The 70,226-nt window shown below is 50.3% G+C and overlaps 2 protein-coding genes across 4 annotated transcripts; one reads left to right on the top strand and one right to left on the bottom strand.

Annotated features, from left to right (window-relative positions):
* Positions 1–13,136: 13,136 nt before the first annotated feature.
* LOC114703099 (ras-related protein Rap-2a-like) lies at positions 13,137–14,398 on the top strand. The gene has a single exon (XM_028883825.2). The coding sequence runs from the start codon at positions 13,211–13,213 to the stop codon at positions 13,811–13,813; it is 603 nt and encodes a 200-aa protein (XP_028739658.1). The 5' UTR covers positions 13,137–13,210; the 3' UTR covers positions 13,814–14,398.
* Positions 14,399–57,847: 43,449 nt separating this feature from the next.
* Tnfaip2 (TNF alpha induced protein 2) lies at positions 57,848–69,015 on the bottom strand. 3 transcript variants are annotated; one of them, XM_028883763.2, is made up of 12 exons: positions 68,601–69,015; positions 66,089–66,458; positions 65,212–65,842; positions 63,411–63,525; positions 63,141–63,263; positions 62,884–62,984; positions 62,173–62,271; positions 61,607–61,730; positions 60,764–60,886; positions 60,358–60,513; positions 60,104–60,225; positions 57,848–58,926 (listed from the first exon to the last, which is right to left on the bottom strand). In XM_028883763.2, the coding sequence occupies exons 2-12, from the start codon at positions 66,441–66,443 to the stop codon at positions 58,785–58,787; spliced, it is 2,091 nt and encodes a 696-aa protein (XP_028739596.1). In that variant the 5' UTR covers positions 66,444–66,458; positions 68,601–69,015; the 3' UTR covers positions 57,848–58,784. The 3 variants fall into 3 exon arrangements, with proteins under 3 accessions (XP_028739596.1, XP_028739597.1, XP_037066763.1); XM_028883764.2 differs by having other exon boundaries at positions 68,767–69,015; XM_037210868.1 differs by lacking the exon at positions 68,601–69,015 and adding an exon at positions 66,771–68,594.
* Positions 69,016–70,226: the final 1,211 nt, after the last annotated feature.

Below are 70,226 nucleotides of genomic sequence, written 5' to 3'. Positions count from 1 at the left end.
CTGCAGTCTTGTGACGAAGGGTGTGAACTGGGGGACGCTGGCACTGGGGCCCAGCATGTGTTGGTTTGGATAGTGGCTTGGTGGAATGAGCTTCAGGAGTGCTGGTCGATTTTGACCCCCAGCAATGCAACCCATGGTGAGGCTTAGGGAGCGACCTTTGCAGAAGGAGCTGAACATCCTGGGTGCTCCCCTCCCTACACCCGCTGCAACTAGAGTGTGCTATTGTGATCTGGCTTGGAGTGACCTGTGATCAGTGGCCCAAAGCGGGACTACAAGGAGAGGCCACTGTACTTTCTCTTTTATATTTAAAAAAAAAACAAAACTATTTATTATCTTTTTTTAAAAATATGCATTGGTGTATGCATGTATGTCTGTGTGAGAGTGGAGAGTGTCAGATCTTAGAGTTACAGACAGTTGTTAGCTGCCATGTGGGTGCTGGGAATTGAACCTGGGCTCTTTGGTAGAGCAGGTTGGGAGTCACAGGCCTGCCTCACCTCTGTCACAGAGACATGTGCACTGAACTTTGTTGGGAAGCATGGGTTCTGGAGGACTGTCTGGCGGCTGCGGTGGTTGCCATGTGAGTTCTCGGTGGCAGTGGAGAGACAGGAGGTAACCCCAACCAGGCTGAGGCCCTGTCAACTCTCCCCTCCCCACCAGGCGATTCCTCTGTAACCCATCTTTGGCAAGGCTGCTTCTGTTTCCTGCCTCTGAGAACTCCGACTAGTCTGAGCACACAGCCGCCTCTCACTGTGCCCAAAGTGTGTGTGGAGCGGGAAGGCTTCCCTTCACTCCACACGTGGGGAAGCAGCAGGGATACCCTGTGGAGAAGGGATGGTGGGCAGCCGAGGGACCTGGGGAAGCAGCTCTGGTGGCACTGTGTGAAAGTCAGGAGAGGAGAGGTTCCTGGGTCTGGCAGGTGGAGGGGGAGTGTGCTCTGCAGCAGGGACCCTGAGTGTGGGAGACCTGGAGGCCAAGCAGAACTCAGTGCGCTTCAGCACAAGCCACACGAATGTTCATTCAGGCTTTTGTTTGTTTGTTTTGAGGCAGGGTCTCATATAGCCCAGGCCAGCTTTAGACTTCCTGTATAGCTGAGGATGACCTTGAACTCCTGATCCTCCTGCCTCTACCTTTTGAGGGCTGGGATTATGATGTGCCACCATGCCTGGCTTTATTTTCTTTTTCTTTCTTCCTTCTTCCCTTTTTAAAAATAAACCCAGGAAGTATAAAGAAATCTAAATGACCTCGTCTTTCCCAGTGCAATGTACTGGCACTGAAGGAAAAGTAATTCACACGGGAGAGTTCAATCGCTGAGAAAAGTCTAGAATGAAAAGCTCAGCCTTGCTTCTTGTCTTCTATCCCAACGCTAAACTCTCTCCACTTTCTTGTGAGTATTTCCAAAAGGGTTCACCATAGACCATGATGTGTCACTGGTCATCGCTGTAACCTGCTTGGAGCAGATCACTCTGCCCACAGACTTCTACAGGTCACCCTCAGCTGTTGGTGGCTGTTTCCGGCAAGGCATGGGTGTTGGGGACACACTCCATTGGGTGTAGTGGTTGTATGTGAGCTCTCATGAATGCTGTAAACAACTGAGAACAGTTTCCTCTTGATGTGTTTTGGGCTCCAGCTTTTGTGAGCCTGGCCGGGAGAATTAGGTCACTGAGAGCTGAGCTTTGAAGCTTCTGGCCCCATACTTCCTGCTTCCTTGTCTGCTGGGATGGTACTTCCTTCTTCCTGGCCTGCTGTATGGACAGAGCCTCTGCCACACTCCGCTCCATGAGCTCCACCATGCCTCCCCCAAGGTAGACTGAAATTCCGCAAACCGTGATCTAAAATAAACATTCCTCCTTTTCTGTCATGCCTTTTGGTAGCAGTGAAGAAGTAACCACTGTGATGTCTTTCGAGGAGCTGCCCATTTAACTCAGGCCGTAGAGCCAACTGAACAAGCAATTTAAACAATTTAACATAGCATTGCAAATGCTTTCAGTGGGTTTGATTGTCAATTCTAGCTCCGCAGTCCCAGAAGCACCACCTAGACTCAGCTGTCTGCATCACGGTGTTCGGCTTCCACAGCCAGATCGCATTAGCTGTAGAAACCCGGTGTAGAACGGAGTTGAGTCAAATGGTACATGTCTGTACTCCAGCATGCGGGAAGGTGAGGCAGGAGAATTGCTACAAGGTCAAGGCCAGCCTGGTCTACACAGGGAGTTTCAGGTCAGTCAGGGCCATATAACAAGGGATTACTATCTCAAAAGACAGACAAATAGAAAGCAGAGCCCAGCCAGGTACAGTAGAGCCCATTTATAATCCCAGCCTTTAAGAAGCCGAGGCAGTTTTTTTTTTTTTTTTTTCCTTCTTCTTTTGACACAGACTGTCCAGGAACTCACTCTGTAAACCAGGCTGTCCTTGAACTCAGAGATCCACCTGCCTCTGCCTCCTGAGTGTTAGGATTAAAGGCATGCCCCACCACACCTGTCTCTGAGGCAGTTTGAGGACAGCCTGGGCTATATAGAATGTTTGTGGCAGTCCTGTGTAATATAGCAAGGCATGTTTCAAAAATCCCAAACTAGGGCTAGAGAGATGGCTCAGCGGTTAAGAGCACTGACTGCTCTTTCTGGAGGTCCTGAGTTCAATTCCTAGCAACCACATGTTGGCTCACATCTATAGTGAGATCTGGTGCCCTCTTCTGGTGTGCAGACATACATGCAGGCAGAACACTGTATACATAGTAAATAAATCTTAAAAAATCCTAAACCAGGGCTGGAGAGATGGCTCAGTGGTTAAGAGCACTGAATGCTCTTCCAGAGGACCTGAGTTCAATTCCCAGCACTCACATGGCAGCTCATGACTGTCTGTAACTCCAGTTCTATGGCAAAACACCAATGCACATAAAGAATAAAAAAATAAAAATAAAATAAAAAATCCTAAACCAAAACATACAAAAGATGCAAAGTTCAAATTAATGAGGGCAGTGAGATAGCTCACCACATAAAGGCACTTGAAGCACAAACCTGACAGCCTAAGTTCAGTGCCCAGAATGAAGTAAAGTTGGAAGGAGTTTTTTCTGACTCCAGAAAAAAATCAAGCTCCTGAGATAACATTGCGTCCTAGTCAGAGGCTTTGGAGAACACTTGAGTACTGAGAGATACATGGAAACATTGTGAGCAGCGGCTCACAGCGCTCTCCATGACAAGACATAGACAGATCTGGGATGTGGCACATCCTTCAAATACTTGTGTTTAAGTCAGGCAGTGGTGGTACATGCCTTTAGTGTCAGTACTCAGGAGGCAGAGACAGAGGCAGGTGGATCTCTGAGTTCAAGGCCAGCCTGGTCTACAGAAAGAGTTCCAGGACAGCCAGGGCTGTACAGAGAAACTCAAAAAAACCAATAAGTAAACAAATACTTGTTTTTATATTTGTGTGTATGAAAGAGAAGCTGTGTCTGTCAGTGTATGCTACGTGTGTGTGGGTATCCATAGAAGTCAGCAAAAGGGCATCAGACCCCCTGAAGTTAGAGTTGGAGGTAGTCGTGGGTTACCAGAAGTGGGTGCTAAGAACTGAACTCAGGTCCTCTGGAAGAGCAGCATTGTACTCTTAACCTCTAAGCCATCTCTTCTGCCCCAGACATGTATTTTGTTATTGATTTTTTTTTTCAAGACAGGGTTTCTTTGTAGCCCTGGCTGATCTGGAACTTGCTCTGTAGACTAGGCTGGCCTCAAACTCAGAGAGATCCACCTGCCAGGCATGTTTTTTCTTTTTTCTTTTCTTTCTTTCTTCTTCTTCTTTTTCTTTTCTGGTTTTTTCAAGACAGGGTTTCTCTGTGTAGTTTTGGTGCCTGTCCTGGAGCTCGCTCTATAGACCAGACTGGCTTTGAAATCACAGAGATCTGCCTGCCTCTGCCTCCCGCGTGCTAGGATTAAAGGTGTGCGTCACTGCCGTCCGACTCCTTCCTTCCTTCCTTTATTTCTTTTTCTTTTTTTTCAAAGACCACAAGTAACCAGGTATGGTGGCTCATGTCTCTGATCCTAGTACTTTGGAGGCAGAGGCAGGTGGATCTCTGTGAGTTCAAGGCCAGTCTGTTCTACATAGTGAGTTTCAGGCCTTCCAGGGCTACAAAGCGAGACCCTGTCTAAAAAAACCACAAGTAAGTCTCAGCACGATACACACCTCCAAGTGCTCCTACAGGTAGGCCCTTCTCTTCCCAGGCCCACGTGACGATGGTATTCAAACAGCGCTGCCGTGAACCGTCAAAGGGACCCCAGAGAGCCCATCAAGGAACAGACTGCACAGGGGGTAGAACCCAGCACGCCAGAATGACGCCCCCCATGTACTGCCTGCTGCCTCTCTACCATAACTGTATTGACAAATGGCACCCACCTTTGACAATGTGCTAGAATGCAGGGACTGTGCCCTTTAAGACTTCTGCTCTGCACATAGACGTGTGAAAACAGAAAAGCAGCAGCAGCAGGAGGAGGCTGAGATGGACAGGGGTTCCACTGGTTTTGTTGATGTTCATAATAACAATGGGTCAGTGGGCCTGGAGAGAGGGCTCAGTGGTTCAGAGCACTTGCTGCTCTCTCAGAGGACCTGGGTTCAGTTCCCGGTACCCACATGGTGCCTCACAACCATCTATAATTACAGTTTCAGAGGATTTGATGCCCTCTTCTGATTTCCTTAGGCATCAGGCATGCACATGATATGCACGCACACACACATGCACACAGAATTGTTAGGATTTTCTGGGCACCATGCTAGCTCTAGATTCCTTGAGACCCTGTCTCAAGGGAAAAAAGCATAGCATGGTAGAGCAGGACACCTCTGACCTCCATAGATGTGCACCACCCTACACACATGCGTGTACACACTCATATCCACATCTGTTAAAACATTTTTAAGAAGAACTTAGGAAGCACTAATTTAAAACACATGCAAAATAAAATAAAGTGTTAAAACACTACACCCGCCCCCCACAAAACCCAAAAAACAAAAACAAAAACAAAAAAAACAACCAAACAACCAAACAAACCACCAGGCCCCTGCAGGTCCCGAGCCTCCCTCTTATCCTTAGGGTTCCGAGTAACTGCTTCTTCTGACCTGGATACCAGATGCTGGGACTTGGTCTTGGCCTCTGGATAGAGCCATGATGAACCCTCTGTTAGGAAAAATGATGGAATTGGACTGGGAAAAGAAAAGAGGCCACTGAAGTAGGCTCAGAGGTGCTGTGCATAAGGATTGGGATGTTGCTAAGGAGGCACATGTCCCAGGAAGATGCCTTTCCTCCGCTTGTCCTCTGCCAGGTCCCCGTGGAACTCCAGGATCAGCAAGTTTAGATGGCTCTTGTCTCTGGGCCTTTGGTACACTGCTGCAGCCTGGGTGTCCAGAACCATGCAGGGTGGGCCTCCCAGGGCCATGGGACAGTGTCCAACCAGAAAGGCATTTAAGTCCTGGTGGCTGGTTGTTTGGTTGGGGAAAATTAAACATTCCTAAAGAAATTGCTGCCGCAGGATTCCTTCTGGCAAGCGTAGTGTGGACAATTTCATCCTCCCACAAGGAAATGTAAACGCCAGGCTGTTTATCTGAGGCCTTAAGATGCCCAAGGCTGCTTTAGCCTTTAGAAAACAAACTTGGTATCTGACCTACCATTTGGATGATGGTTAGACTTTCTGTGGTGTGTGTTCCACTTAACCTCCCTTGCTTTGACACAGCAGACCCTGACTGCCTCGGCTTCTCCGTAAGCAGGGGGTCATGTCTCCCATTGGGTGGTCTGAATCTCCCAGCCTGCTTAACTGGCCTGAGGGCCTGAGTCAGTCCCCTCATCAACTTCCTCCTCTGAGGCAGGGTCTCATTATGTAGCTGAAGTTGATCTGGAGCTTACTATGTAGACTAGGCTGCCCTTGAACTCACAGAGATCCACCTGCTTCTGCCTCCCAAGTACAGGGACTGAAGGCATACACCACCATATCCACTCTGAGTGTCTTAATGCATTCCCTGACAGTGCTGATTGACAGGCACCTTTGCCCTGACTGTGAAAGTTATTAAAATTCCTTCTTTGGAATCTGTGCTCCTAGGCCTGTGCCAGTTATACAGGGTTAATAATAAGACATTCTATTTATTTATTTATTTATCTATCAACCTATCTATCTATTTGGGTTTTTATTTTCTTAAAGATTTATTTCTTTATTTTGTACACAGTGTTCTGCATGTATGTCTGCAGGCCAGAAGAGGGCACCATTGTGAGCCACCACGTGTTTGCTGGGAATTGAACTCAGGACCTGTGGAAGAGCAGCCAGGGCTCTTAACCTCTGAGCCATCTCTCCAGCCCCTTACTTGGTTGTTTGAGACAGGGTTTCTCCGTGTAGTTTTGGTGCCTGTCCTGGATCTCGCTCTGTAGACCAGGCATCAAGCCTGAGCCATCTTGTAGTGCCAGATTAAGGCCTTTTCCTTTAAATTGTTTATTTTCCTGTAGAGAACAGGGACATTAGGAGTCACTTCCAGCTCTGTCCTTGCACCCCCGCCCCACCTCTCCATCACAGGAACTCTCCTGTTCCTTCTCCCCGACATTACAGCTAGGTTCAGGGTGGTGTTCAAGTCAGCGAGGCTACACTATTGGCTGGAGGGAAGCAGTCACTTGTTCTCCAGGTGATGCCACAGCCGTCCACCTGTCATGCCTGCTGGCGGGCTCCTCAGCAGTGCTGCGCTATTTCCCATGTTCAGCAGCGTGGCCGGTGTGTGCAGTCCGCAAGTGCACACAGCTGTTCCTCAGATGCTAATTTCCCAGGCACAGTGTTCCTTCTCCATGTGCTTAGATGTGCTGAGGCCCCAGCTTCCTCCTGCAGGAAGAGGTCTGGAGAGCAGAGAGGTGCTCTGGCCAAAGTTCCCAGGATGCGTCCAAGGCCTCCCAGCACGGCCACACCTAATGAGCCCGAGAGTCAGGGAAAAGCACCCCGAAATACGGTGGGATATTGTGTGCTGCTGGGTATATGCATAAAGCACACAGACTCTTGAGACTGCATAAGACTGGGCAGAGAGTCAAAATCTGGGACTCAGGAGGAGGGAGGCCCCTGGCACAGTTCACTCAAGCCACCAATGCCATCTGTGACAAAGGCAGTACTTACGTGTCCTTCTCTTCCACTGCCATACCTATCCATGTGGATGGAATACATGCAGACGTCAGCGCCCTGCTTTATCACCCTCTACCCTGTTCCCTTGAAATATGGGCTCTCACTGAGCCTCTTCATTTAGGTTAGGCTGGCTGGCTGGCCGGTCCCAGCATTCAGCTGTCTCTGCCCTCAGCACTGGGGTTCAGGCTCCCATCCAGATGGCCACCATCTTCACATAGAAGTGCTCTGTGTCACAGTTTTCTGCATTTCACAGGCAAGAACAATGGGGGAATTTAAGGAGGGTGAGAATTCACAAATATGAACCAGGCGTGGTAGTACACACCTATCATCCCAGCACGTGGGAAGTGAAGTTGAAAGATCAGGAGTACAGATGACCCTCAGGTACATGATACCCTACCTTAAAAGTCACCAACAGAGAGCTGGAGAGCTCACTCAGAGTTTAAGAGCGCTGCTTGCCCTTCCAAAGGACCTCAGTTCAATTCACAGCTCTCTCACAGTGGCTCACAACTGTCTGTAACCTCAGTGCCCGGAGATCCAATGCTCTCTTCTGGCCTCTGCACACACTTCATGCACACAGTGCATAAACACACATGCAAGGAAAGCACCCATATACATAAAAACAAACAAACAAACAAACAAAAAAAAAAAAACCCCACAAACAGAGCCAGGCATGGTAGTGCATGACTTTGGTGTCAGTGCTTAGGAGGCTGAGGAAGGAGGATCTATGTGAGTTTGAGGCCAGCCTGGGTCTGCATAATGAGTCATAGAACAGCCAAGGCTATATAGAGAAACCTGTCTCAAAAAAACAAAAGACGAAAACAAAAACAACAAAACCACCAACAGGTGCTGATGAGAGGGCTCCCTGGGAAAGGCACTGGATTCCAAGCCTGGCGGCCTGAGGTTCATCCCCGGGACCCACGTGAGGGAAGGGAAGAACCAGTTCCCCCAAGTTGTCCTTTGACCTCCAAACTGTACATCCCCACCCACAAATAGATGTAAAATGTAATAAAAAAAATAACCAACCAACCAAATACACGTGGGACTGGGAAGACAGTCAAGTGCCTGCTCTGCAAGCCTGGGACCTGAGTGGGGAGGGAGCCCCAGCCCTGCACAAACATGGGAGTGGCCACACTCGCCTATTATCACGGGAGAGCAGTGGAGACAGGAGGATCCCGGGCTTTGCCGGCCAGGCAGTCTAGCTGAACCGGTGAGTTCCAGATTACGTGAGAGAACCTGTCTCAAATACAAAACAAAACACCAAAATAATGTATGTGTGGGTACAGCACAAGATAGAGAAAGCAGAACAAGAAAAGCTACCTATTAAGGAAAGAAGACAGACTGAATGCAGGTAACAGACACGCTTAGGAAAGAGGACAGTGAGCAAGTCCCTTTGGTAGTTCTGTGTGGATTTTCCCTTTTAGGTAGTGAATAAGTGTATAAAGATATATTCAGTAGTGGATCTACAAAATCCAATGTGAAGCTTAACTGTGGTGAGTGCTAATTTTTTTTTATTTGCAACTTCTTTAAATAATAAAGTTTGAAAAAATAAGGTGATGAGTGATTAGGAAGACACTTGATGTCTGGCTTTCAAATCATGCATACTGCTCCCCCCCACACACATATACACAGTAACAAAGAGGAACTCGATTATACAATTCCCATTATGCTCTAACTGGCCCCTGATTGTTCAGTTACATTGGGACAAACACATTTTCCAAGCAATGGAGCAGCACAGAGGGGTTGAAGTTTGGTTTTTGAGACCATCTTGCCATGTAGCTCAGGCTGGTCTTGAACCCCTCTGCCTCAGCCTCTCCAGTGCTGGAAGTATCGGCATTTGCCACACTTGGCTGTTGCTGCCATTCTGGGGACCCCCTCCCAGGCACTCAGACCAGGGAGCACCCCTCAGGTCTGAGCCCTGATGGGAGGAGCTGTACTGAGGACAAGAGAAGAAGTCTGAGAAAGGAGCAGGAGGGCCAGCACTGACCGGCTTGTGGTGACATCTGCAGGCTGAAGGGACCATTTCCCGGACTGCCATTAACTAAGGGGCGTGGACTGGGCACCCTGACGGACAGAGGGCCTCTGTTCCCAGAAAGGGAAGAGTCTGAGGTCAAGGTGCTGACAGGATCCTTCAGAGGCGGTGTGTGTGTGTGTGTGTGTGTGTGTGTGTGTGTGTGTGTGTGTGAATGCACTGCTTGTCCTATTTCCCCTTCTCCTCACCCATGAAAGACGAACCCCATCTTTGTCTCTAGTTTCACTTGCTCTTCCTCCTTCCTGCATGCATCTCTGTGTCCAGATTTCTCTCTCTCTCTCTCTCTCTCTCTCTCTCGTGTGTGTGTGTGTGTGTGTGTGTGTGTGTGTGTGTGTGTGTGTGTCTGTGTCTGTGTCTGTGTATGGTGTGTGTGTATATATATATATAGTGTGTGTGTATATAGTGTGTGTATGTCTGTATATGGTGTGTGTGTGTGTATGTGTGCATCCAACCTTGGATGTTGTGTTCCTCAGGTGCTGGCACATTTCTTTTCTTTCTTTCTTTCTTTCTTTCTTTCTTCCTTCCTTCCTTCCTTCCTTCCTTCCTTCCTTCCTTCCTTCCTTTCTTTCTTTCTTTCTTTCTTTCTTTCTTTCTTCCCCCCTCTCTTTTCTTTTTGGAGATAGGGTCTCTCAATGGCCTGGAACTTGCTAACTTCCCCAAGAGTCTACTGTCTCTGCTTCCCTAGAGCTGAGATTCCTAGTACACGCCCCCATGCTCAACTTGTTTTATGTAGGTTCTGGGGATTGAACCTGGGTCCTCATCTTTCAAGGCAGTGCTTTACTGACTAAGCCACAGCTCCCACCCCATTCCCCTAGCAAAACCTTCGCTATACTGGAATAGAGATCCTTCTTCTCTAGTATGAGCTCATCCTAACACATCTGCACCGATTCTGCATTCCAGTTTTCCACCTGCAATGTCACATTTCGAGACCCTTGAGGCTAGAATTTCAGCATATGCATTACAGGGGGACACAGTCCACACGTGACAGTGGGCATGGGATGATCACTTCCTGCCAGTGATACTGCATCAAGAAGCATGGAGTCAGTGTGCAAACAAATCATGCAGACTCCTGAGGGAATGGCATCCCAGGAGGAGGGGCCGGCACATAGGTCTGAGATGAACACAGCCAAGTACAGTAAAGGAACAGAGAAGATGGAGTTGATGGCCGGAGGTGAGAGAAGTGTGATTCAGCAGTGGAAATTCACACCTACGAACCACACTCACAATGTTAAGTGTGTGTGGAGGGGGCTTCTTTTTTTTTTTTTTCTTTCTTTCTTTTTTTTTTTAATTTATTTTATTTTACAATACCATTCAGTTCTACATATCAGCCACGGGTTCCCCTATTCTCCCCCCTCCCACACCCTCCCCTTACCCCCAGCCTACCCCCCATTCCCACCTCCTCCAGGGCAAAGCCTCCCCCGAGGACTGCGATCAACCTGGTAGACTCAGTCCAGGCAGGTCCAGTCCCTTCCTCACAGCCTGAGCCAAGTGTCCCTGCATAAGCTCCAGGTTTCAAACAGCCAACTCATGCAATGAGCACAGGACTTGGTGGAGGGGGCTTCTTATTTAGTCCAGAAGTTCTCCAAATTCCTTTGGATAAGGTTTTTATGAGGGTCCTATTACATAGCCTTGATTAATAAGTCAGTGACCACTGACATGGCTTGACCCCCAGCCTTTTAACCACTCTGAGCCTCAGCATGGAGCTGGGATGCTCAGCCTTCTACTCCCAGATTGTCCCTTGAGCAACCGGCCCCTCTCCAGCCAGTCAACGCACGAATGCCAGCTCACGTATGGATGAAGGGGGAAGTTGCTTTTAACACAGGACTCTGTTCACTGCACTTAGAAATCTCAGGGGCTTGGACTCTCTCGCGAACCAGATGAAGTTCAAACGTGAAGGTCTTTCACATGCCTATTTATACATTTTAGTTACAGTTGTGTTTCAGGAACTCTGCCTGGAGAGGCATAAACTGTCTACCCCTCCCTTATAGGGCACTAACAACCAACCAAAGGGTTCCGCCAAAGTCCATCTTGGGGAGCCAATGGGTTCCTTTGGTTCATTTGCAGAGCCCAGGCGAGGGGCTACTTAGAAGAGTGTGGGTGACCGTAAAGCAGCCGCCCCAGCACAGATGGCAGTTTTCCCATAGATGCACGGGGTCCCCCTGCTTTCTGTTAACCTTCCGCACACTATATGCTCAAGCACCTCCCGAGACCGCAAGGTCATGTGCAATTACATACATCCCACTGAGAGGCACAGGAGCGGGGGGGGGGGGGCTGGAATCAGCAGGCTAGCCTGTGAGCAGTCACTGGTGTGCAGAGGAAGATGATGGCTGTGGCACTCAAGGATGGGAGCCGTGGGGACTGGGGACAGGAGCCTTTTTTGGATGCTCCTTTGGTAGTCGTGGTGAGCCTGCAAATGTTAGTTCTTTGGAGAACGTGCTCTGTGACTCTTAGGCAAAGAGCCCCAGATATGTATTTCTTATGACATCATACCTGTCAGTTTTCATACTAAAACAAAAATTTGTATTTTTGGTCTAGTGATGGTGGCGCATGTCTTTAATCCCAGCACTTGGGAGACAGAGGCAGGCGGATCTCTGTGAGTTCAAGGCCAGCCTGGTCTACAGAGCGAGATCCAGGACAGCTGAGGATCTTACACAGAGAAACTCTTTCTCAAAACAAACTGGTAGTTTCACTTTACAGTGTTCTTATAGACTCTTTCTCAAATTAGTCTCCTGTGGATTCCTGTTAAATTTTTTTTTTTTATTTCTTCAGACAAAAATGTCATTATTTTGTGTCAGATAATGCCAGCATCACAGATTTGGGATGTGATTGTGCATCTGGGGTTTCCTTGCCTGTTTTGTGACATTTGAGGCTGTACATTGCTCTGTGTTCCTTCAGAAGTTATCTGCAGGAAGCTGTCGAACCCGGATGGTGCACGAATGTCTTAGTAAATGTTTAGTTACTTATTTTCGTGTTAGTGTCCACTTTTGCTAACTTGCCTACATTGTAAGACCGCTCTTTTTGGAGATCACTGTGCGCTGAGGATGTTCCCGCACAGCTTATGGAAAAGCCCATTCCTCTGGTGGACCACTTCGCCAGAGCTGCATAGGCAGCCAAGGCAGCTGTTTTTGCAGGAGGCAGAGGGAATCCACTCAGGGAAACAATGCCAGAACTGGGGCCTCGCCTTTCCCTCAGCAGCCAGCGAGTAGCCAAGAGTAGAAGGGGTCTGAGAAGGTGGCGGTGGGCTTTGCCTCGGGGCTACCCAGGTTCTGCTTGCTGTTGGGTGAATTCTCATTTCCCCAAAGTGACACAGTTGTACGGATGGCAAGTTACGGGGTCACTCCAGTCTTAGGCCTAGGTGAGGAGTCCTCACCAGGATGGGAAGCAAGGAAGGGGTTCAGTGGGTGAGGCTGTGTGGTTTACACTGTAGAGTTCAGGGAGAAGGGACCAGGGTGAGCCCGAAAGGGAACTGAGACCCTCTGTGATGGGATTCTCCTTCATCTGCCCTTGAGCGTGGGGTCCTCCCAGACCGAAGGGGCCAGCGGTTGGGAGCAGCGTGACCTTGAGTGGGCATGTCTGCATCTGGAATGCTGCGGAAATCCTAGTCTTTCCTGGGTTGGCCAGGAAAGGATCAGGTTACCTTCTTCTGGGCTGTCAACGGAGGGGCTCCCTCGTCGGGATAGTCAGCCTAGGGCTGACTGAGGGGCCCCAGCTGGTCTTCAGGCAGGGAGTGGGAGGGAGGCCGAGCAGGGCCGGGAAGCTCCGGGGACCCACGGGAGAGAAGAGGCCCGGAGGAGGGGCTGGTGGGGCAGGCCGCAGGCGGGGCGCAGGGCGCGAGGCTGGAGCTAGGCGAAGAGACTCGCGGGACCGAGACCCGGTGACCCTCGGCGGCGGAGGCGGCGGAGGCGGCGGGGCGGCGGGGCGGCGGGGCGGCGGGGCGGCGGGTGGGTCTGTCCTCTCGGGCGCCACGGGGACGTGCGCGCGCCCTCGGCCTCGCGCCCCGCCCTCCCGTCCTCCCCGCGCCGCCTCCCAGCGCCATTCCCCGAGTCCCCTTGTCCCGGCCATGGAGGGTCTGGTGCTGCGCCCCGCCAAGGACTACCGGGTGGTGCTGCTCGGCAGCGTGGCGGTGGGCAAGACGGCGCTGGCCACGCAGTTCGCGTGCGGCCGCTTCCCCGAGCGCTGCGAGCCGTCGGTGGAGGAGCTGTTCAGCAAGGTGATCGAGGTGAACCGGACTCCCGCGCTGCTGGAGATCGTGGACACGGTGGGCGCCGAGCACCTGGTCACCCTCAAGGACCTGTACATCAGGAACAGCGACGGCTTCGTGGTGCTCTACAGCGTGTGCAGCGAGGCCTCGTTCCAGGCCGTGCGGCCGCTGCGCGAGCGCATGGGCCGGCTGCGGGGCTCGCGCGCCGTCCCGCTGGTGCTGGTGGGCACCAAGGTCGACCTGGACGCCGAGCGCCAGGTACTGACGGCCCAGGGCCGCGCTCTGGCCCGAGAGTGGCGATGCCCGTTCCTGGAGGTCACAGCCAAGAGCAAGATGATGGTGGACCGCGTGTTCACGCAGGTGGTGCGTGAGATGGAGGCCCTGGCCCCGCCGGCGCAGGAGGCTCCCCGCATCCCGATCAACGCCCTGGAGTTGTGGCCGACCGAGAGGTTCATTGGCTAGCGCGTTGCGGTCGGCTGGTTCAGTGCCTTTCCCAAGAAAGTTACCGAGAATCAAGTAACAAGTGGCTGCTTCTATATATTCATCCCAAACGGTGCTTCAATCTGCCTACGTGTCTTTCTTCAATGTTTGGCAAAAACTTTGTAACCTCCCTCCGTTGACCTCCGACTGTGCTATAAGAAGAAACCAAAAATGGCCTTTTTCTGTAAAGAGAATTTACAGCTCTGTTCTTCAATCAGCTTGTTCTGGACTCACACTCCCCACCCCACCCCCCACCCCTGCCTAATTTTTGTAAATAGCAACTTGAGAGCTTTGGATTGGTTGGGGAGTCTGCACTAAAGACAAATTTTCTTCAGTTGCAGGAGGGTTTTCTCTCTCCTTTTTCAGCCTTGAATCCAGCAGTAAGATTTTCCTCAACACGAATTCCTAAATATAGTTATGACTTGTGCCGGGTCGGTTTGAAAGGGGATACTGTATGGAGGACAACTGTGCACACACGAAGCTGGCTCAGCCCCACCTTGTAATTGACAGTTAGCTGGTTTCTACATCCCTGCATTGGAAATAAAATTAGAAGCTGGTAATTCTTAACATGTGTCTTTCTAGCTTATGTGTAAACCGATAATTCCAAAAGCTTTATTTCTTAACGATTTATTTTTAGTGTGTGTGTGTGTGTGTGTGTGTGTGTGTGTGTGTGTGGTGCTAATATATATGTATGTGGGCACATGTTGAGTGTAAGGGGACAACCAGGTTTTGGTCCTCCCGTTCCCCTTTGTTTGAGACGGTGTGTGCTTTTTGTTCACCGGCTCCTGGATTCTTGAGTCTCCTCTGCACATCTTGTTAAAGGAGTACCGGAATTACAGTACAGGCTGGGATTTGAACTCAGGTCCTCAGGTTCGCACAACGCGTGATTTCCTTATTGAGCCATCTCCCCAGCCTCTGATTCTTACAGCTTTCACATACCTTGTCTTTGAGTTATTTTCCAGGAAACAGCAGTGTGTAAGGAGGAGGGAGCGGCGCCCGTCTCCTGGTGTATTTCTGCAGAAGTGCTGCCGTGAGCCAAGGGCTCGTTTATATATTTTTCCCCCTCTTGTTTTCTAGATTCAGACTTTTTTGTCTGAATACCTGCATAGCTGGACAGTGGGTGGACATATGAGGGTCATTTTGTGTCATTTTCATGTGACAGGAACTGTTTAATGCATCAGTTCAGTAGTGTGGAGTGTTTAAAAACTGACCTTTGAAATGTGCATGTGCACAAGTTAAGGAGTTCTCCCTAGCTGCAACATGGTTTTCAAATTTAGGGGCCTCACCCTTTTGGGTAACCTTCTAACTCAAACAGAAAGCTTTAGCCTTCCTGTGACCTGAAACAGTTAACATTGTGTAAGGAAAGCTGGTTGAATAGTGAGGGACAGAGTTGGTTCACTTTTATTTATATGAAATGTGGTACTTCAATAGAAGGTTAGGTACACACACACACACACACACACACACACACACACACACACACCGCCTTAATGTAAAGAGCATATTTCAGAACCCATCTACAGATTCGCCTAGAGAGGGCCAGCTGGCTATGCGGTCCTGACTCCACACTTTCTCCGTGTCCTGAGACAGCCTTTGCTAGCCTTAAAACCCATCACACACACACACACACACACACACACACACACACACACACACACACACGCGCCTGGCTAGCCCTCCTGCCAGACCTCAACCATCTCTCTAAGGCCCTGTTTCAGAGACGAGGAGGAGTGTGTGGGAACAGTGGGAGCACTTTCCTGGCCTCAGCGCTGTGGTCAAAGCCAGCCCTGCTTCTGGAGTAGAGGGAATAGAAGATTCTCCACGCACCGGACAGGGGCTCTGCAGAGAATGCAGTCCCAGCCTGGGGGGTTGGCCCCAGGACTGGAAGCCAGGTGGCCCCTTCCAACTCTCCATCGGCTTGTGCTGAGGCCTTCAAAGACTGCTTATACGTCCCCGGGTCCCAGTCCTTATAAATATCAGGCCTTGGTCCAATAAAACATTCCCAGCCAGCCTTTTCTGCCTTGGGACTTCTGGGATGACCTCAGATACCCCCAGTCAGATCCAAGTTTCCAGTTGAGAGTCCAGGGCTCTTCCTGGCTGGCTGGTGGACCAAATGAAAGAGTGGAGTGTGAGGCCAACTCCTCCACCCTCAGGAGTGTGCTCAGGAGTGAGGAGGAAGCAGCTTTCTGGAACACACACAATTAAAGACCTGTACAGGCACACACACACACACACACACACACACACACACACACACACACAGTTAAAGATATACACACAGGATTTTCCTGCATATATTTCTAACATCTGTGTATCAGGCATAAGTTGCCTCTGTCCCTTTGGTGGCAAGGAAGGCCTAAATGACTCCGTAGTGAATTTGCAAGGGGCAGATAGGACTGCCGGGGTGTTGGGCTCTGGCCGGTGCAGTTCCCAGGTCAGGCATCTCAGGCTGGGGTGAAATGACCTTCCCAGGTCTTGACACTGTGGTGGCCCTGCCCTGGGCAACCAAGGGCCGAGTCCCCTAAGTGGCCCTGAGAGTGTCAGACTGTGGATCGGAAAGAGTGGAAGAGGGAGGCGGTGAGTACTCCAGCCCCTCCCTGGGCTCAGGCAGAGCCGTTTCTGGCCAGCACACTGCGGTTTCTCTGTGATTAGGGCTGCTGTGATGTAGAGAATTCTTTTGGGGGTTTAAAATAACTTCACTCCTCTTCTGAGAAATACCCACTCTCTTCTCCAGTGTTACAGGGCATAGTCTGCCGTGATAACTGCCTCATGGTAACATGGGGGTCTCGATGTCTGTCATCTTGTGGCAGCAGTCTCTGAGATACACCAGTGACACCCACTTCCCAGTGTTTATTCCCTGTGGTGGCCTCGGCCCTCAAGGCTGGTCTGCCCTTTTAAAGCTCTGTATTTCAGAAACATAATATGACCTGAGTGATGGGATGCCATTTTCTTTTATTTTTTTGGTTTTTCTTCCTTTTTTTTTTTTGTTTTGTTTTTCGAGACAGGGTTTCTCTGTGTAGCTTTGCGCCTTTCCTGGATCTCACTCTGCAGCCCAGGCTGGCCTCGAACTCACAGAGATTTGCCTGCCTCTGCCTCCCGAGTGCTGGGATTAAAGGCGTACACCACCACTGCCCAGCTCTTTTTTTTGGTTTTTCAAGAAAGGGTTTTTCTGTGTTACAGCTCTGACTGTCATGGAACTCACTTTGTAGACCAGCTTGGCCTCACAGAAATCTACCTGCCTCTGCCTCCTGAAAGCTGGGATTAAAGGTGTGAGCCACCACCACCCAGCTGGGATGACACTTTGAAAATCACTTCACAAAAGGGTCAACCTCTGCCATGCTTGCCCCTTTGAAAACACACACATGCAGTGACAGGCTCTGTGGAAACAGCGGGGAGCGGATGTCTCCAGCCAGCAGCGACCTCCCAGGTAGACTGGAAATGGGCCCTTCCCAGGGGACATGAAGATGATGGTGTCCTGCCGACACCCCAGGGACACCAAGTGAATCGGGTGAGAGTCAGCACAGAGGACCCAGCTCAGTACTCCAGTCCCCCAGGACACCAAGGACCCGCACTTAGCTGTCCCGAGCCCTAGCTTGAGACCATTATGTTTTCTGCCTCCTGCATCGGTAGATAACCAGTATAGCTGTGAGGTTAGACAGGGTGCTGGCTGGAACCTCTGGAAATGCAGACGCTTTGCACTCTGAGGAGTGTGGTAGCCGAAGGCGAAAGCTCCCCAGGCAGGCCATCATGAGACAGAGGGACTTCGAGGATGCCGGGTGTGGGAGAGGGCTCAGGAGGAAATGAATGATTTGTTACCGGGACTTGCAGGATAACACGTAGTTTGGTCCTGTTGCTGCCCAGCGGGAAGCTGGAAGTGGCCCACTGCAGCCCATGGCCTGGCAGGGTTTCCGGGCAGGAGGCTGAAGGTGCTGCTTGCTTTGATTTGGCTGTGATGAAAGAAAGAAACAAGGGACTGGAGAGATGGCTCAGAGGTTAAGAGCACTGACTGCTCTTCCAGAGGACCTGAGTTCAATTCCTGGCACCTACGTGGTATGGCATAATTGCCTATAACGCCAGTTTCAAGTGGATCTGAGACCTTCACATAGACATACATTCAGGAAAAACATGAATGCATATGAAATAAAAATTATAATTAAAGAAAGAAAGAAACAAGACTGCCACAAAAGGACAGACGCCTCATTGTCCCGCTGACTCCACGTGTGTAGCCCGCATGCACTTCTAGTTTCACTTGGGCAGTCCAAAATCCCTCACGCTAACTGTCCCTTTATTTAGTCCACGCTGCTGATGCCCGTCCTGATATGACTCTTCAAGAATCTTCGTGGACCTCTGTGATTTGGGGTCAACCCATTAAAAAAAATAGACACCCCTAAAAGTCTTTGAGAATAGCCCTCTGTACTTTGGACTTCTGTTGGCGTGTCAGGAACCAGCACCCCCAGATTCCTACAGGTCCTATTGATTGGGTATGCCATCTTTCTAAAGGGCCTTTAAATCTTTTAAAGTATTCATTAACATATATTTTTAAAGGTTTATTTTATTTTGCCTGTTCATATGTCTGTTCACTAAATGAGTGCAATGCTCTCAGAGGCCAGAAGGAGGCATCAGATCACCTAAGACTGTGAGCCACCTTGTGGAGGCTGGGTATCAACCTTGGGTCCTCTGCAAGAGCAGCCAGCGCTATGAACTTTGCCGCACCTCACCCCCCCCCCCTTTTTTTTTTTTTTTTTAACAGTTATTTGTATATATATTTGCCACAGTGTGCATGTGGAGGTCAGAGGACAGCTTGCAGGAGTTGGTTCTCTCTTTCCACCAGAGATTGAACTCAGGTCAGCGGGCGTGGTGACAGGCATAACCTTTTTTCTGTGGCTGAGAACGGCTGAGGCCAGAGCTCCAGTCCAGCCCCTGTGTAGAGGTGGAGGAGGGGAGAGCCAGGTGAGCCCTCTCAGAGTTTCGCGGATCTGCAGACCACAGGACGCGCCCTGGAGACATGGCGTGCATGGGGAACCACACTTCAGGTGCCGCCTCCTCTCCAGTATTTCGTAGGGTCCCGGGGCCAACGCTTAGGGCGTTCTCTTCAGGCCACAGCACATCCAACTGGCACTGCCTTGGCTCACGGAGCGATTAATATGGTCCAGAAATGGACATCGTAGCCCAGGGATGGCGGCAGTGACCACTGGGACCTTGCCTCTCTCTCCGCCGCAGAAGAGAGCAGGAGTCCAACTGAAGAAGCAAAGGCTTGTCTTGTGGACGCAGCACGCTCATTCAGTTGTGTGAAGAAGGGTAAGTGTGGGTGCTCAGTGCAAGGGGTGCATGGTGCTTGCTCTAACCCTCCCCCGCACCAGCGGCTCCTGGGGATTGGACTAAAGGTAGAGCTATTGGATCCTCTGGGCACGAGAGTGGACTTCACTTCTTTTACTGGGAAATTAACTCCTTGGCCAGAGAACTGGAGAAGCCCGAGGTTAAACAAACCTTCTCCAAAGCACTTCCCCAAACCAGGAGGCCAAGCAAGCTTTTGATGGGAGCAAAGCTCCGGCTTTGCAAGGAGGTGGGGTGGGCAAGCTGTAAAAGGACAAAGAGCCAGCAGCATGGAGTCTCTGTCTATTGAGGCTTTTATTGCGGTGGACATGAAAAATGCATTCTGTCCAGGGTAACGTGAGCCCTGGCGTGAAAACCAAGCCCTGCGCCCTCAGCCCAGCGAGGAGGGCCTGGCCTTTCATCATATATGCATTTATATATATATTTAGTTTTTGAGACACTATGAAGGCCAGGAGAGCCTGAATCAGAGTGGCCTCCCAGGTTCTGGGATTAAAAGTATGCACCATCATGCCAGCCTTCAGCATGCCACCATGCCCAGCCTCCAGTCTTCATCACTGAGTAAAGTGTTCACAATTAACTTTTCATATGTGGCTTTTGTTATGTTAAAGTAGTTTCCTTCTAGCCCCCGTTTGTTGAATGTATTTATCATGAGGTGGTATTCAATTTTGCCTAGTGGTTCTCACTTTTTTTTTCTTCCTGGTTCACTTCTCTTTAATGAGATTAAAGGCTCCTGTGTATGTTTTGGGAGTAAAGAGCACAGTCCTCGGTACTGCCCCTCTTCAGGGCTTCAGCCCTTTCAGGCAGATTCTAGGAGGGGGGAGGGCCCACACGGAGGGCGACTGCAGTCCAAACCAGGGGTTCTCAGTTTTCTTAAGATTTTGTGTGTGTGTGTGTGTGTGTGTGTGCAGGTGCATCTGCCGTGTGTGCAGATTCTGGAGGAGACCAGAACAGGGCATTGGATTCCCTGGAGCTGGAGCTACAGGCATCATGACGTGGGCGCTCAGAACTAAAGTCGGTCCTCTGGAGAGCCACGAGAACTCTGAACTGCTGAGCCGTCTCTCAAGCCCTGCTTCCTCTGTGGTTTTGTTTGTGTTTTTGAGACAGGTTTCTTTAAGTAGCCCTGGCTCTCCTATGCACACCAGGCTGGCCTCAGACTTAGAGACCCACCTGCCTCTGCTCGCCGAGTGCTGCGATCAAAGGCGCGTGGCACCATGCCAGGCCTTCAGCACCTGCTGCTCCTGTCCCAGCTGTGTGTGTGTGTCTTCTTCATTCCTGCTCTAGTCCCGTGCTTTAACTCAGCGGTCAGGTTGACCTGCGCGGTCCCGACTCGGGATGGGTGTTTGAGGAAGGATGACAGCCAAATGTAGGTACTAATTTCCCGTTCTTGCTAGCGTTGACCCAGGAAGGCGCAGCTGACTGTATTACTGTCATCAGTTTACCCTTAAGCTCTGTGACCAGTTTAGGGCCCCAGGCTGCTCTTTGGGCTCCTTTAATTTACACAGCAACACGCAGACGAGGTTGCTTGGTCAAAGTGTAGTGCGTTTAGAGCGCTCGAAGCCCTCTGTAAAGTTTTGTAATAAGACATTAGTGAGGCAGACATTTGGGCACGTCCACGAGAAGATTAACTGAGGGAGGAGACCCACTCTGAACTGAGTGGTATCGTTTCCTGGGGGCTGGAGCAGCAGAATAAAACTGAACAAAGGAGTGCAAGAATCCACCTCTATTTTCTTTTTCTTTTTTTCTTTTTTTTTGAGCTGAGGACTGAACCCAGGGCCTTGTGCTTGCTAGGCAAGCGCTCTACCACTGAGCTAAATCCCTAGCCCACCTCTATTTTCTAATCCATGCAGATGCAAGTGAGCATCCTGCTGTCACGCGCCTTCCAGCCATGGAGACCAGGACCCTCCCAGACTGTGAGCCCAACTCTTCCCTCCTTTAAGTTCCTTTCTGTCAGGCATTTTGGCACAGTGAGGCCAATCTAATACCCTGCATCTTTGAGAATTTCCTACTCTTTCAATTCCCTAATGCCCTACCTCCTGGAACAGCACCAGGAAGGTTCCTGGGGCAGGGATGAGTCTGCGGATGCTGATGATGGCAGAGGCATCCTAGGCAGGGAGAACAAACACCCATCCCAATGGGGACAATCGCTGCTCCTGCCGTGACAAGAGAGCGGGCTCTTATGCCACCCACTTCCCTCCAAGGAGCTGAGCCACACAGGGACTGGGCATCGCCGACTGCTGTTGGCAGCAAACACTCAACAGTGCGGAGAGACAGACAGGCTTGGTGAGGCTTGCGTGCTGAGTCTGGGCTACTGCCTGGCTGGCTGGCTCCTATACACGGGCCCTCAATGGCTGGGCACAGGGTGGCTGCCCAGGAAGGACTGTCTCTCCCACCCTGCTGTTGACATCCTCGTCTGCAGTAGATGCCCCTGGGGTGGTCATGTGACAAGTGTCAGCACTGGCTACACAGTGAGGGAACTTCATGCTCCCTCTCTCTTCTCGGGGTACCTCACCACTCTTCCAGTTTTATTCCAAGTCTTAGCAACTATTCATGAGCCTGTGAAGACCCATGTTTGAAGCTTCTGGTGTGCCTGGTGCCTGCGGAGGTTAGAAGAGTGTGTTAGAACTCCTGGAATTGGGGTTTCAGAAGGATGTTAGCCACCATGGGGGTGCTGGTCCTTTGGAGGAGCAGCTAATGCTCTGACCCGCTGCTCCACTCCTCTCCAGCTCTGCTTCCTGGCAGAGTTTTTCCATTGGGGTGTATCAGAATAAGATGGTGAGCTCTGCTGGGTTCTCCTTTATCCTGGAACATGTTCAGATGATTAAAGCTAGGTCTTGTAGCTCAAATTCTAATTGGTCTTAGCAATTAAAAACCTGGAGTCAAATATTGGGGTAAAAGCTGAAAGATCAGAGTAGCAGAGCAGCTGGCCACTAGAAAGACTTCTTACCTCTAGTCCTCAGATGGAAAGGGCCAATCTTTCTCCACCTTGCCTTATCACTTCCTCTCTCTGCCCAGTCATATCACTCACTTCCTATCTCTACCTCCCTAGTGCTAGGATTAAAGGCATGAGATCCTAAGTGCTGGGATTAAAGGCATTTGCCTCCCAAGTACTGGGATCAAAGGCATGAGATCCCAAGTGCTAGGATTAAAGGTGTGTACCACCACTGCCTGGCCTCTAGTGGCTAGCTCCGAACTCTGATCTCCTCCAGGCAAGCTTTATTTGTTAGAGCACAAACAAAATATCACCACATTTGCTACATTTGGCGTCCAACTTTTGGGGCACAAATTCAAGAAAAATTTGCTTTCCTGTGACTTTGCAGCCAGATCTGCACACAGCTGGAGTCACTACCCCACCAGCTAGGTTTTCCTTTCTTTTGGGATTTTTCTGTTGCAGCCTCTCTGCAGAACTCCATAGGCAACTGGGCTCCAAATGCTATAGGATCAGCCACTTTTACACATTCCCCCGTGCAGATGGCTGGCTCTTTGGCTTCTTCTCTCCCAGAGGGTTGTGGGCTTTCCCTGGACCCCCTCCACAGGCTGCTGCCACACTAGGTAGCTGCCTAGACACCTGCTTGTGCTTCTACTGTTCTGTGCAGCAGTCGGCCTCACACTTCACTGTCCTCTGAATCAGCATTGTTGGTAGATTTGGTGAGACAATTGGGAATTCTTAAAGGGAGAAATTAGTAAAAAGAGAGAGTTTTCCCCCCACATTAAAAAATGAGAAACACTATTACAATGCAGGGAGTTAGACTTCTGTATGATAACATGCTGGATGGTTTGAAAATGGAGCAATTAAATGAAAGGATAATTAATTTAGATGGGATTTACATAATGTCATTTTTGTTTTACCATTTAAAAAGTTGATTAATATGAATGTCAAGATAAAAGTTTTAGAAAAACTTATTAATACAAATCATAGAGATATTCAGACCTAGACAGAGGAATTTAAAGGAGAACCAATCTCAGCATTGTATTATAAGGTTAGAGAGGAACAGTCTAAGGTTTTCAAACAGCCAACCTTTATTTATCCAGTAACCTTACAAGAACTGCCAAATGATAGCTATCCCCAAGGTTGTGTAAGAGCTGAATAGATTCCTGTGCAAATGTTAGATTTGAGAAGATTCAAGGAGGCTGTAGTTTCATATGGTATGCATTTACCCTTTGTGAAGTGGATGTTAAACTCCTGGTTAACTTGTAATAGAATTATCCCTCAAGACTGGAGAGACTTGGTTACAGCAGTCTTTGAGCCTGGTCCTCAATTACAGTGGAGGACATGGTGAAAAGATGAGGCTAAGACCATTGAACAATGAAGTAGGGTTAGAGGCATGGAAATCTCTCAAGACCAACTTCTTGGAGAGAGAGATTATGCTAATGTAGAAAGGCAGTCTCTATATGATGACCACACCCTGGCTTTATGCCACATGGTATGCTTGGGACAGAATTGAAGGAGTAGAAAAGAAAACTGAGTCATTTACTAAAGTTATACAGGACCCAAAAGAGACTTTCACTGATTTCTTACAAAGATTGACTTTAGTAGTTAATAGAATGATACCAAATTCAGAAGTTAGACAAACAATTATTACATCTCTGGCTTTTGAAAATGCTAATACACAATGCAAATGGGTAATTAGGCCATTAAAGGAAAGATCAATACCCTTGGAGGAATGGATCTCAATATTGAGTGGATCAATATTGAATCTCGTAACCATGATGATGTTTGGATAGGAGAAGTGATATCCAGAGGTTTGAAGAAAAATTGAAATGTCAAGTGTTTCAATTTCAGTAAACAAGATCACCTAAAATGGATTGTAAACAAGGTGTTCCTAGAAACAGTGTTTTTTTTTCTAAGATTAATCCCAACAGAACACCTCTCCCTCCTGGAGTATGCAGAAAGTATGGCAAAGGCAGACATTGGACTAATAAATGTAGATCAACAAGGGATAGTCAAAATAACCCTTTGTCATTGGGAAACACCTTGAGGGGCCTCTTGCAGGCCCCCACATCAAATTCGGTTCAGTCCTTCCCTGTGACCATGGGTGATACTCCTTCCCAGAGCAATTAAAGGACCTAATTAATCACTTTTTTTTTTTGGAGCTGGGGACCAAACCCAGGGCCTTGTGCTTGCTAGGCAAGCGCTCTACCACTGAGCTAAATCTCCAACCCCCCTAATCACTATTGTAAAAAAGTAAAACAAAAACAAACAAACAAAAAAAACATACTGCTCTGGGTGATAGAACAGCTTTAGAAAATAAATAAAAAATTTCAAGAGGGAACCATAAATTAAAATTGATAATGATTAGATTTGAACAAGAGAGATCTCTTGATTAGAAGAGGTGATAGTTCATCAAACAACATGACTATTCCTAAACTAATTTATATGACTAATAAATGCTTCTTATTTGATCAGATACAATTTGCCAAAAGGGAACCTCCCCAAAATTAGGGTTTGGGGAGGGTTTTGTTTATGTCTTTCCAGGAAAATAAAACAACCATCTTGAGGAATTTAAAGACCTTTGGACAAATAAGCATCCAAAGAAGAAGGGAGAACTACCCTGAAAAAATTACCAAAAAAAGGGATAATCTGATCTAGTGCAATCTCTGAAGTCTCCAAAGAGATGATGGGACCCCACAACAATGATTCCACATGAATTATGACAATGCCACCAAGCTGACAAACATCACCCAAAGATTGGCTTTGGACTACAAATTGCTCAGGACAGTTTCGAGGTGGTTAGCTGAGATGATCCAGCCTCGTAGACTACTCTAGCCAGGACTTGAAACAAATCCTGCACTTTCCCCTTACACAAAGACTGGACAGCAAGTTATACAGCTACCTCTCCCAGGACTTGACAATTAACCCAAAATTTTCTTTTCAAAATCCCCTAAAGATTCCATCACCCCCAGACAGCAGGAAGTAATTTTAAAAACACAGTGCCCAAGCTGGAGAGATGGCTCAGCGGTTAAGACCACTGGCTGCTTTTCCAGAGGCCCTAAGTTCAAGTCCCAGCAACCATATAGTGGCTCACAGCCATCCTTGGTAATGAGATCTGGTGCCTTCTTCTGGCCTGCAGGTAGACATCCAGGTAGAACATTGTATAGATAATAAATAAATCTTTGAAAAAAAAAAAAAAGAACACAATGCCCACATTCCCAAAGGGTGGGGTACGTGGTTTTTGGTCATTCAGTGGGTTATGGATATTTGTCATTGTTTAGGGTGGTTGTTTACAAGTTGTTATTGGTAATGGTTTTTAAAAAAGCTCAATAAAGGAGATTAGATTCAGTGTTCTTGTTTTGAAAAAAAAAGGGGGATATAGAAATGATAGTATTATTGAATCTACTCTGAAAAGAAAAAGGTGGATATAGACATAATAGGATAAAAGGGTAGATTATTGAATCTAATTTTAAAAAGCAACTACTTGTTTAAAATAGTTTACATTGATATGGATCTTTGTATATTGATACAAAGTTGAGATTATTTTTGTTAGAACATACTGTACTTACATTTCTAATCTTGTTCAAGGTATTATACCCATATAACTCATTTAACAATGTAATGCAAATTTCTAGCCCTTGAAAGTTATTATTACCAGCTAATTAGGATATAAAGAATATAGGTTAGTAGTTAGTCACCTATTACTATCAAACTTGTAGTCATGTTAGGTATGTTTTCAAGATCAAACAGAGATATATTTTTAGTTAGACAGGTTGTCTTCAAACACTTCAGAGATCTACAGAATGTGGCATTTAAGATGTCTTAATAACATAGGTTTTTTTTTTTTTTTAAATGACATGAGACATGTCTACTCCTGGCAGCACCAATCTACTTTGGAGAAGATGATGGGCATCAAAGAAACTCCACATGGAGTTTACTTTCTTTGTAGCAAAAGTAAGCCACTGGGCAAGAAAGTGCTCTTGCCTTGACTGCTGACAGTATACTGTCCAAATTGGACAAGCAGGACAGAAAAGAAAGTGACTGCCAAACTTTGCCAAGACAAGGTGGGACAGTCTTTCAAATACCCTGCTTAATAGAAAAGTCTGTCAGATATGCTAGGCCTGTAGGCAGAAGATGGATGCCCCAACATTACAGAGGAACCTTGGGTGACTTGTCCAGGCAGGCAGCTGTTTCTGTCATTTCTCACATTTTTTTGGAAGTTACCTACTTGCACTTCCTGTTTACTCAGGTAATATTATTTACTTCTTGGGTCTTTGATGGAGTTGAAGACTTTATAGTTATAGTCTCCCTTGTTACCAGATTCAGAAAAGAAATCCACTAAACAGGTATGAAGTGTATAAGGTTGAGAAGCATTAAAGGATAGTTTTGGTAATGCAAGTTAAAATAGAAAGTGAATTAGGTACACGCTTTTGGTCTCACCAAGATAGGTTAGATATGGAGTACTTTCTCTGAATTTGTCAGTTGTTATTGTACTAGACATCGTTGATGTATTTATTGCCTGTATATATTATATATAGTTATTGTACTTATTATATATAGTTTTTCTTATGTTAGTTATAACCTTTTTATTTTACACAAAAAAGGGGAAATGTGCAAATTTTATTTGTGCTCTAACAAATAAAGTTTGCCTGGAGATCAGAGTTCAGAGCTAGCCACTAGAGGTCAGGCAGTGGAGGCACACATCTTTAATCTTAGCACTGGGGAGGAAGAGACAGGAAGTGATATGGCTGGGTAGAGACAGGAAGTGATAAGGCAGGGTGGAGACAGGAGCTTGGCCCTTTCAGTCTGAGGACTCCTAGAGATAAGAAGTCTTTCTAGTGGCTGGCTGCTCTGCTTCTCTGATCTTTCAGCATTTACCCCAATATTTGACTCCAGGTTTTTAATGGTAAGACCAATTAGAATTCACACTGAGGGGAAGATCAACACAAAGAAAACCTTTTTGATTTTTGTTTAGTTTTCTGAGACAGAGTCTCACTATGTAGCCCTGGCTGTCCTGGAACTCACTATGCAGACCAAGCTGGCCTTGAACTCACTATGTAGACCAGGCTGGCCTTGAACTCACTATGTAGACCAGGCTGGCCTTGAACTCATAGAGATCTGCCTGTCTTTGCCTTCTGAGTGCTTGGATTAAGGACACACACCACCATGGCAGGCCAGGAAATCTTTTTGAAAGGAGCCACATATAACCACTTCCTGAGTTAACAGAAAGGGGGGCATTTCAGGAAAGGGTTCCCATAGACATAGGAAAAGACTAAATGGTACTGTGTGTTGAGGATTCTTTTTCTGACTTGATTCTGATCACTTTTCAAATATTCAAAAACTCAGACAAAATAGTTGATGGATGAACACTAAGCAATGACGAGAAGCTTTTAAATGCATTTGTAAGGATCAAGATGTGATGCCTCATGCCTGTAATTCAGCAAGCACTCGGGAGGCTAAGGCAGGATTGTCTCAAATTTGAGGCCAGCCTGGGCTACATAGTGAGAGCCTATCTTTAAAAAAAAATACCAGTAGCAATAAAATACTATCTAAAGTAAAAAATACTATTTAAAAAATGCCAATAGCAGCTGGGCAATGGTGGTGCACCCCTTTAATCCCAGCACTCGGGAGGCAGAGGCAGGTGAATCTCTGTGAGTTCGAGGCCAGCCTGGGCTCAGAGTGAGTTTCAGGAAAAGGCACAATGCTACACAGAGAAACCCTGTCTCAAAAACCCAAACCAAACCAACCAAACAAAAAACCTGTAAATGAATCTTTCGCAAAGCTACACAGAGAAACCCTGTCTCGAAAAAAAAAAAAAAAATGCCAATAGCAATAAAACTAAAATGCATTGAGTGTATTTCCTCCTTTTCTGTGTTGATTTAGTCCCATCCTGAACTGACTTGCTTTTTTTTTTTTTTTTGAGACAGGGTTTTTCTGTGTAGCCCTGGATCTCCCTCTGTAGACCAACTTGGTCTCACACTTAGAGATTCTGCCATCTCTGCTTCCCAAGTGCTGGGATTAAAAGCATGGGCCACCACTGCCAGCTTGAACTGACTTTTTTTTTTTTTTTTTTTTTTTTTTTGGTTTTTTGAGACAGGGTTTCTCTGTGTAGCTTTGTGCCTTTCCTGAAACTCACTTGGTAGTCCAGGCTGGCCTCAAACTCACAGAGATCCTCCTGCCTCTGCCTCCCAAGTGCTGGGATTAAAGGCGTGCACCACCACCGCCCGGCTTGAACTGACTTTCTTTAAAAAGTTTTTCTTTGGATTTATTTATTTTATGAAGAGGTGTTTTGCCTGTGTGTTTTGTGTATGCACCACATGTGTGCCTGGTATCCTAGAAGTCAAAAGAGAGCAACAGTCTGGTCCCCTGGAACTGGAGTTATAGATGACTGGAGCCATCATGTGGGTGCTGGGAATCAAACCCCAAGTCCTCTGGAAGGGCAGCCAGTGCTCTCAACCTGCTGAGCCATCTCTCCAGCCCTGAACTGACTTTCAAAGCCCTGGGTTTGAGACACAGCTCTGAAAATGAGTGTGGTTGTACCTGCTGTAATCCTAACACTTGGGAGCTGAAAGCAGAAGGCTCAGAAGTTCAAGATTATCCTTGGGTACATAGTAAGTTCATGCAAGAAAGAAAAATGTTAAAGAATAATTGTTGCAGCCTGAAATAACTCCAGAAAACACAGCTTTATAATAATATGTGGAACACAGCTGTAAAATCACTTGGCTTGTGCTGAATTCTCTGATGCTGGGGTCTCTGGAACTGAAAGCAATGCCTTGCAGGACAGTTCCCAGATCGGGATGTCCAGCGACACGGCAGAGCTGGGGCCCCTTCTCCAGCATTCCTGGGCTAACCAGAGCTATATTTAGAACTCTGTGGTGTGCTGGCTGCGGCAGCTCAGGGCTGTAAGCAAGCTTCACTACATGGAAGCCTTGTAAAATCACCTTGCAAGTTGGTTCTTCAGTGACTGTCCAGTGAAGACATTAAATGTAGCTACCGCAACAAGCGCAGGGTCCCATTCCTCTACACCGGGAGACCAAATCCTTCTAGTGTGATGGACCACCCAAGGGGAACAAATCTCTCAAAGTCTGAACACACCAAGAAGTCACTACTGGGTGGAGGCTCAACATTTTTGCTTTTGTTAAGACATGTTAAATATTAAGACATCTTAATACTTGAGCAAATATTTAATTGTTGTAAGTATAGAGCATGGTTAACAAAATCAGTAAAACATCAAACATAACTTTTTTTTTGTTTTGCTTTTTTTCTTCCTGAGACAGAGTCTACGTAGTCCTGGTTGTCCTGGAATTTGCTGTATAGACCAGGCTGGCCTTGAACTCACAAAAGTCCACCTGTCTCTGCCTCAAATGCTGGGATTAAAAATGTGGCTCACCACGCTTTCCAGGTTCTTAATGACTACAAGCAAAAGGTAGTTTCAAACATTCATTTTAGGACTGTTGTAGCCCACCAGGTTTCCTAGTGGCTGTACCCAGCAGGACTGCATAAAAGGTTGATTGGAAGCCGGGCGGTGGTGGCTCACGCCTTTAATCCCAGCACTCAGGAGGCAGAGGCAGGTGGATCTTTGTGAGTTCGAGGCCAGCCTGGGCTACCAAGTGAGTTCCAGGAAAGGTGCAAAGCTACACAGAGAAACCCTGTCTCGAAAAACAAAACAACAACAAAAAAAAAAGGTTGATTGGAGCACGGGCCTGGGTACCAGGTGTTTGTAAGGTCTACACTTGACTGTAACTAGCAAAGGGGGAGGTGTTTTGTTCCACCCTTGGCATTGTTATAAATAGACCTTTGGAATAAAGTCCTGGGCCAGTGGATAAGGATCCAGGCCCTCCCGAGTCTATCCTGTGTTTTCTCTCCCCTCTATTTCTAACTAAGTCTCTTATCCCTCATTCCTCAAGAGTCCCTGGGGTAAATAATGGTGGGGGCTGGCCCTCCACAAGGGCAGTTATAACTGAAAACATGAAACCTTGCTGTATTCAGGTTTGAATTGGTATCTGGTCACAGACACACTCTGGAATGATTGCAGCCACGCTAACAATCATGATCCTGTCACTGGGGAGCACAATCCTTTTTTTACGTGGTCTCTTTTGTAGATTCTTAGAGTTTCTCCCAGATGAAAGAAGTTAAAAACATACTCAGAAGGAAACTCTAGGACTGGCCGGACTGGCCCTCTGGAGTTTGCCGGACGACAGGGCAGGGGCAGACAGGTTGGAGATCTCCGAAGCTGCCAGGAAGAGGGAGAGGACAGGCCAAAGACTGCCCCTAAGGTTGGGGACAGCCCTCTTCTGCTTCTGCTGTCTTATCCAGCTCTGATCTCAGGAATGGCTGAGGTTTGTACCTCCTTCCACTGCTAGAAGCCAAGGCTTCCAGGAGGCTGTGGAGCCTCACTGCCCTACCCCGAACCTCCAGGGGGTGACAGGGCAGGGGTGATTCTGCCTGCGGGGAGACCCTGCCTCTCCCCCTAGAGGTCTCCGTGTGGAAGGCCGCTTCCTCTAGGGGCCCACCGGGGACTTCTTAGTTCTGGTTTAAAGTCACTACTGTGGACAGGGCATGGAGACTCAGGGCAGCCCTGTGTGTACTGGAAACGGGTGTTATCTGGAGTTTGTGTGTTTCATTCGGGGAGGACAGCTGTCATTCATATGCCTGTGAAGCCAGAGAGGATGAGAGGGAGTTTGGGGGAGCATTGGGATTAGCATATGAAAGAAATCAATGACAAAAAGAAAGACTGGACCATGGACTGCCACTGCTGGTCATCAGACAAAACACTCCCAGAAAAAGTGTGTGATATGCAAATGACTCATAAAAAGTCACCACTTTTCAGCAGGAGGCCTTTGAGCCTCTGCCCTTTCTCCTCGGCTCTGGTCCACTCCCCTCATGGAGGTGCTCTTCATAAACGCCCCGTCTTTACTACTGTCTACATGTCCTTACCCATTTCTTTATCCCAGGACACAAAAGCCTGTTTTTGCCATGTGTAGACCTCAGGCATCAGCTACCTCTTGCTGTCTAGGGACAGGCAGTAGATACTTGAAGAGCTGTCAATCTCTGCCGCGACCACTCAGCTCCGTTCTTAGAGTGAGAGCCACCATGCACATAACATAAGCAAATCGACAGGTTGTGGGGGGAAAGCTTTATTTGTACAGCAGACAAGGGCTACCCTTGGCCCTGGGTGTGAACATTATTACATGAAAATGTTAAGAGAATGTCTGTGTATATTCTTTTTGTTGCTTTTGTATGCCTGCACATACATGGGGCGGGGTGCACACTCGTGTTGTTGCAAGAGAACAGTTTCAGTTTCAGTGTCCCTCATGAACAATGTGAAAGTAAAAGACATGGCCCGGATGGCCTCTGACCTTTAACCCAACATTGGTGACAACTGTGCCTCATCCCATTGCTCAACTTCATAATCAGTTGGCTAATCAGTGGGAAGGGTTAAAGGGAAGTTCAGGGAATATGGGCCCTTGTTGGGCTTAGGTACCCATAATAGAAAAGAAGTCATTTCTCACACATGTGTCGATGCCTGCAAAGGCCGGAAGTCCACATCAGAGCCACTGGAGCGGAGTTACAGGTGGTTGTGAGCCAGCCACCCAGTGTGGGCCCCAGGAACTGAACTCTGGAAGAGCAGCAAGTGCAGCTAACCACTGAGCCATCCTTCATCCCCTCCACCTTCCCTAGGAGGCGGGGCCTCTTCACTGAACTGCTGCTCACCCTGTCAGCTTCTCCCAGCACTGTTTTTATTTTTCTTGGGCAAATACCTTAACATTCCAACTGTGCAGGCCAAGAGTAAGTTCCTGGCGATCCTCCCAAATGCTGGGTTTGCAGACACGCACCACCACACCAGACTGCAACATGCCCCACCCCCACCCAGGAGTCTTTAGTCATTCCTGTTACCAATTACTTCTACAACGCCAACTTACTTCTTCGGCATTATCTGCTGTGCATACACATTCTCAGACTGGCCCCAGCAAGGTGGCTTCCCTCAGCCCCTTCTGTGAACCCATGAGCCTGACTGTTCCCACGAATCAGACAGGAGCTGCCATTGATCTGTGTCCTTTGGTCACCCAGGTGACATCCAGCATCCATTTCTGTTTCTTCTTTGAGCCTTTGTCCGTTTACAAAAGAGGACAAGTTAATATGCTCTCGTGGGAACGAGAGTTACGGAGAGCACTCCGGAGGAGCAGGGGCGAAGACAGTTGAGCATACTCTCTGTAACTTACACCAAGGAACAATGGGGAGTGGATTGCCAGGGCGGTGTGTGTGTGTGTGTGTGTGTGTGTGTGTGTGTGTGTGTGTGTGTGTGAAGCTGAAGGCCACTCCCACTAAGGGAAGGCAGGGCTTGTGGGCAGCTTCTAGAAGGAGTCCAGGGTCTTCTCCCGGGCATAGGGCCCTTTCTGCTGTGGGGTTCTCATCCGGGCTCTGCTGTAGGAAATTGGAGTTTAGGCACTGCTGAACCTGCTGCCTCTCCTGACCTGGGACTCAGGGAGTGTAGCTTTCTCTCTGTCCCTGCCTGCATGCCAGGGCAGGTTGAGAGCAGAGGGATTTCTGAAGATGATCTAGCTTTTAACAGATGCTTCACATACAAATGGAAATCCCTGTGTTTGATGAGGAGACCGGGGCAGACTGGGATCGGTCACATCCTTAGCTGTGCATCCTAAGATGAGATGCCAGTTGGATCCCAGAACTTCTGCCTGCAGCAGTCGGGGTGAGGCTTCCCAGAGTTCTTGGAGCTCTGCTGCATGTGCCCTCTTTCTGTCAAGACTTCATAAGCAGTTAACCAAAGCAAGCTGGTCCTGACTCCCTGTAACTGGCTTCTCCAGCACACTGTCCCAGCGATCAGACGGGCAAAAGCCCAGGGCCCATTCTCCACGCCCTCTGAGGCTCCCCAACAGTGTCACGGTAGAATAGGAAGGCTAGAAACTCAAGAGGGCATTCACAGGAAAGAAGCTCTCACCCTGGGTTCGTTCACCGTCTGTGCCAACTGAGAATCAAGAAACTTCCAGGTGCAGCTAGCAAGATAGTGAAGTGTCCTGCACCCAAATCCTGTGATTCACGAAGACTGCTGGCTGTGGTGGTATGAGCATGTAATCCCAGCAGGATGTGATGGGAGGGTCCCTGGGGCTTGTGGCCAGCCAGTCTAGCAGAACTGATGAACTACAGGCCAATGATAGACCTTGTCTTAAAAATGGAGGTAGAGAGGAGCTGGAGAGGTGGCTCAATGGTTAAGAGCACTGACTGTTCTTCCGGAGGACCCAGGTTCAATTCCCAGCATCCACATGGCAGCTCACAACTGTCTGTAGCTCCAATTCCAGGGTACCTGACAGCCCCATACATACATACATGCAGGCAAAACACCAATGTACATAAATTTTTTTAAAAAAGAGAGTATGTACTACTCTTGTGGAGGACGATGGTTTGATTTCCAGCATCCACATCAGGAGCTCACAATTGCCTGTAACTTTAGCTCCAGCGGATCTGGTGTGTTCTTCTCACCTTTTGGCCACTGCCCTGACACACTTAGTCTAAAAATTAAAAAAAAAAAAAAAGAAATTTTCTGAGGATGGCACCTGTTGTAGTTAGGGTCACTATTGCTGTGCTGAAACACCAGGAACCAAAAGCAACTTGGGGAGGAAAGGGTTTATTTGCTTACACTTCCTCAGCACTGTGCATCATCGAAGGACGTCAGGACAGAAACTCAAACAGGACAGGAACCTGGAGGCAGAAGCCAATGCAGAAGCCATGGAGGGGTGCTGCTTGCTAAGCCTGCTTTCTTATAAAACCCAGGACCACCAGTCTAGAGATGGCACCACCCACAATGGGCTGGGCCCTCCCCCTTCAATCACTAATTAATAAATGTCATACAGGCTTGCCTACAGCCCGATCTTATGGAAACATTTTCCTAGTTAAGGTTTCCTCTCCTCAACTAAGCTTGTGTCAAGTTGACATAAAGCTATCAGAACAACACCCTAGGTTGTCTTCTAGACTAGCCACACAGAGAGGGAGGGAGGGAGGGAAGGAGGGAGGGAGGGAGAGAGAGAGTGAGAGAGAGAGAGAGAGAGAGAGAGAGAGAGAGAGAGAGAGAGAGAGGCAGAGAAACACACACAGAGAAAAGCACACACACAGTGTGTGTGGGTAGGGGGAAAGAAAAACACACAGAGAAACACACACACACACACACACACACACACACACACACACACACAGAGGGAGGAAGGAAAAGAGAAACACACACACAAAGAATGAAAGAAAGTTGGACATAACTGAAAGAGCCCACAGCCGTGACACACGATCTCCTAAGACACGCAAGCAAGGACATGAGAAACAAAGTGTGCTTGCGTAGGTCAGGGCGGTTATGACCCGAGCTTCACCATGCCAGCACCCCGCTCGCCCCTCGGTCTAAACCGTGCACCTTCAGACCAGGGTTTGATTCCCAGCATCCACATCAGGCAGCTTACCAGCCTGTAACCCTGCTCCAGGGGATCTGAGCTGCAGAACTCACTTAAGACGGAAAGAGACCAGCGGCTCTGACCTCCGCAGGAGCAACACGGCACACATGAACCCACACTCACATCCCCACCCCGACCCCCACATCCCACACGCTGCCAAACCAACAAACAGAAAAGGAAAATTCCTTAAGAAAAAAAAAAGCTCTATAATTTTACTTAACTTTTAAACTTAAATTTTAATCTAGCTTTTCTTAATCTTTGTTGTTGTTTGGTTTGAGATAGACTGGCCCTGAATTTACGAGGTGGTGGAGGGTGACAGGACCTCTTATCCTCCTGCCTGGTTTCAGTGTTAGGATCATCAGAGTGTGCCACCATGCCGGCTTCATCTTTAACCTTGTAAATCGCATCCTTAGGGAAACACATCTTAGAGAGGATCATGGTTGTGACCACTGTAAGGACGCCAAAGCGCAACACTCTCTAGAGACACGCAGGCTCTCCCGCTATGTCGGGACTGTGCGCTGCCCTTTCCTACAGACTGCCTGTCTAAAGACGCAATAAACTGCTAATTTTGCTTCACTCGGGCTCATCCTATGTCTTATTTATTTATTTATTTATTTATTTATTTATTTATTTATTTATTTATTTATTTATTGGTAGTGTAGTTAAGGATACCACTTTAAGTGGCGGTCTCCATGGATTATGGAAACTCCTCAAAACTTGCTAGTGGCTGCACTGGGCTGAGTCTCCCTGGCACCACTGACCCTATCAACCTGGACTGCTTTGTCAACTTGGACATTGTATCACTTTTCTGATGCTGTGATGAAACAGCCTGAGGAGAAGCACCCTCAGGAAGTAAAGGGTTTATTCTGGCATATGGTTCCACGATGGAGAGAATCCATTATGGTGGGACAGGCCTGCTCTAGTCAGGGCAGGAGCGGGAAGCAGAGAAAGAGAGACAGAGAACACAGAGAGAGACAGAGACAGTTAGAGACAGAGGAAGTAGAGTAAGGCTACAGCCTCCCAAAGCCCCACCCCCAGGGACACACAGCAGTGCTATACCCCTCGAGGTTCCATAACCTCCCCAAACAGCGCCACCAACTGGGGACCAAGTGTTCAAACACCTGAGCTATGAGGGGCATTTCTCATTCAGCCACAACAGACCCAGAGGCCCCAGAGCCTCTGTGTCCCAAGAGTAAGCGCAAGCCATTGCTCTGGCTAAGTAGGTCACACCTAAGACCTGACCTCCCTGCAGCCCTCCACTCCTGCTCTCTATCCTTCTCTGCACCGCCATGGATCCTGCCGGATCTCTCCACCGACAGGTGGACTCTCTCTGAGGTTTGGCAGTGAAAAATAGGCCCAGAGAAATGGCACCTTGCACACATGCCGTTCTTCCTGCGGCACGGGGCCAGTGTCGGTAATTCAGAGCTCTATTACCTGGTCCATCTGATGCAAATGTAGCCCAACCAGAATTTTCTGTGACTGCCTATTCGGCCTGGCTTTCACTACAAGGCAGGGCCCTTTCATCTCTGGGAAATGAGAGGTCAACGTGTCCCTGCTTTGAAGTTCCGGTCTGAAGCTCTCGGGATGTGGGAGCCTCTGACCTTTGACCCACGCCTCGCAGGGCCTGTCATGTGGCACCTCCTGGTTCTCAAAGCATGGAAAGCACACAGTAGACCTCGTCCTTTGCACCCATTCACACGTGCTTAGAGAGTTGTAACTGGCACTTTTATCTCATTTTGGCACAATGCCACTTTGACCCTTAAACATTTCCCTCTGGCTTTGGAGGGGTAGTTTCAGGTTTGGGGTACCAGTGGAGTTAGTAAAATACCAAGTCAGGCTCTTTCTTTGACAACTTCCTGGAGGGTTTCATTCTCCAGAAAGGTTGAGCCGCGCTGTTCCAAAACACTGTTTTAACTCAATCTTCTGATTTTCAAAAGCAGGTTAGTTAAGTGGTCCTTTCTTTTTCTTCCTTGTTTTGTCATTTTACAGTGACCCGGAGTTCTCAGGCATTCTTGTTACGCATGATATCTCTTGGCTCCAGGCCTTTGTCAGCCTTGATGTGCTCTGCATGCAAATTGCCAGACTGGTCCCATTATCCCTCATCAGTATGGCAGTTCACTGTGCTCATGAATTCCACAGGTGCTTTGATCTTCACATCCTACTTGCTCAGATAGAGTTATCAGGAAGGCAGACGGAGCCAGGCTCTCCGATCCCGTCTCAGTTACCGGGACACAGACAGCTGCCTTCATCCGCACCTCCTCCATCTTCAGACTGAGCTACTCACGGCCAGCTTCCAAAAGTAATAAAGGAAAATTCCAGAAACAAACAACCCACATGTCTTAAGCTGTTCCAATGTTTTGAATATGGTGTTGAAGTCTCCCACTGTCTTGCTCCACCCCGCGTGGTATGTGAACCACCTTTTGTCCAGAGTATCCATGCTGTAGATATAACCTGTACTAGCCACTGAGGAGAGGCCACAGTCATTAGTTTTTGTAGGTTTATAACACTCTTATCGCAAGGGCAGTACTGTAACAGGCTCCGAGACCTGAACACCACTGGCACCATGTTGGTGGCGGCACCGTTCTGACCTTAGAACCCGGTCCGCAGGCCCCAACGCCTGCCAAAATGGGAGCAAAAACCCAATCCATCACCAACCTAGTCTGGAGTCCCAGGATCCAGGGAAGTCTCTGAATGCAATAACCGCTTTTTTTTTTTTCTTTTTTTCTTTTTTTTGTGGCTCCTTGCTAACTGAAGCGTGTCAGCCAGGATGTGGTTTTTGTGTTTAAAGACGAAGAACAGCGAAGCTGGGGGCTGCGCGGTTTGAGCAAGTTCCCCTCGCCGCTGCCGGCTATTTGGCTTTAAGAGTGCCGTGTGCTTTCTGGTGGGGTCACCTCACAGCAGTATGCGACACAAACGACTCCCGTTCTAGTTCTCTTCAGCTGACAGTGCTAATAGCCAAGGAACACTGCAGAAGAAAAGAGCTGAACTCGAAGACACAGTAGTGTGTGTGAGTCAGGGTTCTCGAAAGGAACAGAACTGATAGAATGTATGGATGATTTCGTCCAGCAACGGCTGACTCTCCATGAAAGGGCCAAGAATCCTGTAGTTGTTCAGTTAATGAGGCTGGATGTCTCGGCTGGTCTTGGGTCTTTGTTGGAATCCCAACGAAGCAGGCTCTAGTACCGTGGAGAGTGAGTGCCTCAGCAGCAGGAGAGATGACCTGGCCAGGGAGAGTGGGGGGGGGGGCAAGAGCAAAGCTTTCCCCTTCCATGTCCTTTTATGTGAGCTGCCATCAGAAAGTGTGGCTCAGATCCGGATGAGTCTTCCCACCTCTGCTGATCCAATCAAGAAAACCCCTCACAGGCAAGCCCAGCTGCCTGGGTTTGGTTGATTCCAGAAGAAGTCAAGCTGACCACTAAGGTTAACCGTCACAAGGAGGAGCTACCCAAAAGGAACACCGTTCATCCCAGCACTCTGGAGGCACATCTGTGAGTTCCAGGCCAGCCTGGTCTACAGAGTGAGACCCCTGTCTTCAACACACACACACACACACACACACACACACACACACACACACACACTACCCCAAATTAAATATAGAGGAGCCGGGTGGTGGTGGTGTATGCCTTTAATCCTAGCACTCTGGAGGCAGAGGCAGGTGGATCTCTGTGAGTTTGAGGCCAGCCTGGTCTACAAATCCAGTAGCTACACAAAGAAACCCTGTCTTGAAAAAACAAACAAACAAACAAACAAAAAGTAGAAATGGAATGTATATATGTGATGCAAAATGAACTGCATGTATAGGAAAATAAAGAAATCCAACTCCTACCCAAAGCCAAGTAACGAAATTCCCAGACATGCAAATGGAAAGACGGTGCTACCAGCAGACTCTCGATGCAAGGCCTGTGAAAGGATCCCTCCAGCACAAGACAGTTGGCACTGGGAAGTGCCCCAGGTCCACTGAAAGATAGGACATGCATAACTGTGAGACAGTATGAGGCAGGAGAATCGTCATGAGTTCAAGTTCAGCCTAGAAGAGTTTCGGCCTAACCTGGGCTACAGAATGAGACCCTATCTCAAAAAACCAATGGCTGCAATCCCAGCACTTGGGAGATGAGTTTTAAAAGCCGGTATAGTCTACATGAGACTCTTTCTCAGAACACTAAGAAGAAAAAAATAAACAAAACAAAAAGACCAATGCTTCCAATAGCTTAGAAATTACGTTCTTTGCAACAATTTAAACATACACCTAAAAAAGTGTATAGTCTCATTAAAAAATGGGAGGTAGAGCTGGATAGATCTGGCCACTCACTCTTACAATCCAAGCACTCAGGAGAGTTCCTTAGCAAAAAGTGGGTGAGGTCCAGGCTTCTCATAAGCCCAAATAACCCTGAGCTGGGGTACAGATGGGTACCGAGGGCCTGGGAGAGAACCGGAGTCTGCCACTAGGGGGCGAAACCAGCCCAGTGAAAGAAAAGGTGTGCCTGCGAGTTGTTTTCTCAAGTGGCCGCAGCCCCTGGAAGCCTTCTGCAGCCTGGGGACCAAGGTCTGGCTTCCTCTTCCTCAAAGGACCCGGGACTCTAGAGTTCTGCAGTCCCACAGTGGTCCAGGGTCATTCCCGAGGCACCGAGTATCCCCAACACCCGTGCAGCCCCCGGGGCCACTGCCTTAGAGAGGCTCTTGGATCGGAGAAACCTGCCCCGGGGCCAGCAATCTGAGGCGCAGTCTCTTGAACAGAAGGGACGTAGATACGTGTTATGAGGACAGCATCCAAAAGGGGCCCCAGAGTCATAATAGCAGGGGTTTGCGGGACCTGCCATTGGCCATCAAGGACTCTGCTGGGTCACCCTACTCTTCTAAAGCAACCTTACAGACTTTCTTCTGACAGCGAAGAAATCAGGGATTGTACCGCCTTGGTGACTCAGCTTCTGCTCCGTCCTGGGCTCAGTCCCTTTCTCCCTGAGCAAAGTGGGAGGGGATGGCCCTGGTCCCACCACCTTGCTGCTGACTGCTCTCCTGGAGAAGATGTCCCCAGGACTTCAACCCCTCTCCCTGTTAGCTTTTATCCTTCTTTCTGATGCCCCATTTCTTCTGGGATCCGAGCATTGGTTTAAAACCAGCAACAACATACAGCCGGGCGGTGGTGGCGCACGCCTTTAATCCCAGCACTCGGGAGGCAGAGCCAGGCGGATCTCTGTGAGTTCGAGGCCAGCCTGGGCTACCAAGTGAGTTCCAGGAAAGGCGCAAAGCTACGCAGAGAAACCCTGTCTCGAAAAACCAAAAAAATAAATAAATAAATAAATAAATAAAATAAAAAAAAAATAAAACCAGCAACAACAAGAAATATTTGTGTATTTATTTAAGGGTGTGTGTATATTGTGTGAGTGTGTGTGTGTGTGTGTGTGTGTGTGTGTGTGTGTATACATTCACACACCCGTGGAGGTCAGAGGACAGCTTGATTCTTTCCCCCCACCATGTGGGTTCCTAGGATCAAACTCAGATTGTCAGTTTTGGCAGCTATAAGTGATTTTACACACTGAGCCATGTCACTGCCCACCCCCCCAGTCAGTCTAGAAATCCACAGGGTAGCACAGCCCTTACCAAAGGACTCTGGAAATATCCTTGGCTCACTCTGATGGTCCCTTAGATCCTGCTCTTAAAAATTCCACCTCTGTGGGACAGCTGGAGTGAAGTTCACAGCCTTTCCACCAGACTCAGGGCCAGAGGTGGCTGGCTGTCCAGGTTCCCCTTCCTCTCCAGCCCTCTAGGTTAGTCGGGAGGCAGAACCCTTGGCCCCTAAAACCTGGGCTTGTGAAGGCCCTGAGGGATCCCCACCCCTTGGGGCTCTGGAGCACAGCTTGTCCCAGGGAGCAGAGCTGGAGTCACGGACACCAGAGGGCAGGGAGGAGACACAGGCCGGTTCTGAGGCCTTTCACTCCAAGTCCTGGACTCTGACTAAGGCTGAGAATCCGCTGCCCTCGGGCCTCGGAGCCGGCCTTCCTACCATCCTGCCCCTGGAGTCCTTCATTCAGGCTGCTCTGCCCTGACCCCAGGCGAACTGCTGGTTCACCTGGAGTGTAACAGTGGGGTTTTCCTGGTGGATGGAGACACAGGGCAGGCCAGTAAGACCCAGAGGACCTGAGGCAAGGGTGCTGGGTCTGCCCAGCCTGGAGCCTCTTGGGTGTGCTCTGGCTGCTGGAGTCCTGGTTCCCCTGGCTTTCTGGGGTGTGGATTGATTGTGAATGACACATTGTATTTTGTGTTCACATTGTTGGCTCTTCCCTCTTACTGGGTGTTTTGGGAGTTTCCGATTTTCCCTACAATGAGAATCTTTATGTGTGATGACACAGATGTCCTATTGTTTCTAACATACATTTCCTGTAAGAAAAACCTGGTCAAGGTGAGCCTAGCCACTCAGCCCCTTAGTATGTAAGACATTTTGCTGAGAGGAAGGCCATCTTGTCTGAGAATCTCCTATCTTCACTTAGCCGCCTAGCATCCCAGAAGCCCCCCCAGCAGCACCCCTCAGGAAAGGCAGTCTGGCAGATCTCTCAGGCTTTTCTTGGTTGTTTTGGAAGCCATAGTAACGGATTCTTGAGTCTGTTTTATTAGCAGCTGCATTGCCAAGAATTTAGCAGATTGAGGACAGTTACAAATTTTCACGTGACTGAGTTTTCACAGGGAGACAAGCTATATGCTCTTCTCATGAAGAGGCAGCTCACCCGATCAGACGCTTTCGCCGAGGTTTAGAATTCAGAATGCTATCAGACTAGTTCAGGGAAAAGAAGGTGTGTTAATGTTGTCTTAGATCACTTCTCCTCTCTTCCTCCTCTTCTTTGAAACAGGGTCTCTCTGTGTAGCTGTGGCTGGCCAGGAACTCCCTGTGTAGACCAGGCTGGCCTTGAACTCACAGAGATTCACCGGACTCTACCTCTCAAGTGCTGAGATTAAAGGCGTGCATTATAATTTTTCAGGCCAGATTCTGGAACATCATTAATTGACTTTTGAAGCAAAAGAAAGCACCCATGGAGCTGTATTTTGTTGAGACAAAAAAAAAAAAAAAAAAAGAGAGAAATTGTGTTTTAGTAACAGCTCAGTAAGGAGTGCTTATAATTTTTCATTTTTACCCCACAAAGAATCAAAACACTTTAAAAGCTTATCAGTGTGTGTGTGTGGTGTGTGTGTGTGTGCAAGTACAGATGTGTGGATGCCAACTATCTGTGGTCAGAGTAAATTGGCATAGACATTTTGGAATAAAAATTTAAATTATGTGTATTCATTTCTTTTTTTTTTTTTTTTTTTGGTTTTTCAAGACAGGGTTTCTCTGTGTAGCTTTGCACCTTTCCTGGAACTCGCTTTGGAGACCAGGCTGGCCTCGAACTCACAGAGATCCGCCTGGCTCTGCCTCCCGAGTGCTGGGATTAAAGGCGTGTGCCACCACCGCCCGGCCGCGTATTCATTTCTTTATGTGTGTGTGTGGGTGCCTGTGCCAGGGAGTTCCTGTGGAGATCAGATTAAAATCTCCAGGAGTCAGATCTATCTTCCAGTTCTGGTTCCAGGGATCTAGCTCATCTCCTCCCACTTGTGTGGGGAGAGCTTTTACCAGTAAGCCATCTTGCTGGTCAAAGAGCACATTAAGAATAATTTTAAAGTTCATTTATTTACATATTTTATGTGTATGGTGTTATGCCTGCATATGCCTCTGTACACCAGAAGAGAGAGAGCATCAGACCCCATGGTATTACAGCTATAGGTAGGTGTGAGTCTCCATGTGGTGCAGGGAATTGAACTCAGGACCTTTGGAAGATCAGCCAGTGCTCTTAACCTCTGAGCCATCTCTCCAGCCCCTAAAAAAGACTTTTAAAAGATTAATTTTAGTTGTAATTATGTATACGTCTGTGTGTCTGCGTATGGTTGTGTGCAGATGCTAGAGGACTGAAGAACCCATCGGATCCTCCGGAGCTGTAGTCATAGCAGTTGTGAGCGGTCTGACATGGTGCTGTGGACCACCAACTCGGGTCTTCTAAAAGATCCATACAACTCCCCCTTTGAGTCAGAGTCTTGCTACGTAATCCAGGCTGGCTTCAAACTCACAGATCTGCCTGCGTCTGCCTGGACAGCACTGGGATTAAAGGTGTGCGCCATCATGCCTGACCAGTCTGCATTCTTAACTGCTAAACCACCTCTCTAGCCCCTATAATGTAACTATAAAAATTAGTTTCAAAAATGTCTATGACAATCACTCTTCCATCATAAACACTTGGTTTCTTTACAACTTTGCCAAAACAGAGGCAATTACACTCATTTTTCTTCTGTTTCTCTAAATCACATTCATTCATTCACTCATTTTGTACGCACCTGTGAGGTGGTGGTCAGGTGCTCATACCACTGCACACGTATGTAGGAGTTAGTTCTCTGCTTTCACTGTGTTTATTTTTTCTGGTAACTTGATGGGACAAAAAAAAAAATAACCTATGCATGTTTTTTAAAGAGCTTTATTGAGGCACTGTGTATACCCTGTGAGCTGAGCAGATGTGTGTGCACACCACTTAGTGAGTCTTCACGTGTGTGTTCACACGCAACCATCGAGAGAGAGAGAGAGAGAGAGAGAGAGAGAGAGAGAGAGTCCTTGTCCCCGAGAGTTTGCTCACTTCCTTTCGTGATCTGTCTCTTTCATCTCCCTGCGCCTCATCCCCAGGTACTCGTTCATCCTCTTTCCTGAGAGAGTCTTTATCTTTTACAGTGGTGAAGCTGTCGGGCACAGGCTCCCTCTCTCTGTGCTTAGAGGACATCATTTTGTACAGCTCCCGAGCGGAAGGACTTAGCCTTCAGATCTCCTACCCCGGAGTCACCGGCTCTGCTCTTCCAGGACTTCAGCTGACCCCCACTCTAGCAATTAGGCCCAAAGACACGGGCTCCAGAGCAGTCATATCCACTGTTGCAGCAAAATTCAGGCCACTCCCAAAGTGCCCTCAGTGGGCAGGCAGCAGGGGACCAGTCAGAGTGGAGTACCAACAACAGAGGTTTGTAAAGCTGTGGAGACAGGAAGGACGGTCCTTCTCCCTAGGCAGGAACATTGCAAGAACTTCGACCTTAGCCTTCACCTTTCATGGTCCCACACCCAGACCAGGTGGAGAGGCTTCCCTGATTGGCCATCGGGGAAGATACTGAACCTTTTATTACTCTTTTTTTTTTATTTGAGATTTATTTATTATGTACACAGTGTTCTGCCTGCATGTACCCCTGCAGGGCACCCGATCTTATTACACGTGGTTGTGAGTCACCATGTGGTTGCTGGGAATTGAACTCAGGACCTCTGGAAGAGCAGCCAGTGCTCTTAACCTCTGGGCCATCCCTCCAGCCTTCTCTCTACTCTTTAGTAAGAGTGTTCTAAAGGTCCCCTTCTTCTGTCTCCAAGGGAAGCACCAGTGCCAATATACAGGCAGGCACAACTGTCCAGTGGAGTGCCCAACACCTGCCAATGACAGCCAGGTTCTTCACATTGTCTTCCTCAGTCATGATGATCATGACTTCATCCTCATCTGCCTGCACTTTGCAGGCTGTGTCTAGGTAGGTCATCTCTTGCCTTCCCCACAAATAATGTGATTCTACATTGACAGTTTCTGTATGCTTTGTACTAGGGGTGTGTGTGTGTGTGTGTGTGTGTGTAGCAGAGTAAATGTAGATTTGCTAAGGGAAAGTGAGAAAAGACTCAGAAGAGCCTTCCTTAGAGGGTACAGATGTTATGTGATGCACATATGAATCCACCACGCACATCCACATGATAAAGGGGTTCACACAAAAAATAAGAGGGCAAACCAACCCATTCTTAAAATAAATAGAGAGTCTAATAATGTCACTAGGTATGAGAAAAATGGACCAGACTTACTACTCTTAAGCCCACAGCTGAAGACCTGCTGAGGTGGGTGACAAGCGGCTTGAGCTTGGAGGAGGTGCGGGGATTTGGGGGATGAATAGGACTTTGGCATACATCAAAGGGCACTGTGTTGTGATCCAGTCAAAGGGTAGTATCATTCTACCAACACCACATACAGGAATTTGGTGTCAGTGAACTAGAAGCTGGTGCACAGATCTGATCTGGAAGTGCGGCCCATCACCATGGGATGGATGCATTGACCAGCAGAGGCCAGGGCAGATGGAGCCTTCTCCTTAGTGCTGGTCAGCCTTCACCTCTGCTCTTCTGTGGAAGTGCTTTCCCGGGAAGCCATGGTCACTCTGACAGGGATTAGTGTTGGTCCTGTGTAGATGGAGGTTTCTCTCCACCTGCCAGTAACCAACTCAGAGGTTGAATGTTACTTATAAATGTTTGGCCAATAGCTCAGGCTTATTACATTTTAAGTTAACCCATATTTCTATTTATGCTTTGCCATGTGGTGGCAGTACCTTTATTAGCACAGCACGTTAATCTCCTGCTCCCTCTGTGTCTGACTGGCGACTCCTGACTCTACCATTCCTCCTTCCTATCATCCTTAGTTTGGCCTCCTCACCCACACTCCCACCTGGCTACTGGCCAATCAGTGTTTTATTAAACCAGTTCGAGTGACCAATCTTTACAGTGTGCAAGCAAGGATGATTCCACAGCAGTTCTGTGTCTTGGCAGTCCCTCTCCCTAGCTAGTGTCTTCCACACTCACCCATGTCTTCTGCTTCCAGAACAGGACTTAGGGGCCACTTTTACTAAAAGCACAGGGTCTTAGCCTGAAGATGCCCAATGGGTATAATGAAAGCTTCGCATCTCTGCCTTCATGTTGCATCTGTCTCCTTTACTGCCTTATAACTGTGGGTCAGATTCCTGTCCAGCTTGACTCGTAGCATATCCTTTTCTTTTCTTTTTTTCTGAGACAGGGTTTCTTTGTGTAGTTTTGGTGCCTGTCCTGGATCTCATTCTGTAGACCAGGCTGGCCTCGAACTCACAGAGATCTGCCTGGCTCTGCCTCCCAAGTGCTGGGATTAAAGGTGTGTGCCACCATTGCCCAACAGCATATCCATTTTTTAAATGAGGGTTTATTTTAAGCTGACCATCTTTCCCTTCAGGGACGAAGACATAAAGAAAAGAATAATTCAGTTATTTTCAAGACTTGTAGGGACGTCATAACCCACAGATGGTCAGCTGCCAGACCTCCTTAGTAAGCCTGGGGGTCTCCAGTCACTGCCTGTACCTGTCAGGAGTAGGAGGAGTCTCTCAGCCTATTGCCTCATGAACCTGCAGTCCACCAGCACAGCCCTGGGGAGTGAGGGCTGGTTAGGAAGGAGGTCCCTGAGTGACCAAATGCAGGTGTGAGTTTAGATGGTCCTGTGAGAGTCTCTCTGCGCTTTTTGCCCTGGTGTCTCACTTGCCTCTTTTTTAGGTCCTAACTCTGACCACATTCCTGGATCGTTAGAAATTGATTTTCCCATAACAAACACCACTGGAGCCAAGCTAAGGGGAACCGAGCTAAGCATGGGAACACTTGTTTAGCACGTACAAGACTCTGGGTTCAATGCCCGGCACCAGGAGCAGGAGTGGGGATACCAATCATTTCCATGCAATAGGCTCACAAGCTCACCAGCAGGAGCTGGACACCTTGGAGAAGAGGAAGCATAAGAAGCATGATCACGAAGACCCCTGCAGCTGCTATTCTGGGGTAGGACATTTCCTGGAGCAAATTAGCTTTGCCCTTGGCCTTCAGTTTGCAGCTATGGCCTGAACTATTAACTGTTTCTCTGTATTCCTTTCAAGGTTCTGTTTGCTTTTGCTCAGCAGGGGCAAAAGGGCACTGTCCGGTGTTGCCTCTTGACAATGTCGATCCCCTACTCTCTGCTATAATATACAGAAATCTTCTCTTTCTCTTTTACTCTACTAACTTTGTTGTTTATAGCTTAGGTTTCTTCTTTTTTTTTCAAAGGTGATAAAAATATTCAGTCTTCATGAGCCATCTGGGGACTAGGTAAAGGTCCTGGTCTTGAGGTGTACGGTCAATATCTGTGTATCTAAAACTGTCAGTGATGCCATGTGCTTTTAGAACGTCAAGACTCTGATAGCTGTTTTCCCAAGACTCTGATACACTGTCTTCCCAAAGTGACCACATAAAAACACAATTTGTTTTTGTTTTGAGATAGAGTTGCGCTCTGTAGTCTAATCTGGCTTTTTTTTTTTTTTTAATTTTTTGCTATCCTTTTTCAAAATTATTTTTTGAATTTATTTTTGTGTGTACAAGTGTTTGCTTGTATATATGTCTGTGCACGATGTGTGTGCCTGGTACCCACAGAGTCCAGAAGAGGGCACCTGGAGTTCCAGGCAGTTGTGAATATCCGGATGTGTTAAAAAGCAAACCCTAGTCTCCCGGAAGAGCAGCCTGTGCTCTTGGCCACCTCTCCAGCTCCCAGTCAGTTCTTAACGTGTAGAAATCCCCTTGCTTCCCTCATGCTGTGGTTGCAAGTGTGACCAATCATGCCTGGCCCAGGAGATTTATTTTAATCTATAATTTTGTTGTCAACCCAAAGTAGCAGTAGGAAGTGTGGCTGGCTCAGGAATGTGCAGAGGATTGCCAACTTGGCTGTGTGTACTATGACAGATCATCAGCGTATCTGGGTAGGTCAAGGCAAGGCAGAGTTTTAGAAGTACATCAAAGTTATTTTGAGACAATAGGTCATTGGTCACAGTGGTTTGTCACAGGCAGTGATGTGTGCTTGCTGCTGTTAGGGGATCTCCAGCAACCAACTCTGACCACAAGGTAGCGAGCTCAAAGGCCCCTTGCAAGCTTGAGGTCAGGGCTGGCTGGCACTGGAGACTTGTTCTTGTAGAAGGGGCCTTAGCTATGAGATTGCGATTTCGGTAGAGTCTTTTAAGGCACTCTTTTTTGTTGTTGTTGTTTTTTGTTTTGTTGTTGTTTGTAGACAGCCCTGGATGTCTTGGAATTCTCTTTGTAGACCAGGCTTGCCTCAAACTCACAGAGAGATCCCCCTGCCTCTACCTCTCAAGTGCTGGGATTAAAGACATGTGCCACCACACCCGGCTTTTTAAAGGCACCTTGGCAGCAGGCGTGGTTACATTTGGAGTTATCCTGAAGGTTCTCTGTTCATGGCCTCCACTCTACTTTATCAGGATCTGATCAAAGTGTCTCCATTTTGATTCAGGCAATTTAAAAATATTTTTCTTTTTTAAAAAATATAATATTTTAGAATTTTTTTGAGAAATTCATATATGCATGAGTATATTTTTAACATATTCACCCCCTCTTTCCCCTAACTCTTCTCAAGTCCACCCCTTCCAGCCCCCTCCTTTTTTGTCTTTTTGGTTCGAGTCTAGTCTTTAACGGCTGAACCATCTCTCCAGGCCACCCCCTCCTTTTTTTTTTTTTTTAAATTTGAGACAAAGTCTCACTCTATAGCCAATGCTAACCTTGAAGTACCAACAATCCTCCTGCCTCAGCTTCCTAGAATGATGGGATTACAGATGTGTAAGTTCATACCAGCTTTTTTCCTTCCTTTTTTTTCTTTTTGAGACAGAGTTTCACTGTGTAGCTCTGGCTAGCCCAGAACTCACTATGTAGTCCAGGCTGGCTTCAAACTCAGCAAAGATCAGCTACCTCTGCCTCCTGAGAGATGGGATTAAAGGTGCACAACACCATGCCTAGCTCTTTCCTTTCTTTCTTTCTTTTCTTTTCTCTTCTTTCTTTCTTTCTTTCTTTCTTTCTTTCTTTCTTTCTTTCTTCCTTCCTTCCTTCCTTCCTTCCTTCCTTCCTTCCTTCCTTCCTTTCTTTCTTTCTTTTTGCCATTTTTGAGATAGGGTCTCCCTGTGTAGCCCTGGCTGTCCTGGAACTCACTCTGTAGACCAGGCTGGACTCAGAGATCTGCCCGACTCTGACTTCTCCAGTTTTGGGATTAAAGGTGTGTGTGCCTCCGCCGCCGCCACCACCACCACCACCACCACCCTTTTTAAAATTTACAATAAAACACACATAAAGCTGCCTGTTTTTACCCTTTCCCCGTGTTTATTTATTTTTGTTTGTTTATATGTGTGTCGATGTTTTGCCTGCACCACATGCATGCCTGATGCCAGTGGAGGCCAGAAGAGGGCAAATTCCCTGAGACTAGAGTTACAGACAGTTGTGAGCTGATATGTGGGTGCTGGGAACCAAGCTGGGATCCTCTGGGAAAGAAGTGTGTGCTCTCCACCACTGAACCATCTGTCCAGCCCACCCCGGCCCCGTTCTTCATGTGTGCAAGTGCAAGGGGGTTCCGTCCATTCCCAGTGTTTCAGAATCCAAAGCCACCACCTGCTTCCAGAACTTTCATCCTGTGAATCCAAACTCTGTATCCATTATTAGCCTGCTAGTCGGGATTAATCAGCTCCTCGCCCACATCAGCGTTCTTCTACTTGTTCCTGTACAAACTGACCTCATCTGAACATTCTGAAAACACCACAGGAGTTCACCACATTGATACTGTTTCCTGATTGGATCCGATTAGCCGGAAGTGTTGTGACAGGCTGTTGCCATCTGTGGCTCCATCTTGCCTTATGCCTGTTCCTTTTTCCCTCCCAGGATATGGGTTTGGTCCGCATTCCTGAGTGTCTTAGTGTCAAGATAAGACCAGGAGCTCACTAGGCAAGCGTCACTTCCGGCCAGTGTCAAAACACCAGACATTCCTGTTCAAACTCCAGGGAAAATCGCCTTCTGCACACAGCCCCGACCTGATCCTCTCAGGTCATTAGCGAGTCCTCACTAAGTCTTGGGCGCAGTGGATGTGGGGCATTAGTCTGCCTCCTTTCCGGGTTACTGGCATCCTTAATAAAGCTCATCCTCCTCCCCTGGTTTCCGGAGCATTAGGTTTTAAGGTTGACACTCTTACCAATCAATTGGAAGGATGAAGCTTTGTGGCACTCTTGGTGTGAAAGGCCGGGTTTGCTGGGAAGAGGTGGCGTAAGTGACAGAGTTTATTGTCTCATAGTTCTGGAGGCTAGAGGTCTGTGAGTTCCAGGCCAGCCTGGTCTACATAGTGAGACTCCTGTCTCAAACACACACCCACACACATACACACATACACACTTCCCCCTCACACACGCGCGCACACGTACCCCCCACACACACACACGTACACACACACACACCTGACATTGTGAAGGAGATACATTCCACACTCCTCTTGGCTATAGGTGGGTTACCAGTAATCTCTGAACTCGTGGGCCTGTGGAGATCTCCATCTGTCGCCGGCGTCCAGTGCTGTTCTCTCTGTGTTCGTATTTCTCCATTTGCTAAGGACACTGGTCACTGGATGAGGTCTCACCCCACTGAGGTCATCCTAGGCAATTACTATGTCCAAATAAGGTCACATTCTGAAGGGCCAAGAGTCAGGACATCAGGGTGACTGTGGAGACACAATTCCCAGATTTCCCAGTGTTTCCTCAAAGGACCAGAATCAACTTTGCTGTGGTGACTGGGTCAGAGCCCTTGCTTGGCTCAGTGGCATGGGATGAGTGTCCCAGGCTGATTTGGCTTTGGCAGGGACTAGTCCATGGTCCCGGGTGGCACCATTCAGAGGCAGCCAGTCGCACGTCAGACCCCATCCATTGTAAGGGCAACACTGTCTTCCTGGTGCAGACACATGCTGGGACTGGACTGGCCTTCCCTGCCCATATTGCTGGCACCTGGGTTCCAGATTCACCAGACCTCTCAGCCACCATCTTGGTATTCTGTGGGCCATTGCTTTTGGAATTCATTCCATTGCCAAGTAAGTGCAGCGGGGGCTTCTGACATGCAGTTCACTGGTCTCACCACCGACCCCTCATCCAGGAGTGCAGGGTCTCACTGGAAGGTGAGTGACTCTGAAGATATGATGATGGGGCCATTCAGGCAGCACACCCAGGAAGGGTGAGGCTCCACTTTATAGGATTTCACACATGCTTTGGAGCAGACATCACTGCAGTTGCATTTCCACAGTCAAAAATGCAGTAAGCCAGGGACAGGGGTGAGGTGGAACCACCCCACACCCCATATCCCACACCCCCACACCCCCATGCTCCTATACCCCCCATGCTCCCAAACCCCCGCACCTCCGTACCCCACAGCCCCACACTCCCCACACCCCCACATCTCCACACCCCCACACTCCCCACACTCCCCACACCCCCACATCTCCACACACCCCCACACTCCCCACACCCCCACACTCTCCACCCCCGACAGCCCCACATCACCGGGTCCCCCTGCACCTCCACACTCCCACCCCCGCCCTACACCCCATGCACCCCACATCCCATCCCCCTCTCCCCCCACCCCTCCTCCCACACCCCTACATCCCCACAGGATGTTGACTTGTCACAGATGCCTTGAATCTACCACTTTGAAAGGCTTTGTCTCCACAAGGAGCACACTCAACTACGGGCACAGGGACAGCGCATTAAACTGAAGGATGACAGACACTACCACATGGCTGTGGAGGGCTCACGATGCGCCAAGGGTCTAGGATGAGGTCGCTCTACCGGCGTGAAACATTTCTGCCAACATTGCCAAAGTCAAGATGAATTTGCTATCAACCCGAACAAAATCCCAGAGAGGACAAGGGAGAGGTTCTGGCAGGCATTTGCCCGGGTAAGATGGTAAAAGTCTCACACGAAGGCCACCAAGTCCCGAGACAAGAACACTCTGCAAGGCCGTCTGCTCAGCGACCCCGGGCTATGTTGCTTTCCCAGTAATCACTGGGCCTAAGAGGATTACTTCGAGACATCTTATTTTGCCTTCTAAGACTTCCCTTTGGAGCCAGCAAGATGGCTCAGTGGGTAAAGGAGCTTGCCGCCAAGCCTGATGGCCTGAGTTTGATCCCTGGAACCTACATGGCTGACGTAGAGAAGAGCCAGGCATAGTGGCCACTCTTAATCTCAGCACCTGGGAGGCAGAGACAGGTGGATCATGCTGGAGAGAGGAGACTCACCCTAGTTTGTCCTGGACCACCACACATGCCATGGCATACACCACCCCCACATACACCGAAATAAAATATTTTTTAAAATACCCCACAGACCCTGGCTCCCCGCAAACAGTCCCTTTGCCTCCATCTTTTGAAAATGCCTGTAGTTTACTATGGCTCGTGAAATTTTAGGTGTTGTCACTAAGTAAGACTTGATTTGTTTCCATTTTAACTTCTTTGTATCTTACTCCATCAACCAATTTTGGGGAGCCCAGCAAGAGACATCACTAAGGGACAGTGAGGTGCCACTTCCTGCTTTGGCTTTGTTTGGAGGAAGGATGGATACAGCCTGTGTAGAGATATTACGAAAGCCATGACTAGGTTGGAAGAGTACTTGCTTAGCCTTGATCCCCAACACCGCACAGACTAGGAGAAAAACAGAAAGGTAGAGAGTTCAAGGTCATCCTGGACTACACAGAGGGTTTGAGGCCAGCCTGGGCTATAGTAAGATATAATAACAAAAAGAACCAGATGTTGACTATGAGTGAAAGGATGCAGAGGGAATGTGCTGCTTCTCAGCTCCACACCTGTCCCAGGTTACCCTGCCTCTCAGCTCCACACCTGTCCCAGGTTACCCTGCCTCTCAGCTCCACACCTATCCCAGGTTACCCTGCCTCTCAGCTCCACACCTATCCCAGGTTACCTGCCTCTCAGCTCCACACCTGTCCCAGGTTACCCCACCTCTCAGCTCCACACCTATCCCAGGTTACCTGCCTCTCAGCTCCACACCTATCCCTGCTTGCCCTGTCTCAAGGTTCCCGGACTCCCTTGATAACTGGTAATATTCAGCAGCAGCAGAGGGCGCTAGAGGGACAATGAAGAAGAAAAGAGCTTTTTTCACTGGGACGCTGGCTGTTCAGGGGCACAGCTTCCCACTGCTTCCCTCAGGACTCTTTGCAACAAGTTTTCTGCCCAGCCGCTGCCTGTGCATGACTCCAGCAGGAACTAGAAGAGTGCACCAGGCTTGAAGGATTGGAAGCATTGACTTCTTCCTGGGGCTGTTGCTTGGCCTCCCACAGGGCTGGTGGCCATGGCCTAGCTCTGCTATTCCTGTGAGTTTGTTGTTGTTGTTTTGTTTTAGATCTCTCTCTCTCCCTTAAATTTAATTAATTTATATATCTATTTTTGAGACAGTGTCTCATCACATAGCCCTGGCTGACTTAGCAATCACTATGTATACCAGGATGGCCTTGAACTCACAGAGATCTGCCTGTCTCTGCCTCTTGAGTGCTGGTATTAAAGATGTATGCTACAGTGCCCACGTATTTACAGATACCTTTATTCTTCAGTAGCCAATACCTTGTTTCCAACCCCATGTCGGAACCTGACGTTAGGTGTTCCCTGTCAGGTCACTGTCCTGGCACCTCTTGGTTGGCTCGAGATGGCACACAGACCAGGAAAGCCACAGACATGAGCCACTTGTTAGGGCAGAGCCCTCTGCAGGGAAGTGTCAGAAGAATAGCTAGAGAGACCCCAGGGGACAGCACTAGGCCTTAGAGAGGCTTGTGCTCTCTGGGGCTGGAAACAAGGTCTGACGAAGAGTCTGTTGGCCCTTCTTCACGACATTACCAAAAGCAGCCGTCCTGTCCCGTCCCTCTCTGGCCACTCAATGTCAAGTGTGTCCCGTCATCCAACTTGGCTTTTTAGTTCACAAGTCCCTGGATCAAGAGAGGCGTCTGGGCGGCGGTGGCGCACACCTTTAATCCCAGCACTGGGGAGGCAGAGGCAGGCGGATCTCTGTGAGTTTGAAGCCAGCCTGATTTACAAAGTGAGTTCCAGGACAACCAGGAGTGTTACACAGAGAAGCCCTGTCTTGAAAAAGAAAACCAAAAAAAACAAAGAGAGGTGGGGGTGGGGGTTGGGCAGGGAGCAGAGGAGAATCATGAGCTCCAGGCCAGCCAGGGGAAGTCAGTGAGTCTCAGGGTCACAATACTGTTTTTAGAAGGGTCTGGGATGTAGCTCAGCGGTAGAGTGCTGTGGAGGACTGAGGCTCTGGGCTCCACCCCAGCACTGCAGAAAAGGAAGTGTGGCCTCATTCATGGAGCCTTGCGGAGGCTCGGCACTCAGTCCCATGGAGATCACAGGGTTGTTGATGGCAGCTGCGATCCCTATTACACGGAACTTTGGGGAACTAGGCAGGGGAAGACATCTTGTTCACGAAAGGAATGCGCACAGCTGTAGTCAAGATGGGCTGTGGTAAACCAGCAGGAGGGATGGTCACAGAGTACTCCAGCGCCTCCCCTCATAAAACAGCCTCTTTCTCCAACTCCTGCACATGGACTTGATCATGTGGCCCGGGGACATCAACAAATGTGACTCAAGCAGGAACTGGAAGAGCGCAATAGGCTTGCTCTTTCTTGCCATGGATGAAATCGTCCTGCCGTCATGTGTCCAGGCCAGGCCAGCCTCCCAGGGATGAGACCTCTCATCAGCTCCAGGACCCGCTGAGGCACCTGGCTACAGGAGGTCCAGCCTCTAGGTGCATGCAATCCCACACGTCTTCCAACACTCCTCCACCCCACAGGAGGAGTGTCCCACTAAAGCGGGTCTTGGCTGCCCACGCCCCTGCCTCCTCCTGATACTTGACCTACAATAACAACTGTGTCTATACAGGAGAGGGACTCTGTCTCACCCAGACCTTAACATAGGTTTAGTGTCTGCAACCCCCACCCCCGCCAGGCTCAGACTCAGGGGACTGGGGCCCCAGAGACTCATCATTCTCAGGGGAGACTCCAGAGTACGCAAGACTAGTGCTGCTGATAAACCGAGAACTGTCCCCTCACCTCAGTTCAGGGAAGGCTTTGCTGAGGTCAGCGTGCATCCACTCTGCGCTTTCCCTCTGAAGTGTCTCTCCTTTCTACACGCTGCTGCCATCTGCCCCCCTCTCTGAGCTGCCGCCTCAAGAATAGAAGACAGAGAAGACCCACTGAGTTCCCCAGGGGAGAGAGGAGGGGTAGGGAGGACCCTGACTGTGGACAGAGATGGGTTGTCTCTGTGCTAAAAGCAATTCATCAGCCTGTGGCCTGAGATGCTCCTTCCAGGCTGAGGAAGGCCTTGGGGGGGGGGGGCGGCCTTGGAGGGCTGAGAGCCTGGGGAACTCGGGGAGGAACTGAGTCAAGCTCAGTTTAAGAAGTCTGCAGAAATCATTATGAAGTCTATAATGATTATGGCTCATTACAAGACTCGAGTCATGATCACGCCCTGGGTAAGGTCGTGGGCACCAGTTCTCTCGCGCTGTTCTAGGATATCTTTGCACAGCCCTGTGGAGGTGGGTGTGAGACTAGCAGACAGATCTCATAACTGGAGCCAACTATGCCCTTTCTAGGGCTTTCTGATCTGTAGTCCAGCAATTATGCAAAATGACAGGGACATCAGACCAGTCACTTCCATTGTCCCGGCAAAATACTGGAAACTCCCAAAGTGCCCATCAGTGGGCAGCTGGGAATTATCTCAGCACACCCAACAATGGAGGCCTGTGCGGCTGTGAAGAAAGAGAGGAAGGTCCCTCTGTGCTGACTAGGAAATTCACATTGTATAATGTTATGGGAGAGCACAGTACATAACAATGTGCCATAGTCTGCCTCTCAAATAAATTCAACTGAAGATAAATGTACATTTGAATTTGCTTATGGGTGTAGCTGGAGTGATTTCATGATTGAGCCACGTCTAGCTATTAGCATTTTATACTTACACACTCAATTGAGGGACTGAAAGCAGGTGTTGCTGGAGACTTAGGGATGGAAAGGAGCTACGAATTTCTGGTGTAGGATGGTCCAGCCACAGTCAGCATCTGGTTGGAGCAGGTACACCACAGCCTCAGCTTTCTCCAGCTATGTTCTGTGCGCAAGTGTAGACCATGAGTGACGGAGTTAGGTTCCTACCAGACAGCGAGCACGGCGGAGGCAGGAGTAGAGGTAGAGGCTCTCACCGAGGAACCAAGGGATCTCAGCTGGCAGGGAGAATGCGGCATGCGTGGAGGGGTGAGGGGTTCTGGCACAGTGATGTGTTGAAGGACAGGAATCCCAGCAGGTGGAGGAGTCAGTCACAGGAGTAAGGGCGGGCAGAGATGGGACTCCTGTGTCACAGAGGGGAACCCTGGTGATGGAGACCGGAGCTGCTACAGCGGCAGATCAGGGCAGGCCTGGGGTGTCCCCCTGAGAGTGTGGCTGACATCCCTGGGAGCTGAGAACTCAAGGAACTGGTCAGCACCACGTGGATGCTGCTGGGGGCTGCAGAGGCGGTCCTTGGAGAATCCAGGGCGAGGTCCTACATCACTAAATCTTCTCTTCAAAGCTAACACCTCTCCTTACAGCTGGAATGAACTTGACCCTGGCTTGTCTCTCACTGCTTTCCGGCCTGTCCCGGCAGACCTCCTCCCGAGCCTTGCTTTCACCCCTAAGTCTCCACCTTTTCCCCACAGCCTGACTCTCCCCAGCTCCCATCTGCCCACTTTTGTCCAGGTCTGTGCTAGGGTCTCCTCAAGTCTGGGATCTCTGCCACACTCTTCTCTCTTAGCTGGTCCCCCATAAATCCACAGCTGGAGTTGCCCCCTCGACCCTTCTGGAGGCAGCTTCACCGGCAACTCCACCGGCAGGCACGCTGTTGTGTTTAGCTCTCAACGATTTTCTTACTTGGTGTTGGTGTGGGCCTCTGAAAACAGGAGGCAGCCAGGATAGGAGCCCTTCAGTGTGAACCCTGGTGGATGAACTCTGCTTCCAGTGGCAGAGATGGGATCAGGCAGTGACCTCTCCCCGTGTGTCAGCGTTCTGGAGCCTGCTGGCCTGAGGTACAGAGCCTCTGTCCCACAGCCCAGTGACTCACTTCCCCTCTCCGGGGCAAATCCTGCTTCTTGTGGGATTTTCCTGGAGAAATGACCGATGTAGAACTCAAGTGGCAGCTAGCTTGATCTCGCCAAGAGCCAGGAACCACCGGGGTCACCAGGCACTGTCATCCTCCGCTCGGTAACCCGGCACTTTGGGTACTCTGTGTGATCATCTGACCCGGTTTGGTCTCCCCTTATCTTCAGCCAAGGGATCTTGTCTCGTCCTAGCAGGAAGGTCCCAGGTAAGGTAGGAGCCCAGTTCCCGGGCTCTGTGAAAGAGACTCAAACCAGCGCAAGGCTGGCGTCCTGTCCTCCCACTTTGTGGTGGGAGTCATCCCATCCCCATCCCATGGAATTCTCCAGAAGCGCGTGCGCTCTCTCTCCTCTCTCTCTCCTCTCTCTCCTCTCTCTCTCTCTCTCTCTCTCTCTCTCTCTCTCTCTCTCTCTCTTACACACACACACACACACACACACACACACACACACACACACACCCTCTATGGGGGAGACACCAACTCCTCACCACCTAGAATCCTTTCTGAACTTTGTGGAGTGAGTTTGTCATGCCCTCTTTTTTCCCTAGAGACTCAGCTCTGCCTCCAATCCTAGGTCAGAACTGGGGTGCAGAGGCGGCGGCCACCACGTCCTTCCAGTTGTACATAACCCAGGAGCCTCTTGTTGGAGTTCAAGCATGCAGTTAACCCAGTGGCGGCCCACGTTTCACCTTTCCGCCTGCCCTCCATAGGCCCCATCCTCAGGGTGGCCAGTTGCCAACTTATAGGCAAAAAGACAGGAGGGGTGAAGGCCGGGACTGTGACTGTGAACCAGAACCAGAGAAGAGGGGGTTTGCAGACAACAGGAGGTTGAAGAAGCACCTAGAGCTACCCCAGCCCCTCCCCCAACGTTGCAATTCTCCGAATAAACCACTCCACAGCCACTTTTGAAATCAGTTTTATATCAAGCTATAAAAAAAAAAAAAAATCACCCTAAATTCTGTCCTGGGCACACGCATACAAAATCAATACTATAAATATATTATTAAAAACATTAATGTCATCAAACAAGCTAACATCTACAAAACTATGAAGGCCTTTGTGCATTGCTCACGCTGGCCAGTTCCTGGCCAGTTTTGTAAGGCAAGTACCTGGGAAAGGGGGTAAACCTGGAGGATGGGCTTCAAATCCTAGCCTTGAACCATGAGGAATAATCAAGGCTGGGTCAGTGCTAAGAAGGGCTTTCACAGCTAGAAAGGAGCAGGGTCTGTGGAGTAGCAGGTGCATGATGGGAAATTGAGTTCCTGTTTTCCAGTTGTAGACCCTATGGGACCAACTGGTCCCCAGAGCCAATGACTACTGGGTGATGTGTCAAACAGGAATTAAATTTGCAGCTGGAATCAAGGCTGCTAATAAGTCTCCAGGCAGATTCAGTGCAATCACCAGGGTCCTAAATCACCGTGGGACCAGAAGCAGTAGACACTGGGGGAGGGGGGCAGGAAGGACATAGAGGCCATCCCTGGCTCTGAAGGTACAGGGGCCTCAGACAAGAGATGTGGGTAGCATGTAAAAACTGGGGAAGCCCAGGAAATGATTTTTCCCTGGGGCCTCCAGGAGCAATGGGCCCCCACCACACCTAGATTCCAAGCCTGGGTCACAGTTCACAAATTTGCAGAACTGTAAGAAAAGTTGTGGTTCAAACCCACTCAGTGGATGTGAGGAAACATGGTACAACACCAACAGGAAGCTGATCAAGCACTTGGCGGACCCCTGAGTTCCTGCCCAGACTTCAGAGGGTGGGCCTGCGGAGGGGCTTATTCCTACATGGGGGAAGGTGTGGCCTGAGAGAACCCAGGCAGCCTTGTGCTTTACCCACACAGAGGCAACCTACGGGAGTGAAGGAGTGGGTCCTCCAGGCCAAGTGGGACCAGGAGCTACTTGCAGGGTCGGGGACCACTATGGAAGTGGTTCTGATGCCAACACTGCCACAGCATCTCACAAGGCTCCTTCCAGGCCCCAGGTACAAAGATGACCTTTTCCTTCTTCGTTTTCAGCTCTATCTCATGGCAGCCCATGGGCTGAAGGAATCAGGATGTGGCTTCGTCACTGGTGCTAGGGAGCTCGAGGGGGCTACTCAGAGCCGCCTGAGGGGGCGCCATTAGGAGACAGACTGTAATGTAGAAGGTAGGGGGCACTCCACCCAAGATGAACCATCATTTATGAGAAAATTCTTGCGTGCTCACAGGGCAACGGCCCACAGTGGGTTCTGGCCCCCACTGGACAGCGGTCTGTCCAATCCTGGCTGCCAGGTCTTGTTCCAGAGCCGAGGCTGGGAGAAACGGCAGCAGAATGTGGGAGGCTGGTGATGGGTCACGGTGCCAGTGCCACTGAGCATCCCCAACCGGGGTGGTGCCTGATGTTCGCTGCGTGCTCATTAGCACATCAGACATTTGGAAAAGTTAACCAACTTTTATAAGTGAAAATAGGGGCCTGGAAGGCTCCTGCACCCCTGTGTTGATGTCCAGTATATTCCGGATGCTCCTGACTTCACTGCTGAGGAGATTTCCCTTGATGGCCAGGATGGCATTCAGGTGGCCTTTGCTGGCAAAGGAGAGCATCCTGTCAGCCCCACTGGTCACAAACAGCCCTTGCTGGCTGCCCTGACTCCAGGCGCTGCCACAGAACCTGCAGCCAGCTGCTCTGCCCAGTAGGCAGCCCTGTCCTCTGTCTCCTCCCCTCTCCAGCCTGTCAGACCTTCCTACTGACTGTTACCCGAGAACGTCTCTCCTCATATCCTTGAGGTGGCCGACTCCTTCCCACCTCAAGTTTCGGCTAAATGTCACCTCCCTAAATGGCTTTGCCCTCTCTGATCAACCCCCCCTGTAATTCAAGACGATTACTATAACTTGGAATTTTCTCTTTCTGCCTGGTTACCTCACCATGGTTAGCCCTCCCCAGGCTGTAAGCTACAGGAAGAGGACTGAGACCCAGCTTGCCCTGTACTTCACTGTATCCCAGAACACAGAGCAGCACAGAGTCCAGCGTCTAGAATGCTGATGAATGACTGCTGGTGTGATCCCAGCAGAGAAGGACAAGTGACGGGGTCAGTGGACAGAGGGGTCGATGAGAAAGCAAGAAGGATGGATGGGTATCTGAGCGGAAAGGTCGGGGGGTGGTTGGGTGTATGACAGGTGGTTGAGTAGGTAAACAGAAAGATGAACAGGTAACTGGAAGGATGGACAGACGGATCAATGGAAGACTGGAGAGGTGGTTAAGCATAGGGACTGATGGATAACTACGCGGGAAAGTGGGTAGATAGGTAGACGGATATCTATGTGGATGGACAGAGTGCTGAGTACAGAGACTGATGGATGGGCCAGTAGATAGGCAAATGGGGGCTTGAATGTATACGGGTCAATATACGCAGATAGATGGTTGACTAGGTGGGGTGAGTCAGCCACAGGCTGGACTAGGCTAAGCTACGGAAACCCCAGTCAAGACCGATTCAAAGTTTCATATCAGGGGACACAGCCTATAAAGGAACACTGTCCATGGTTCGCCAGGTCCTCAGGTAGGTCCAGGAACGGGAGGTGCAAAACATAAGCACATGCCCCCAAGTCACCCCCAGACTGAGCATCAGACATTATGATCCCACCTTGGTGGAGCCCTAGCAGTTGAGTGGGTCATGAGGGGATTCTAGTCCCAGCATGTTCAGAGCACAGTGGGACCTGGCAGGGACACACCAGCTGCTCAGTTCCCAAGGGCCTCTGGTGCTCACCTGAAGTCAGGGTACAAGGTGGCATATGTGGCCACTTCAATCTTAATGGCATTGGAATCTTGCAGGTGAATGATCTCAGCGAGCCTAGGGAGGGCCTGGTTCAGCCAGGTTGCGTTGGAGCCCTGGAGGCAGAGGGAAGGTTGGAGGATGTTATCCCTTTCCCCCAGGGGTACTAAGAGAGCAGAAGCTGGCCAGGCTTGGAGAGGCTGCAGGGCTTGTTCAGGGCTCTCAGGGTGGGGTGGGGGTGTTCTCACATTCTGAGTGCAGAAATGTTGAATGACTTCGGCATTGGCGAGGATGTGCCTTGCCAGCTGCTGCTGCTGCTCCTCGGTCTTGAGGACCACGCGCCGTTTGCTGAGCCGAATGATGTACTCCTTCACCAGGTGCAGGTGCACGGCCCCCATGAGCTCCTAGGCAGGCAGAAGGAGACATCCACTGACGCCTACCCATAGGAGGCTCATCTCCTCTCCCCAGCGAAAGCTTCCAAGGCAAAAGCCCAGGAATACGTAGAGGCAAAAGTGTGAGCACGGGTGCCTGCATTCCCCGTGCGCATGTGAAAACACACGTGTAAACACATGTGGGTGCGAGGTATAAACACTGCTGGTTAGCCGGGGCGTCCAGACAGCGCCAATGCCCAGGCCCACTCCTGAGCTCCCTCACCTCCTGAAAACAGTCCTTCAGTTCCGAGAACTCAGGCAGCCTGATGCCCACAGTAGCGATGATTTCCTCCAGGGTCTCAACTGGCGTTGCCCAGCGGGTCTGTGTGAACTTCTTGAACAGTGGCTGGGACAGGCGAGAGGCAGGATGTCTGGTCACGCCCAGAAAGGAAGGGCAGCCAGGCACAGACACCCTCACATAGACACTCATGACCAGTAGGGTCCCAAGGGCTTTCCAGGAGCTGGCTAACTTCGGGTTCCAGCTCTCAGACCGGAAGCAGAGGTAGTCTGTGTGTACCCTTCTTCCAAGGTCACGCAGCTGTGGCTCAGGAGAGCCAGGACAGCCTGTCTGCATCCCTGCAGTCTTTTCCACTGCCTCCCTCTTAAATAAATACATTCCTGCATAAACAAGCCCTGCATCAGGTCATCCAGGGTCACCCCGTGGGCTTTCCATACCCACTGGCTGCCCTTTGTACCTCCAGTCCCGAAGTTGAGCAGGGAGCCTCTCCTCTGCTTTCTAAGGGGACCCCAGGAGATAGAATCCAGTTCTCAAAGGTCCTGAGCCCCAGGAACTTGGGGCAGGAATGACAGGGGTGGGTGGGAGTGGCGAGTGAATCTTCTCCGGATGTTCCTAGCTCTGTGGTTCTTCCAGGCCAAGGTAAAGCCGGGATGTGAGGTGGGTCAGCTGGAGAGCACCTCCGGTCTCCACTTGGACATCCCCAGCAACACTGCACCTCCCCATCTGTGCCTCCCACAGGCCTGAGGCAGGGGCTTCTACTACTCCTCTTTCTGATCCTCCCCCCTGTGCCGGGCTTCAGGATGCGCCCTATAATGGGGTTCCTGATACCTTCAGGTCTGAAAACAGGCTCTGGAGCAGGGTGTCGAAGCCATGAGCCTTAAGATCTTTCAAGGGATCCAGCATGTGGTTCAAGGTATCTTGAGGTATCTGCCACTTCTGCTCCACAGATGTCCTGGAGAGTGAACGAAAGCAGGTCACGCCAGCCTGCCCAGCCTCCAACACTGGGCAGCGATCCTTGGACTGGTCTTCCTGAATTAGGTCTTTGCTCCAGGACCCTCAGCAGTCCCCCACTCCCTGTGGGATCCCGACCAAGTCTTCCATGGACGCCCCACACCCCAGGCGCCTCCCTCCTGCCTTTGGCAGGTCTCCAGCTCTCCATCTCGGCTTGGTGCGTCTTCTGCTTCACAATTTGTTATAAAGCTAAACTAGTAAATCAATTGCATCCTGCTGACTCCTTCAGCACCCCACCCTGGAGCTGTGGCTGCTACAGCCCTGCTCCGGGGTGGAGTCCCTGTTTCCTCACTGCCTTGTGACCCTTAATTCCCCTTCTGTGCTCCACCCCCCCACTCCCGTCTGCCCTCTTCCCATCGGGCACATCTGCCCAATCCTCTCACCGGAAGGACAGGCAGTTGTTGATGTTGGCGATGATGTTGGCCCTGTAATTTGTCAGCAGTTTGCTCTTCTCTAGGAATTCATCAAAGGTGCGCTGGTAGCTGGCAAAACAGAGGGGCATCTTCAGGACCAGCTCCAACACTGGGACAACAGACGCCACTCCCTCTCAGTCTGCGGGTGGTTGATCTCCCCAAGATCCAGGGAGGGGACATAAGCTCCTAAACATTGTATCACAAGCTGCAAAAGCGGAGGCCAGAGGGACAGAGCCCTCTGTTTGGCCTCCAGAGAAAGTGCTACCTGACTCTGAGGTTCCCCTTCTTTCCCCAGGCCCCTCCTCTTCCTCAGTCCCCCTCTGTAACTGGGAGGCCAAAGGATGTTACACTCTGATGGTGGATGGTGTTTTCAGAATTGGGGGAGGAAACCAAGTTAATTCTGAGGATGTCGTGGGAAGGGGCAGCAGGGCCTCCATTCCTCATGGTGCATCTTCTTTTAAGCTACAAACTGCTCTGCTAGGGAGCTTTGATGATGGTGAAGTCAGGAAGTACTGATTCCTGTAGAGGTCACCCTACCCGAGGCTCTTGGTGCTCTGGATTGGGGCAGGGGCTGAGGCCCCTGGGCTGTAGTTGACAAGGGCAGGGCAGGGCAGGACTGACTTAGATTGAATCCCCCCACCCTAAGGTGCTGGGGACCTTGTGTGCTGTAGACACACCTACCTCCTCAGTAGTGCAGCCAGCTCCACCAGTAGCAACTGTCTTATCTGTACCCCCACTTCTGGAGTGATGTTCTCGGCCTTGTCCTGGCCTTGTAAGACGATCTGCAAAGAGCAGTGAGTAAGCACAGCAGGTGGCCCCTCTGGACGGGGCCAGGGGCAGAGCATGGGAGAGAGGTGCATGCTAGAACATGGGGACCATCAGAGGTGAGCTGTGGCTGCCCCTGTTCACCATGGGCCTGAGGGGCCGGTTAGAGGTACCTGGATGATGTCGATTGCCAGCTCACTGTGGTAGTGGCCATCCAGGCTCTGGGGAGCCACATCCCGGGCCCAGCGCTGAGACTCTAGCTCTAAGGCTCGGGTCATCAGTAACTTCACATTGGTCTAGGGGAAAAGACACAGGTCTTGGTAGCACTAAACCTGTCACCAAGCTCATGCGGAAGTGTCTGTCACATCCTGTGTCCTGACGGGGCTCTTCCCTTCTGTCTCCACGCTGCCCTCCCAGGCCCCGCCCCCAGCATTTGGACTCACCACCTCATTGGACAGGAACACCGCCTCCAGCAACCTGATCTGCTTCGGGGGCAGGAGGCTCCCAAGCCTGATACCCTGTAGCTCCTTTGCCAACTTAGGGCTGTTCAGAATATCACTGTGGGCGGAGAGACACTGGCGTGACGAGAGCCCCAGCAGCACCCCAGCAGCACCCCAGCAGCTCAGTCCCCCGACTCTGCAGAGACTCTGCAGCCGCAGACTCTGTTGCATCTTCTGCCCCGCCCCCTTCCCCAGGTCTGACCACACTCGGTGTGGTTTTGTTCAGGCTGGAGTCATCCTGCCTCTTCTTACCACCACCGCCACCACCACCACCACCGCCACCACCTCCTCCCCACTCCTCCCGCTCTAAACCAGTCCCCAGACCTCTCCGCTGCCAGGCTTCCCCTTTTGCACAGATGGGCACACAGCTCTGGCCCTGAAGCCAGCCCTACCACTCTCACCAGACCAGCCTAGTGGCTGAACAGGAAAGGCTGCCCTGGAACGGCTGGCTGCCTTATAGAACTCTCTTGGTGCCTCAAGTGGCTGCAGAGTTCCCGGGGGACCTGCCCAGCCCTGGCACTGCCTAAGGCCTTTTGTTTGCCTAGAACATTAAGAATGGCCCACTCTGTGCCCTTCACCCAGTTTGGATGCATGTGAGTCAGACTTGGGTCCTCACAGGACAGGTCTCAATGTGCCTCCCTTGGACTCCATGTTCAGGCTAGCCTTAGTTTCCTGCTTTGTAGCTGCGCCCCAAGTCAGCAGACCCCTAAGTATCACAGGGGCAGGAAGGTGACCAGGCAGGGAGGGAGCATGAGTACCTGGCATTTCCTGGTGAGTCAGGAGAAACTAGCAGGAACCGGGTCAGGGCCCAGCTGTCTCTGGACGTCCCTGCCTGCTTTCCCTATGTCCTGCTGGCTCTTCACCTACCACCCCTCTGGTGTCCTTTCTCTGGCCCTCCCACAGGAGGCTGGCTCAGCACTTCCCAAGCTGCTCACACTGTCTGTACGCCCGGCCTTCCCTCCTGTAGACTATCCACTCAGGTCTGAGGAATCCGTACAGATCCCTGGTCTCTAGTGCTGTGGACATTTCCACCCTGTAACACAAGTCACTCTCCCCAAGCTGGTGTGGATGACAGGCCCATTTGGGGATCCACGGAGTCTGGACCAATCAAAGGATGCTGAGGCTGGGCCCAACTGAGTACCAATTGCCCACCTTTGGCATATTCCAGCCTCTCACCCGAGGGGCTCCAGAACTCAGTGGGCTACCAGGGTGATACTGTCTGACAGAGATTGCCCCATGAGGGACACCTAGTGCTGCTGCACGCTTGCTAGCTCTCTTGCAAGGGGTTGTTATGACACAGCGTCTCCGCTCTGCTCCCAGAACGTCACTCCCTACCATCAGCTCCCTACCACTTCTTCCTTGTGTGTTCTGTCCCCTCCCTGCCTGACTCAATACAGAAGACTCCCTGACTCCCCCAGACCTGGTGTCCTCTCAAGCCCTGTGCTCTGGCCTCCCCCGTGTCCAGCTGTGTCTGTCACAGCCCCTCCTACTCTGTTTCATCCCTGTTCAGATCGGAGACTTCCTTGAGAATGAATGACGAAGTCTCCTTTTCTGCGCCTCCCTCTCCCCAACTGCAGAATGGCAAAGGTCCAGGAAACTGAAGTACAAAGCCAAAATGTTGGGTGCAATTCCCAACTCTCTCCCTTCACCCCCGACACTGTTTTCAGCTCAACAATGTCTGCCTCCGGAGTCTCAGCAACCCTTCCCGCAGAGGAGACCCATCCCATCCACTGGCATAGCTCACTTGGGGTAGAGGTTCAGCACCCAGAGCAGCAGGAAGTAGGTGTCCCTCTCACACAGCTCGAACTGCGCCAAGGTGCACAGTTGGGCTGCGAAGTGCGCGTGGTAGCTTTCGGCATAGGTGTGCACAACGTTGAACTCGGCAGGGAACAGCGGTTTCAGCCGCTCCACCACCGCCACCAGGTCCTCCTTCATGGTGCAGCCCATGTGCAGGAACCTGGTCTCGGCCTCCGAGCGACCCTCGGGCACCACGGCAGGCTGCGCGTCCAGACGCTCCGCCGCCACCTCCGCCACACTGTCCCTCCACAGTTGCAGCCAGCGCCGGGGGCGCGTGGCCACCAGCACGGCCGCCACGGGTGCCCCGGCCGCCCGACGGTCCTCAAGCTCCTGCTGTGACACCACGGCCAGCGCCTGGCGCAGCCTCTCGGGTGCCGCCTCCAGCGGCCGCCGCAGCACCCCGAGCACCTGGTCGCGCAGCAGCAAGTACAGCGCCTCCACCTTGCTCTGCTGGCGCACCAGCTCCTCGTTGCTCCTGCGGCTCGCCGCTGCCTCAGCCTCCAGCTCCCGCTCCAGTGCCAGCACCTGCCACGCGGCCTCCAGCCGCCCACTCTCCAGGGCCTCCTTGAGCTCCTCCACTGCAGTGCAGAGACCCGCCTTTAGGCCGACAAACCCACCGGGGACAAGAGGAGGCTCGGCTCCCAGGGAGGATGCCAATGCCCCAGACAAGACCCGAGCAGGGAACCCCATCTCCTAGACTAGTGACTCGCCTAGCTGTCTCCCCTGCCCACTGTTCTAGCTGAGTGGTTTTTGAGCCCCTACCACACCCAAACCTGGACCAACTCTACCATGCTACTCCAGCCCCGGCTACGACCCCAGCCTACCTGTGGGCGGTGGACCATCTAGCTCCGGCCTGGACTTGGGCTGGACCTCAGGATCTGATAATCTGGGCTGGCCCTTTTTCTTCTTCTTCTTCCCTTTGGTGAAGACACTGAACATGTTGGCCAGTCCTTTGGACTTCTTCTTCTCCTTCTTTGCAGACTCTTCCTCCTCCCCATCCCGAGCCGTCCCAGCCTCCTGGGATGGCATCAGGTCCTCGGAAGAAGCCTCTGACATGGAGGCCTCTGGTTCCGCCTCAGATGTGGAGCGTGGCTTTGGGGGGCTTCCAGGGAAGTCCAGGGTCCCCAGCACAGACTGTTGGCCAGGAAGCCCTTGGAAGAAGGTCACCATTTTCAGCATCGCCTCGGCTTAGGCCTGCGGTGGGAAAACAGAGCCTGTGGAGAACAGTGTGAATGGTCCCCAGGCCTGAGCGCACAGCCAGCTCCCAGCCCTGACAGTGCTCCACCTAGTTCACCTGGATGGCCACCAGAACCCCATCTCCTGGCCCTCAGCCTTGCTCCTCCCTTGGCCATGGGTGCTGCAGTGCCCACAGCTTGTCTCCCCAGCCAAGGAAGAGGCTGGAGGCCCCGGACCTCCCAGACTGAGGGGACAGTCTCTACACACGAGTAAATCCTCCCTTGACGGCAGCTTCTTGGAGGGGACAACGGGGACATGAGAAGTGAGTACCTTTCTAACTCCATCAGACTCGGGTGAGGAGACAGGACACAGGCTGCTATTCCTTGGGACAACAAGAACGGGTCTAAAAATTTCACAGCCACGCAGTGGTTACTCTTCCTACTGAGACCAGCCTCCGCCTCCTCCCTCTGCCTCCCTGCACAGTTCTTATCTAGCTTTGGGGTCACAGAAATATACCACAAGCAAAAACACAACTGCTGTCCTGGGACCACAGGAAGAATAGAGCCTGTCCCCTATTGTTGGCTTAGGATTGGGGACCTCAGGCCCCGAGCAAAGGGCCCCAGGAAGCCTTTTACATGTCAGCAAGGCACAGGGATGCCCGGAGTCACAGCAACTTGAGTGTGGGACCCTCACTGCCTGGTTTCCACCTTACCCTGCTTGCTTCCAAATGGGGTGACAAGACCTTCACAAAAGCTTCTGTTTCTAGGCCCTTCCTGAGGGCCCATCCCATCTAGTCTCTCCCCAGCAAGGGTGTTATTTCGCTTAAAATAACCCTGTGGTCAATAGCTTGAGCCTGGAAGCCACAACATCTGACTCAAAAGGACCAGCTTCTCAGTCCTCCACCTGCCCTGTTGTATCTGGACTGTCCAAGCAAGGAGGAGCACCAGAGGAAGCCTGACTAGCCCAGAGGGAGAATCAGGCAGGAACCTCTGTGGTAATGGTGTGACCCATTACCAGGAGGTGGCCCGCCCGCCCCATCCCCAAGAATACACACCCCAAGCTGTAGCTTCAGTTCACCGAAATGACATGGAGTGACCCTAAAATGACCCTAGGTGACAAGTGGGAAGACCCGCCACCGCAGAGACGAAACTGAAGCAGCCGATGGGAGGGAGGGGGGAGGGGCTGGCCCCAAGCCCAGCAGACTCTGCAGGCTCAGAAGAGGCCACTTGCCCCTCGGCCTCCACCAGCTCGGCTGTCCAGCCCATTTCCTGAGGGCCTGGTCCCATAACTGGGGCATGGGTAGAGCACCCTGATTAGACAGGAAGCCTGGCCTCCTCCACCCCAGCTCTTATCATCCTCCCCAGGTACCCTCAACAGACAGACCCTTCTCCTCTTAACCCCACGAGGCCCGAGAATTCCACTCGGGGCCATGCAGTGTTTAGGGCCTGTGCCAACCTATCCTATTTGCGTGACAGACAACCAGAAAGGCTGGTCTGGCTGATGGAGCTACAGCCCCAACCTGAGTGTCTGGCCCCAGCTGCCCTTCAGTGTCAGAGGCTATTTGGTACCAGAGGGGGGACCAGCTGTGGGCTCAGAGACACCTCTCACCAGTGTTCGGACTAAACCCCCTTCCTCGGGAGGCCTCAGTTTTGCCATCTGTGAAATGGGGATGAGCCCTCCTACTCACAGTGCTGCTCAGGAGCTGTGGCAAGATCACAAGCCAGGAACTTGGCACCAGATGTGAGTCCCCTGTGTCCCTGTGACTGCAGGCTCCCCAGAGAGCAGGAGTGACGGGGTGATGTTTAAAGCGCCAGTCCCAGCTAGACCCACTGAGGCAGGAAGGGGCCTGCTCAGAGGCACGTGGAATGCCTGCAGCGGGTGTCACCTACCTTAATTCTAGATGCCCCTGGTCCACAGAGACTCTCTTGCAACCTACTGTCTCTTTCATCGGGTGACAGGAGAGCGGTGCCCAGGCCCCACTGCAGACTACCGCGGCAGGGAATCCCGCGGGTGCTGGGACCTTCCTATTGTGAACCTGAGATTCCCTAGCTTTTGTCCCGGTCCCTACACCCCGCGTTTCTCCGGAGAGAGCCCTGTGCTGCCCGCAGGGACCCTGGTCCCTGGCTCGAGGCGTGCAGAGTAAAACCTCTACGTCCCTACCAGTGGGTATGCTGGAGGTCAAGGGACCTCGGAATATCCCGCCCGCGTCTTCTTGGCCACTCAGGGCCATTCCATCGGGGAGTCCTGTCGGAGACTCTGGATCAGGACCAGAGGGGACGCTACACAGAGCGGCAGGGACGGGGGCACGCCGGTGGAGGTCACTTACTGTGTCCGGGACAGGACGCCTTAGTCCTGACCCTGGCGGGGCACAGCCTGAAATAGTCGCAGGCCCCTCCCGGGCTCCGCCTCCCCCACCAGCCGCAACCGCGGAAAATCCGCGGGCGGAGGCCAAGGACCAGTCCGATTCCAGAGCTGGGGGCGGGGCGGGGCCGGTAGAGAGGGAGGGGCGGGGTCGCTTCTCTGTTCCCAACAGCCTGGAAAAAAGGTGGCAGAGCTAGCCGAGTGTGACCCGGGTGTGTGTGCGCAGGGAAGGGTATCACGGGGACCACAGGTTCCGCTAGACGCGGGGCCATTGTCCTTGGACGATCTCTGATTGGCTGCCAAGCGGGGGCGCACGCCCAGAGTCGCTGTTCCGCGTCACACAGTCAGCCCCTACTTAGGTGTGGGGAGCAGCCCTCCACCCCCTCAACGCCTCGGCCACGTGCTCCTTTCCCTCTGAGCACCTCCGAGTCTATGGAAGCCTGGAAGGCCAGCTTCCTGGAGGAGGCGTCCTAAGGCAGCTGGGCACACGGCCGGCCCTGGGACCTCTCATTAACCAAGCCTTGTGTTAGAGGAGCCTTCATCTTTACCCAGAGGTCACACAGGCAGAGATGACAGACGCTCCTCACTGAGCCTCCTGCGGGGCTCCCATTGACAAGCTTCCTCAGGCTGGGTTTGGTCCGGATCCTCGGGATTCCCTTCTGCAGACCTTTTCTCGGGGTCTGCCTTGGGGCGGGTGGGGTTGTAGTGTAGGAAGGGGGATGCTTCACCCGCTAGGAATTTCTGCCCCCTGGAATATGGGCTCACTCTGGAATTTCCCCCACTAGACACCAGCTTCTTTTTTGCCTCTGCTTGGAGCTCAGCTCCTCCCCATCTTTTGTTTGGGTCCTCTCTTCTTCCCCTGCCAGCCTAAGCCGGGCTTTGAAGGGAGAGGGAAGGGCAGCTGAGTTGGGGGTTATGTTTAGGGGTTGTCCCTGGAAACTCAGAACTTCCTCTTCCTCCTGGGAAGCAATGTCCAAGTGCCAGTTGGGTTTTTGTTTTTTTTATTGTTTGTTTTTGGTGTTTTTTTTTTTTTTTTTTTTTTGGTTTTGGTTTTTTGAGACAGGGTTTCTCTGTGTAGCCCTGGCTTTCCTGGAATTTGCTCTGTAGACCAGGCTGGCCTCAAACCCACTGAGATCTGCCTGCCTCTGTCTCCCCAGTGCTGGGATTAAAGGCGAGTGCCCCCACCACCAGGCATCCAAGTGCCAGGTTTAAGATGTGCCTCCATCCTGTCTCTTGGCAGGTTGCAGAAAGCAAGTACAGAAGGTTGCTGGATGTGGTTGCGCACACCTTTGATCCCAGCACTGGGGAGGCAGAGCAGACAGACCTCTATGAGTTCAACACCATGTCTACATAGCAAGTTCCAGGTATCCAAGACTACAAAGAGAGACTCTGTCTCAAAAAACAGACATAAAAGCCACCTCCACC

The sequence above is a fragment of the Peromyscus leucopus genome, chromosome 14 (genome assembly GCF_004664715.2).
Source record: "Peromyscus leucopus breed LL Stock chromosome 14, UCI_PerLeu_2.1, whole genome shotgun sequence".
In the NCBI taxonomy this organism is placed as follows: domain Eukaryota; kingdom Metazoa; phylum Chordata; class Mammalia; order Rodentia; family Cricetidae; genus Peromyscus; species Peromyscus leucopus.
The sequence above is the reverse complement of the archived record's forward strand: the minus strand, read 5'-3'. Positions and strand labels throughout refer to the sequence as shown.

What these genes read in the sequence shown, in the direction of transcription:
- LOC114703099 (XM_028883825.2), top strand. Translation starts at nt 13,211, where the DNA reads ATGGAGGGTCTGGTGCTGCGCCCCGCCAAGGACTACCGGGTGGTGCTG.
- Tnfaip2 (XM_028883763.2), bottom strand. Translation starts at nt 66,443, where the DNA reads ATGCTGAAAATGGTGACCTTCTTCCAAGGGCTTCCTGGCCAACAGTCT. An exon ending in CTGGCTGCACTACTGAGGAG is followed by an intron (nt 62,272 to 62,883) that starts GTAGGTGTGTCT and finishes CTGTTTTGCCAG; the next exon opens with CTACCAGCGCACCTTTGATG. An exon ending in AACATTTCTGCACTCAGAAT is followed by an intron (nt 60,226 to 60,357) that starts GTGAGAACACCC and finishes CTCTGCCTCCAG; the next exon opens with GGCTCCAACGCAACCTGGCT.